This window comes from Ammodytes marinus, assembly GCF_949987685.1.
Source record: "Ammodytes marinus genome assembly, chromosome: 1".
Lineage (NCBI taxonomy): Eukaryota > Metazoa > Chordata > Actinopteri > Uranoscopiformes > Ammodytidae > Ammodytes > Ammodytes marinus.
In genome coordinates this window covers 28,165,834-28,226,781 of record NC_137230.1, presented here as the reverse complement: position 1 = coordinate 28,226,781, position 60,948 = coordinate 28,165,834, and the positions used below count along the sequence as shown (strand labels likewise).

The window sequence follows — 60,948 nt, the reverse complement described above, 5'->3', positions numbered from 1 at the left end:
TCAGATACTGTATCTATGGGCCCCAGATAATGTATTATCATGACTTCTGAGATCCATTCATTGTACCTCTCACCTTCTCATCAAAACAAAGTGTAATTTAAAAGCAAAAACTGACAAAAATATAATCTTTAAAAAAAAACTAAAAAAGCATTTTGGCATTTTTATAGTGAGATTATAAGCATGTTCATGTCAGCAATGATCTCAAATTATCGCTGGCCTAAGTACCGCCTCAGTGAGTTGCTAGCATGACAGCAGAATAGGTGCTATATGTTGTGTTTCTTTGTGCACATTTTTGCATATGACTGCATGTTTCTTTCTGCAAATGTCTTTGCATTTGGGAAAACACACAAACATGCACACACACGCACGCACGCACGCACGCACGCTCGCACACACACACACACACACACACACACACAAACATTAGAGAGAAGCAGCAGATATAAGGGAAATTCTTCTCATCACTGCAAAAAACTGTCACCAGATTGTTTCTCTACACTGCAATTACAGAGCAGAGAAAACAGATGCATTATTAAGGACAAATATAAGCCGTGGAGGCAGACAGAAACAGAAAAGGTCCCGAACCCAAAACCCTTAATTACCTCACAGTGACGCACAAGGGCGCCTCTGAAGGATGCTGGGCTGACATGGAGTGAACTTGTCCAAGGGTATGTTATTTACCGATCCACTGAACTCAGAACCGTAGCTTTGGGTTCAAAACAAAAGGGCTGAGTAAGTGTACTTCCCCATGCATAGTTTACTGCGTACAGTGTCATTATTACGTTTCTTCTTTGATATACTGCTCATTCATATTTTAATCCATCAGGTGACGCAAGTTGAAAAAGGAATACCAATGAGCGAAGATTGAAGCTGCTTCGTCATCCCTTTGAACATGCTTGCAATGTTCTACAACATGATAGACAGTTTAAAACGGACTTCTGCAACCAAAACTTAAGCTTTCTTGTGTTTTCAGTGCACCGGGTGGCCTTTAAGGGGCTTTGCCTTAGGTTTTAGTGGTAGGCATGCATTGACAGGTTTTTGCGTTTTTCATCCAGTCCTCCTGCACAGGTTTAAAACAGATGTTTTTTCCCTTTTATGTTAATTATGCAGATTTTGTCAAATGAATTCAGTATACCAGGAGATTAAAAAAGGAGTCTGTAAGAAGTGTGTATTCGGACAGATCAAGTGACGGGATTCATTGTGACAGGAGGCAATCAGCAGCTGCTTGAGCGAATTAATCATTCCGGGGGGGGGGGGAGGGGGGGGGGGGGGTTAAGAGCAAATGTTGTGAAATGTTGTGGCATCTAAAATGTGAGAATTCATTTTAGGATTACCTTTGATGTTTTTCACTAGGATGTTAGGACAACTGATGCGTTCATTCAGTCAGGTCTAATTGGGCTTGTGTTGCTGTTGAAGTGCACTGATGCAGAAAATCCAGAAGATGCTTTCCACAGGATGTCTACACGGCCAATATATCAGTATGATAATTATGGCTATGATGTCAACAGAAGCGCTGCCTCCTGCTGCGTTAAACACACCTTGTCAAAGCTGCATGGACACACTGCTGATTGAGGTGTCTATTGGATTCTGTGATTTATCTGTATCTGTATTCGTCATCAACCACAATGGCAGCACAAGTCTGCAATCAATACAAAATCCTTCTTCTATCTTACAACAAGGCTCATTATTTTATGGTGAAATAATCTTCTTATGTCTATCCTGTTTCTTACTGTGGGAGAAATAATGAGATGGTAAAGAAAATAAATAATGACTATTTAAAAGTTACAGACATCATTTGAACATGTGTTTCTCCCCACTGTGTGAATGAGATTCCAGAATTCCATCTCCTTATACAGTAGCTCTGTAATTGCCTTTGCCACCTCCGGAAACACATTTCTGAAATTGCTGACTTTTGAATGACCAACATCATCTGTTTTTGAATCTAATTTATCAATTGGACCATATGACCAAGTATGTTTGGGGAATAAATGGCTGCTGAAGCTGTGGACCAAAATTCATTAATGGACAACTTATTAAGAATGTACTAATGTAATAAACATGTATTACTGAAATGTTACCCAATAATAAAGGATAAACATCAGCTAAAGGATTTTTAACATCCATACTGTGTTTAAATCAATGGCCTACAACTGAGCTATAATTAATCAGTTAATGACGCCATATGTCTATAAACCCTTTGTAAGCGGCACCCAAATAAAACAAGATAGGTCTACAGACCTGCAACCTGAACTGATCTGTAGTGGCAGCAATACTGTCCTATATCAAGTGTTTATGTTGTAGTACATCCACACCTGAAATGCCCCAAATTACCGAAACTGTCAGAAAATGAACTAAGTACATTTACTAAAATTTCGTAAATTGTACTTTACTTATATTTACAATGTCTAGGTTGAGGTTTTCCATTTGGTTGTTCTTTAGAAGCACATAGAGAAAAAATCTGTAATTTTTTTTTAGAGGATCCCAGTTTGTGTTTTGATTAAACATCACTTTAAATGACTGAAGACCAGTTATGATGATCATTAATCATGGTCCTATTTCACACTGACAACTTCTGAGATTAGACATACAGCAATTAATGATGAGTCACCGCTAAAATGAACACCCGACCCTGATTGTTCTTAATGTTAAGTGCCTACTTGTACGCCATCTGATGACCAATCAAAAATCATAAAAAAACATATTGGTGTGTGTTTGGATGTGTGTATGTGTGTGTGTGTGTGTGTGTGTGTGTGTGTGTGTGTGTGTGTGCATGCGTGCGTGCGTGCGTGCGTGTGTGTGTGTGTGTGTGTGTGTGTGTGTGTGTGTGTGTGTGTGTGAAAGTTACAGAAGAGCTCTGACGTGATTGATCTTCTTATGTCTCATCTTCCTTCTTTCCTTCCTCCTCAAGTCTCTATTTGAGGTGTATTCCGGAAACTAGATTCTCTTTGCTAATAACACTAGCTCAGTGGCACTTGTATTTTATGTGTAATTAAGGCTGGGCTCTGCAGATAAAGGCCAAACTGAACAGAGACTCTACCCTCTCCTAGCCTACCCTCTCTTCCTTTATTTTTGCTTCTTTCCCTTTCGCGATTCCCCATGGAACTCCCAATTTCCCTAATAACAAGGTCTCAGACTGCCTTTAGCAAACAAAAACAAAGTTAGACAGGGGAGTAATTAGGCTAAAATGTGCTGTTGCAACATAAAAGAGGAAGACATATTATATAATCTGAATTTATCCATATAGGGAAGAAAATAATTAGTCAAGCCGGGCGTAATCCTCTAAAAAGCCTTCAGCTTCACCTAAACAAATGATTGTTGAGGGGAAGAATATGAGATATCTCATTACACCAACTTCATTCACTCTCATGTTCTGTCTTCATTTGAAGCATGGCATGATTGCACATAGTATCAGAAAATACCACCATCCTTCTTTTGTATTTTCGGACCTTCAGAGAAAAGCCAAACAGATTAATTGCTATTTTTAGTTCCTGAGACATTGACAATTTGGAGATATTAGATCACAATAAGAGGGTTTTTATCTGATACCAGAAAAATGGTTTGGGATGCTGAAAGGTACCGGGCCGGTAAAACATAGCAGCTTAAAAAGAGTGAAAGAGTGCACATAACTAAGGCAGACTCACACACATACACACCACTTGATTAGATACCTCTTGAACAAAAAAATCTATTGGAGATGGTGGAGATATTGGAAAACCGAGAACTCATTAGAATCAGTGTAAATTAAGCTACCAAGTATAATTCATTGCAGGACAGTGTTTGAACTGATTATAGTAATTTGATAGGGAAACCGGGAACCACCACAGTCTCATTTTCAAAACAGTAAAGCAAAAAAAAAACAGGATTAAGATATGAAAATGATCTGAATCATATTATGTTGGCTTAACACTCATCAAATCTGGAGCAATTTAGACAATACTCTGCAATGCCTTCCTTCATCATAAAAGCAACAATATGATTTAAATTGAATTTGTCTTCCATCGGTATCCGACATCACCTTTTATTGTGATGCATTTTGATATTATACTGTGGAACTTAAAGGCTCAAAAGCACAGAGAAAACACCTTTCCTTCAAGTCTTCAAAGTCCTCAAAACCATTGTTTTATACTCACAAAAAAAATTGCATCTCAATGCAGATCTGCCAATGCAAATATTGACACTTAAGGGATGTATGTGGCTGGGTTTTTGTTTTCATGAGTCACACCAGTTATGTGTAGGTCTAAAGCCCAAAATTTTAATTTACCTCAAAGGCATTTGCGATCTTTACAGCATATGACACACTCTCTTGGGCCCCTCTATTCGGATAATATCAAACCTTATACAAGGGTTAAAAAGAAAGTGATCTATGGTAGAGAAACAGAGAAGATATCCTTCTGCCAAGTGGGACGGAGACGCAATGGATGACGTAGGTGCAAAAGACAAGAATGTTAATGTTAAGTTGACAAGAATAACAGCAGCTAAATGACACTAGAAAAATTTAAAATTTAAAAAAGTACTGTACAGTATATGAATAATATGGATCTGTCAAGAAATCAAGCACTGAATGAGCATGAGTGAATGCAGAACAAAAATGTTCATCCATCCTTGGATGGATGTACACAACACTGTTGTAGTGAAGGCCCCTCTCAGTGTATTATCAACATACAGTGGTTCATAGTTAGCTTGGAAGTGAGAGGACCTTGGGTTTGAATCCACTGACATGTGTGCATTACATTTTTTTCCAAGATATCTCCTGATTGTTCCAGCACCAAATGTTACTCTGTCTGCTCTGGTGTGCAAAATATGCAACTGCTTGCTAACACGTTTGCCATAACAACTTTCACAGGCTCTGTGATCTGTGTCAATGTTACATCTTGTTGCATTGCCGCCAATTATAATTTGTTCTGCTAAACCATTGTTATTCATGCTTGAAAGCACACAATCTTCGCGCAGGATGACCCACACTCAACGGTACACCAAAAGCTCCAGGGAAACATGTTAGACCAGGGAAGAAATGTGAGCCTCTGGCAGATGGCAGTCAGCGATATGGAACATAAACTAATGAACTTGGGGTTGGCAATGAAATGTTGAATTGGCATCTCAGTCATTGAAAGTGGAGAGTCACTTGCATGAGTCATGCAGCCTTCCTGCTCCTCCACCTCCTGCTTATCTGCCGGCAGACCTGAAACAGTTTGTAAAAAGCCATCAATGCAGTGAGCAGGGTTAACTCAGGATTAAGGAGACAACATATGCTACATCAGAAGCAATTTGTCAGACCATATTGGGTGTAAACATTTGTTCATTGCAATGTGACAGTGTGCTTAGTAGTGTCATCAGAGGTAGAAGGGTATATTTTTGTGACAAGGGGTGCAAAACATAATTGATGAGTTAAACACAGAGTGGAAGTGAATTTTGTGCAGTTGTTCACATTTCTATGGCACAGTAAAATCTGGGATTTTTGGCTAGTTCTGAGTCATCGGATTTACTTTGCAATATTGTTTGTGCTCATATTTCAAATAGTTTTTGCTTCCATTAACTACACCGGCATATTTTGTACCTGATATACATTTCAAAGTAGTAAGTTAGTTTTTCTTTAATTGCCTTAAATAATTCTTAATTTTTATGCTATTAAGAGTTTGATTGCACAGACATAACCATTTATATATTGTATTATATTTCAGCATAAAGCTAAGTTACATTAGTATACAAAATCTAAGTGAAACAACACATTAACAGTTTTAATTTTTTTACATGAATATGTTCAAATGTGACCCTGCAGTGTTGGCTATTAATGAAATGAGCTGCTTCACAAATGGCTTTAACACATCACCGTCCCTTTTCAATAAAAGTATAATTACACCTGATAATCAACATCTGTTTATCTTGTGGCTCAATGTCCTCACACATAGGATAACAAGTTCATTCTGAAAGTCAATTAAACTTTCAAAGTAAAAACAAACCTGACTTACACATGTGTGGGAGGTTCATCCCTGCTTTGATTTTACTGAACAAAGAATAACAAAGGCGTTCAACACAAGCGCTGTTTGATTTTTCTTGTTCATTTGCAGCAGAAAGGACTGACTGAGTCACCAAGTGTTTCCATTCACAAGAAGCTGCAAATAACTGAGGTAATAGAAAAAGAATACATTGCCAGTTTGATCTACATTGAATACCAAATAAAGCCACGTTCACAGACTTGCTGGGTGACTGAAGCACATCATTGCTGCTAATTAAAGTTAAATTGATTCTTTGAAGATGTAATCCAACAAAGGTTTGCATCAATGCTTGCTATGAGTGAAACGTAATCTTACAATGAAAACAGTTACAGATGCGTACACAAAATGGTTATCAGCTCATTTTCATATCAAACCTTATAGAAATAAAAACCGTGAGTTTTATATCCTCAGATCTCCATCCAAGTAGGGAATAATCGATTACTTTATCAGTAACGACCCATTGTAGCGCTGCTGCTGCTGCTGTTGTTGTTGACTTTTAGGCTTAGTTTGCCCAGCAACTTTTCCGAGATGACTCACCCAAGGCTGCAGTTACGCATGACAAAAAGAAAAAAACAAGAAATAAGGTGGAGCGAGCAGATGGCACGAGTCAGATAAAAAGGTGTTTGGCGAGGGGGGAGCGACTATTTGAGACAAGGAACGGGCCAAATGATGCCACACATCGGGACCATGCAGAGCTCCAGGCTGATCAGTGGTGCGCTCCTGTGCGCTCTGCTGCTGCTCTCCATCGCTGGAGCCGAAGTGTTGGACACCGAGTCCGAAGAGGAGCTGAGCCCCAGAGCGCTGCGGGACTTCTATCCAAAAGGTCCCAATCTGACCAACGAGAAGCAGCTGGTAAGCTTTGCATTTACACTCCATGCATGAAGAAAGACGATGCAACGTTTAAAACAGGGTTTACTTTTGTATTGTTTTGGGTTTCTTTATAATTTGAAATCCAGTTTTGTTGTGATGGAAATGAATGTGGCAACTAAACTGCAGTCAATGACTACCTTTAAATACAGCAGACTCAATTCAGAAATGCATGCATTTAACATTATACCCGATCATATAACTTTTGTCCTGAATAGATCATTATATTTTAAACTTTATGTTGCGGAATTATAATCAAAATATCAAACTGTTATATAACTAAATTGGCCTACTTTTATTCAAGATTCAATATGGTTTCTGCACAACAATTACAGCAGGCAATGAAATTCATATATTATAGCTTTGCAAAAATATTCATTGTGTGTCTTTTTTGAGAATTTTCTGTCATAAGCTAGTTATCTGACACTATGTCCAATAACAATTATTATTATTATTATTATTATTATTATTATTATTATTATTATTATTATTATTATTATTATTATTATTATTATTATTATTAAAATTATTATTATTATTATTATTATTATTATTATTATTATTTTGTTCTGTTTCCAGCTTGGTGCTCTCCAAGATGTTCTTGAAAAGCTGCAGACGAAACGACTGCCTTCATGGGAAAAGAAATTTGGCCAAGTCCCAACGGTAATGTATATTTAGACATACTGTATTGATTGATATAGTACTGACTGATAGTGTATTGATGCATGTTTGTATACAGCTTGGATGAATGAATGAACGCTCCTGTGTGCTGCTGTTTCTCTCTCAGTGTGATATCGGGGAGCAGTGCGCCGTGAGGAAAGGCGCTCGGATCGGGAAGATGTGCGACTGTCCCCGGGGAGCAATCTGCAACTTTTTCCTGCTGAAGTGCTTATGAGCCTCGCCGGATCCGAATGTAGCATCGAGATGAGGGATGAAGAAAACAACTGACACTCGTTTCCTTTGTAATTTGTGTCATATTTGTTTATGATACATCTGAGGAACAGGTGCCAAACTGCCAGCCCAACCGTTACCAAAAACAACTAGTACAGTAGTTCTATAATAAATATATATTTTAAAAGTAGCCTATATAACATCACAGAAAAACTATAAGTCTCTGTGATCATACATGGAGATACAGGAGATGGGGATACCATAAAGGACAATAACGTTTCTGTAAATAGCCAGAACCACTTTACGTCCGTAGGAAAACCACAGGATCATTAAAAGATGTAGGAGCTAATACATAACCAACAATGCTAAATAAACTCACCACGTACAGCAGTGATATCATTCTTCATCTGGGCAAATCCAAAACCTGTTTCAAACTTCAACTATTTTGTTTCACATTAATGTTTGTGTATGTACTCAAGATAATATCATTCTAAAGTGAATAATAAACTGTGGATCATCTTGTTTTGTAAAGCAGTGCAGTGGTCGCAACTTATTTTCAAACAATTATATAAGAATGACTATTTGATTTGAATGTCGTGGATGGATGTGACTGCGACTTGTGACGTCACATCTCTGGAGGGGATTGGGGGGGAATTATGAACCAGAAAATTAATGTCACATCTGTCACATCTCATTCACACTGTCACCAGAGCATATTAGGGATGTTGATGATGTGCAAACACTTAAGCTGCTGCTTATTAATTCAGATGTAGAGGGACCTGATATAAAAAAAATACCAAAAACAATCCGTACTAATTAAACACATCTTCAATTTAAAGCCCCTCTCCTATCAGAAATTAATTTTGCTTATATTATCCTGTGCGCACCCGCACCGTAAATCTGAGATTCAGAAGTTTATGTGCAATGATCACAACTATATGGAAGCCAAGGTCCAAATTATAACGTACTCAAGTGTGATGAGTTCACTTGGAGTTCACAAAATCAATCTTATCAGACAACATCTGGTTTTGCATCTTGTAATGGACAACAAAGAGAATAGATCAAAATAATGTTGTGTCCGTCTGACGAGGTTCCGTTCTGATACTGTTTAGAAGGGGTGGGAAGTAAACATACGTACATTTAGGTAAGTGTACCTCACTACACAATCCATTCCACTTTTTACTAAAGTACATTTATCTGACAACTGTAACTCAGCAGATTAGGACCTAACATGAAATCAGATTATAACATATGATTGTTATAGAAGATGCTACCCAGAAATTTAATACGAGCTCCCCCTTGACCAGAAACAGCATTAAAATGCTGCACACATTAATGCATCAATAACAATAATCCAATAACATATACTAATACAGAATTCCACAAAGGGGCCATTCTGTGTATTGAATACTTTTGGTTTCTTAGTAAATTCAAATTTTTATGGCAGTACTTTTACCTGATCACTTTACATTGTTGTATGTATCACTACCTTTACTTGAGTACAATTGCATTCCTCTTCCATCACTTCAGTGTCCATCCTCTGTCTTCATAATATTGAGCTGTTGACTTCTTGTCATATTATTTATGTTGCTATAAAACCCTTCACAAGAGAACTGGAATGGAGTTAATCAACTGCATCTACTAATAAACTCCTATCATCCATACTGATCGTTTGCAGATTGAAAGTATTGCTGTCTGGTTTGTAGCCTGGACATAATCATCATATTTCATATTAGCTTATCTCACATCCACTCATATTCTCTGCTACCTGTCTGCAGTCATCAATAATGCAGAGGAGAAAGGTACACCATGTTGACTTAGGGGCCCGTGTCCACCTAGCCAAACGTTGCTTGGCTGTGTGTGTGTTTACACATGGGATGCACATATAATGTAGACTATGGTATGTGCTGTCGATCAAACTAACCAAACATTAACTTCCTGTTTGTCCTTTTATTTCCCGGAAAATCTTATCATTAATATTTCACTGACAGGTTGGGGGACTTAAGAAAACTCATTCAGAGCCTGATATTATCTCAAGTGATCTTATGTAAATGTGTTAATCCTATTAAATCTTAATAAGACATCAATGTGGTAAGTTTTTTTTTTTATTGCTGTGCAGCAATGAAAATGTCAACTCATTTGTCCAAATACTGTATGTACAAGTACTGATTTCTTTTTTGTGCCCTTCTGCGCAAGAAAAATCTAAATCTCATCATAAGATTGACATGAATTTTACCGTCTTGTACATGTTTTAAAAAAATGTATGGGCAGAATTAAATCACATTTACACAACACTTCCATTTGGCTCACCAAATGTTCTCTCTTAGTGGTTGTTACTTGAACTGTCCTCCAGGGCCACGTTATCAGCTTGTGTATGAGTAATGCTTGTATTGCCACACCATTTTGTACAAACATGCATGGTCCTCAGAGGATACTACTGTATTTGGTGATCCCCTAATGATTCTTCTGGTGCCACCTCAATCATAATGTATCCAGTAAAATATCTCCACATCTACTGGTTACATATTTGGGGTTCTACGATGATGAATCCTAATGATTTTTGTGTGACTTTCATCTAGATCCACCATGAAGTTGGCATTTGTAATTTTAAAGGATAATTTCCCCAACAACTATCTTACTAATTGCCATAATTTTTTTTAACCTTTATTTATACAGGTATATCCCATTGAGTCCGAAGACTCTTTTACAAGGGAGACCTGTTCCCATTTACACGTTACCATTCACACACACATTCATACACCGATAGCAGGCTAACTAATCGAACCTCCAACCCTTTGATCATCGGCCGACCCGCTCTACCAACTGAGCCACAGTCGCCCCATACATACATGTAGTATGTTAGACATTCATGGCCCTGTCAGGATGAGTCTTAATAACTTTGGGCATGTGTTCAGAATTTTCATTTCTTAAACATTTTGGTTTTTGACCTACTAACTTTGTGTTCAGCTGTAGCTCTTCTGGACTTGGCAATGTTTAGCGCTAGAATCCGAAGACACTAATGTAAGGAAATGAGCAGCATGTAACAAACTGAAAATGTACAGCCACAAAGGTCTACCAGCATAGCTATAGCCCCCAACTATAACATGTGTTGGTTTATTCAATTCAAACTTCAAAGTTGTTGACTGTAACGGCCATTGCTATATTTGTAAAAAAAACTTTACTTCACTTCTACTTGTGGTTTGTTCTGTTATCTGGAAAGTGAGATGAAGATATGCTTTTTTTTTTTAAGATATTTTTTTGGCATTTTTATGCTTTATTGATAGTGTAGAGACTGAGTTGAAATGGGGCAGAGAGGGGAGTGACATGCAGAGAACGACGGAATCGAACCCGGGTCCGCTGCTGGCCGAGGCCCATGGGGGGGACGCCTTACCAACTGAGCTAAGGGCGCCCCTTTATTTACCTTTTTGCTCATGATTTGAAAAACTGACTGCACTCAAAGCTTGGTCATTTTTGCATGTTTAAATAAAACTATAAGATTAAATACACATACTTTATATAGATTGTGTTTCATGAAACTCTTTTAAAAAATTATTGGAAGACATTCATGGTGGTTGGGCTGACAATGAGACTGTTTATCTTAGTTCCTGAACCGCAATATCTTCTCCAGACAGCAAGGATTTGATATTGATTCCTCAGGGAATTACATCCAATTTCGATTGGAGATGTGTAAGGGCTTCTTTCCCCACACAACCAGACAGTTTAAAACCTGCAGCAATCGCCCATTGGGAGAAATCTTTGTTTGTGTGTGATAATTTGACAGAGAAGTAAAGAATGACAGATAGATGTTGACGGAAACGCTGAGAAACTGAGAAAGAGGCAGAGGGTGATTGAGAGTGTGATGGATGGAGAGACAGAGCAGGTGACAAATGATACACTCTAAGATAGAGATTGCTCTTTGAGAATGACATTGTTGCCTGTAAACCACTCAATATATCAACCCCAGACGATACTTGAGGCACTGAAGTTGATGTATAACTTGAGAACAGTAATATGTGATCACATGCACACACACACACACACACACACACACACACACACACACACACACACACACACACACACACACACACACACACACACACACACACACACACACACACACACACACACACACACACACACACACACACACACACACACACACACACACACACACACACACACAGTTCTTTCTACTGTGCTCTTAGTGTTGTTCAATACATTCATACACAAATAGCCTGCAAACCTTATGTAATGTGATGGATATGACTGTTATCATCAATGTTTCAGCGTTTACTGCAAAGAACAAAGACAAGTAGAGTCCAACAAAGTACAATACATGACCACAATGAACACCGCAAAGTACACATATCACAACAATCCATCACAACAAAACAACAACCACAATGTACCACAATGTTTCAAAAAGTGTGGCAAAATCAACAATCTTAAAATGTTCCATTAAAGGGGCACTGTGTAACATGTTAAGTAATTTATTTGCTAAAATCAATATCCTCATTCATAAATATGTCCTCATTGGTGTAAAATCACCTCTGCCAATAATCTGAATTATCCTCCTGAGCGGAGAATTACAAATATTAATATTACATTTTGTACATTGAGCAGGCAAGTCTTATGGAGACATCCATGTTTTTGGAATGTCATCAGGTGCATTGTTTAGAATTTAGAATTGTTCTTGTCCTTGAAGGCCACTGTAGCTTCTGTTATTATTCAAAAGGGGTGGGGTTACCCAGGGCGAGTTTCATTCTAGAACTTTCTTGATGATGTCATATTACACAGTGCCCCTTGAAGTACCAAAATACCACATCACGTTCCATTAGATTTACTAAAACGCTTTGAATTACTAAAATATGATACTCGCATTAGTGTCATTGAATGCTACTTTTCTGTTTCCCTTTCAACCTGTAATTTTTTTTTTTTTTTTTAATCACTTTCTAATGTCTAATCTTGATGTATTCTATACTTGATGTGTTTTCTTTGTTTGGCCTTGTGTCTGAATTGTGCTCTATCAATAAACTTTCCTTGCCTTCCTATGCTTTTTTGTGGGATATTGTGGTAACTTAAAGTTTGTATTGCTTCCCATACAAACAGGTGGTTCAATCCTGAAGTCTAAATCATATATAAGCATTCCTGCCATCTAGTGGTGAGGCTTGAAGTGAACTACCGGTATATGTAATAAAAATAAATAAAAAAAGGATATTATTGTGAAAATACAAGTGGTGAATGCAACTAAGCACATTTAAAAATACAGTGCTTAGTTCCAACATTTTTTTTTTTACTTTTATTTGACAAAATGAGATATTTTGCTTTTTTGGATTATTAACACAAACTATAAATCAACTCTTAAAAGATTATTTTTTATTAGGGATTAATCTACACAACATAATGAGCCTCACCTTTATTAACTGTAACCTAAGTGACTAACACATTAATGGGAGCATATTTTGATGTTAAAATGTACTTTTAATTGAGTCTGTCATCCTTTAGTTGTAGCATGCTTTGTGTAACTCCCAAATTACAGGTGTATGCAGGATGTTGAAATAAGCATGAAGTCTTGTATGTCCACCAGCCACCAACAGTTAAGAAGCAGCTTATTTCAAGCCTCAAAATGCCACGGTGCAGTCAAGTGAATACAGTCCAGTCAACTGTGTTGATGAGGCCAGAGGCGTCCTGCTGATATGTACCATTGTTCTGTTTCAACTGCAGGGTTAGGTCAAGCATAAACGTCTTATTATGGGCACTGTGAGAATCTATTTAACCATCTCTAATGAGGACCTGACTCATCCTGTTCTGTTGTGTCTAAACATGCCAATTAGCACTAATGAAAGGCAGTCAAGGTATGGATTTCAAAATGATTTTCTGAATGGTCAGAAATAGAATAAGCCGTTGACAGAAAGTATTAATGCCTTTGATTGTAAAAGGCAGCCACTATGAACATGCTAGGTGGTGTTTTCTGTAGATAGAAACCAAATACTTTTGTTAAATTATGTTTATTTGAAAAATATATAGAAACAGGAGCCCTGGTGTAAACATACAGCAACATGGAACAGTGTGGATGCTCACACTTCGATGCAACCCTGTTCACCTTCAAGCCAGACCGGAAAAAGGAAACAAATATCACACGTCACAGCAGCACTTAACTCTCAAACACAATCATAACTTTATACACCGTATCTAAACGTGCTAAAAGGAATTTATTAATCAGCACACTCCAATTTTTTTAACATAAATGCTTGTTTTAATCAGTCTAGTAAATTTAAAAGAATAAATACTGAAATAAAATAAAAGCAGTAGCCTTTAGTACAGTAGTATAATGGTATGGGAGTTGGCCAAGAATTTAAAAAGAACACACATCCTGAAAGTACACCTCAACTTCAAACCTTCAATTAAATATTTTTAGCAGCACGTTGACTGCAGAGACACTGTCTGTGTGTGTATTCATTTTTTTAAATCAATGATTGACAGATTACAGCTGAACTCTTTCCCAGCTTTATGAAGAACTGGACCGACTGGAGCTCTTTTAAAATACGTCAGAGTCAGCAGAGAAACAATATTTAAGTTAAATCTTTCTGGTTAAGCTACAACACATGACATTGCCACAAAATCACTTTAGCCAGGTCCAGTGAGGTTGTAACAACTAACGTGTGGGTTATTAGAGATGAGAACCTGTTACAGAAACAACCAGACAATGTTACTGAGTACAACAAGAACAAAATGTCATCCTCTGATATCCCACTATCACTTATTTGAATTGTCTAACCATATCAAAAATGTTTGTATGAACACTAAAGACAGGTCAAACAAGTTGAGAAAAAGTCTCACTGACTTTATTTGTTTTCACTGCATCCTGCTGCCAAAGTCAACTGCTTTGTCCATGTGACTTCTGTTTATCTTGTAACAAACAAACCAAAAATAACCACAAAACATATGTATTAACTACGGTTTGGCAAAAATAAAACAACTTGAAGATGTGACTATAGCCAGTGACCCTGGGAATGACCAGAATAAAACCTGTCACCACAGGAACGCACAAAAGGGGAAACATATACATGCTACACGCCTCTTATGAGTTAATGGCCAACATTTGTTTTTATTTTGTAGGGACTAATAATCTCATCAGTATAATGCAGTACATTATCCTACTATACTAAAGCGGGATTGTATACTTCCTTTATTTGAACTCTTCAACTATTTTGCCTTCTGGCAGTTTACAGCTGTTTTTTAAACTTTTAATGGCACATACTCCCCAACTTCCCACGCATTGTCCGCTAACTAAAACTCAGCAAAACTGAAAGCAGGTGAAAACGTTGTCATTTTGTCATTCGTTTTAGATGAATTCTTGTGGTTTCAGTGTGGTACCAACATATTGTGGGAAGCGCAATGTGATAGACAGCACTCCGAGTTACTCAATGATTTCAAAGTTATGATGTTAAGCTGCAAAACACTCTGGTCCCGACACAGTCATGAATTTCTTCAGTAATTCCAATAAGTAAATGAAACTTGTCAATGCACCCAACAGGTATCACAGCAGGGAAAGTGTCCCAAATAGTTTCTGCTTTATTAAGAAGCTTGTTCCAGCTTCTCGTCTTCAAAAGGGTAGCTGATGGCGGGAGGGAAGCCCTGACTCCGAGGCTGTTCGTCGAACAACACCAGATCGTCCACATCTCTCCCTTTGAACCTCCGCCTGCAGATCTTTACTGTCACTTTGCGTCCCTGAAAGACTTTAAGCGCCTCTTTGGAAGCCATGGCTTTGGCAGCGGACTCATCTCGCCCGTATCCCGTCCCCATGTAAACAGTCCGACAGCGAATCTCACACACGTGACCCTCCTTCTGTGTGCGCCCTGCGGGAAGGCCCTGAATGTCCTTCAGTGGCACAAACACACAGGTCACGGTCTCTTTACACGACTCCACGCAGCTACGAAGTATTTCAAAATGATCCAGGTTGGGACCGAAGCCCCCCGCCGACACCAGCTTCCAGGCTACGGCTTTGTAGAGGCGGTTGAAGAAGGGCTGGTGCTCTAATGGAGCCTGAGGGAGCGGTCCTGATTTCTGCCACGCTGTTCTTCCTCTTTTCGTACAGCCGTCTTCACCTTCTACAAATGATGACACAAAAGGCAGGACAGTGATGACTGAGTAAGTGACTTGAAAAGCGCTATATAGGTTTTATCTATTATTATTATAAAATAAATAGCATCTAATGAGGAAACAGACTCCAGCCTCAGGTGTGGTTGTGTTTAGAAAAAAGAAAGAAATAAACTAGTCCTTAAATATATTAGTGGGGATAAACAGTTGTTCCCACTATCAAACTTATTCATACAATCACTAATGAAGGCTGTTCAAGATGATCACATTTTCTTTAATCCTGCTTTTTCTTGAAATGATTACAATTTCATAGCTGAATGCAAAAATACAACATGTCTGTATTTTGTAAAAAAAAAAATGGTTAAAGGGGTAAGCTTTTCTTAAAAACTTGAATATCAACAAAGAAAATGCAGCTATAGATGAATAATTTTTTAAGTAGTATGATTATAGATGGCTCTTTAAAGTATATGTAGGCTATATATTTATATATTATATTTATATTTATATATAGCCCATGTGGGGAAGCAACATATTAGAGAGACGACATAATGCATACAACAGCACTATTGTCCACGATGCTTGGAAATTGTTGCATGAGTGTCTGTCACTCTGTATATTCCCATCAAGTTAGATGATAAAATAATGCTTGTTCAATCACTTGCACTGTTCCTGGTAAATAAATACAAATTTCAGCCACATCATACACCAAAGTTGCAGAATAAAAACAGAAGTCTGCTTGTAATGTGTACTTCATTGCCAGCTGTGGCACTCACGTTTTCCTTTGGCAAATAGTTCTTTAGTTGTTTTGTGAATTGGGGCATCTTCGACAACTATCCCCTCACCCATCTCCTTGATCTTGTCCATTACAGCCTGTGGGTAGCTGAGGGAGATGAAGACAACAGAGACGAGTGAGTGACCTCTACATATTTGCTTCCTGTTTCTTCATCATTCTGCTCTAGCAATGTATGTGTGTCTTACCTGCAGCCAAGGAAAACGTTATTGGCCCAAACCATGGACAGAGAAAGCAGCCTGTCCAGACTGCTGCTGGGGACACCTGGCTCCATTGTAGGGAAAGCCTCCATGTTTCTCAGGATGAACTCTCTTCGGGCTGACCACTGCTTGTTGCTCTCACTGTAGCCCCTGAAAGACTCCACCCATTGGGCCAGGTGCGGGTTCTGGCCCAGGTACTCTGAAACAATGTCTTCTCCGCTCCTCTCTTCCGCCATCCCTGCATAAAAAACAACAAAAAAAAACACTGTGTATAAGAAGCAAAGAAAAAACAACACTTGCTAATTTCCTTATGTGCCACCTAGGTTAGTACAGCTGTCAGCTAGCTTGAATCAGGCTAACATGTCCAATTAAACAAGACTGTAGGAGACTTGATATGGCAGTGCTTACTACTAGTTAAGAGTGTATAGACCGCATACAGCCGGCGTTTTGTTGCTAACTTGTTTGATATCGCCAAGTTAAGCTAACCAGTTAATGTACACAAGCCACAGACACTATTGACTTTAGCAACTCACGTAAAGTTAAGCCAATCGGCTGGTCGAGTGACAATAGTTCTACTAAAACATGCTATTAAACTTAACAATAACGCGAATGTGGTGATATATTTAGGGTGTACAGTCTGTTTGAAGTAATCGTTTTGACTAGTAACTACGACATACCAAGCTGTCTCCGTTGCGACGTGTTGCTAGCTAGCTACATGACCGAGTGATGACGCAAGATCGACGCCGCTACGGAGAGGAACTACATTTCCCAGAAGCAGTGACAGGTTGAACAGGAAAGTTTGCTTTGTTTTGTCCTCATGCTTCACAGAGCTCATCTTGTGCTGAAGCAACAGAGGATAAGTTGCTTTCGTCTCTTAGTACTGTAAAAACCGAGTAAAGACACTTTTAATTTTGTGACATTTATCGTAAAAGCAAATTACAAGCGAAAATCATCTATCATGTCCCGTGGTGCTTTGCGTCCTAACGTAGTCAACCTGCGACAGCCCGGGCGGCGGTTTGTTTTGGTCGGATGAATGGGAGGCTCACAGCTAAATTTTTATTTCTAATCAATTAAAAGTGTATCAACATGATTCACGAGCTGTTGCTGGCGTTGAGTGGATACCCGGGGACCATTTTCACATGGAACAAACGAACAGGTTTGCAGGTAAAACTGAAGCCTTGTGCAAGTCCCTGACGAAACAACGCTGTCAACACTGGCACGCTAGCTTATACGTTTTGTTATTTTAAAACTGGTAAACAAATGTTTTAACATGTCTAAGGTATGAACAATGTATTGTATTTATTGATAGAATAGTTATAAGTTTGTGCTAGCGTAAGTTAACGTATGGAGAGAATGGTTCAAGTCCAGCAATTTGAAGTGCAATACAATAATATTATAATAACAGTAAATACACTGTACCAAGCTAAAACACCATAGCCTACTCTTTCCATTTTATATGCTTTTCAACGTGCCCTCATCATATATATATATATATATTTTTTGATATATATATATATATATATATATATATATATATATATATAGATATATGTATTGCTAATTTTCTAATTGAAGTATGGGTAGTGTAAATATTAAGTAAAAGATGTGCTATACGAACATTAAGAAACATTTGAAGTGCATAATTGCTTTCCAAAATTCAGCGTTTGTTTGAATAGTTGATTTGCAGCCAGGTTTACCAAAAAGATTTTATGCACAAGCCTGACAAACAGGGGTTGTGCCAACAGTTTTTAGGCAGAGGAACAAAGTGGTGTGCATCACAGTAACCTTTCTGTTTTAGAGGCTCAGGCAGTGCATCCAGTGTTTCTTTTCAAACCTAAATCCATTTGTTTTACCCACAGGTGTCCCAGGACCTACCCTTCCTTCACCCTAGTGAGACCAGCGTTCTCAACAGGCTCTCTAAACTGGGCTCAGATTACATACGCTTTACAGAGTTCATAGAACAACACACTGGTCATGTCCATCAACAAGTGAGTAAAGTTCTTAAATGCAATTAAACACCTTTTTAGGTAAGGAGCTTGTACAGTGTCTTTTACTTATCAAATGATAATTTAGAGACAATGTAAATGTACTTAAAGTAAGATAACAACTATTGCAGTAAAGGGTACACCCTTCCCTATCTAAGATATAAATAATACTTATTTTCTCAACAATTTGTTCTCTAGGAACATCACACGAACCAGCCCAACCAGACAGGACTCCAAGGGGTTTACTTGCGGGCTTTCTGCACAGGGCTGGACTCTATGCTGCAGCCATACAGACAAGCCCTGCTGGACCTTGAACAAGAGGTAGAATATTGATAAAGTCAACAACAAACAAATGGTAAATGGTTTGTCACAGGATGCTCATTCCCCTTGTGTGGATGTTTCAGTTCCTTGGAGATCCACATCTGACCATATCTCATGTAAACTACAAGCTGGACCAGGTAAATAATTAATAAAAAAAAAAAATAGTTTTCAATTTAAAATATACTAAATACATCGACAGTGGAAAGTCTTTCTACAACACACGTCCTTGTCTAACACTGTTCTCTTTCATTGTGAAGTTCCAGTTGCTGTTTCCTTCAGTGATGGTGGTAGTGGAGACTATAAAATCACAGAAGGTAAGGATTGTCTGTAGAAGTATTTCACCAAGAAATACTATTAGTCAATCGTATGTGACCTAAATGAGCATAGAAACTGGCCGCAACATAAAATTAAAATGATGTTACACTGTGGGTGCTTAAATAACTAGTAAATGGTAATTACTCAAACAGCCCACAACTGGCAAGCATAACTGATGACTGTTGTCCTCCTTCTTGTGTGTGTGTGTGTGTGTGTGTGTGTGTGTGTGTGTGTGTGTGTTTTGTGTTAGATACATGGCTGTCAGATCCTGGAGACAGTGTACAAGCACAGCTGTGGGGGTCTTCCTCCTGTACGCATGGCCTTGGAAAAGTAAGAAGAAGTTTGCTCCCTTTCTGAAAAACCTTAATTCAAGTTTCAAAGTTATGTTTAAATTTTTGGGGCTGGCTGTATGCGCCATATAACAGTACTGCAATTTGTTCTCTCCTGATGCATTATTAATATAGAGAATCCTATTAACCCTGTTTAATAGATGTTTGAATGAAGGATTTAAACTAAATTTAACATTTATATCAAATATTTTCTATTTGATTTGCCTTGTGTCGTTCCCTCACTGCAGATTATGTAACAACCCTGCAGTTTATGGCTATTGGACACTGGATGTTATACATTGAAATATCTGCAGTAAAATCATATACTGTTTTATCTAAGCTGTCTTTAAAATTCATAACTTCACTTTTCTTTTTTTCGGTTGGTTGTGTGTTCGTATGAGAGGCATTAATTGTTGCAGCAACCTACCCTGTAACACCTTGAAAATAACAAAAACTGTCTTTTGTATTGTTTTTTTTATATGCATTCTGCAGGATTCTTGCTGTTTGCCATGGTGTGATGTACAAGCAGCTAGCAGCGTGGATGCTGCACGGATTGCTGCTGGACCAAAGCGAGGAGTTCTTTGTGAAGCAGGGGCCCAGCGCAGGAGGAGCTGCTGCCAACCAGGAGGAGGAGGAGGAGGACCTGGGGCTGGGAGGCTTGAGTGGGAAACAACTCAGAGAACTGCAGGACCTGGTGAGAGATAAGGATACACAATGATCAACATTGGACAAGGGTTCAGCACATATTTAGTTCTATAAACATTCTTGATATTGTGTGTGTGTGTGTGTGTGTGTGTGTGTGTGTGTGTGTGTGTGTGTGTGTGTGTGTGTGTGTGTGTGTGTGTGTGTGTGTGTGTGTGTGTGTGTGTGTGTGTGTGTGTGTGTGTGTGTGTGTGTGTGTGTGTGTGTGTGTGTGTGTGTGTGTGTGTGTGTGTGTGTGTGTGTGTGTGTGTGTGTGTGTGTGCACGTGTGTTGCGGTGCAGAGGCTGATCGAGGAGGAGAACATGCTGGCTCCGTCTCTGCAGCAGTTTTCCTTGCGAGTGGAGATGCTGCCTTCTTACATTCCCATCAGAGTGGCTGAGAAGATCCTCTTTGTTGGAGAGTCTGTCCAGATGTTTGAAAACCACAACCTCGGCCCATCTAGAGCTGGTAAGTCTATTGTGCTGCGATCTATGTGAACTGATATAAGCATTACCTAAATGTTGTCTTTTTAGCACTCAAAGGGGAAAATGCATGATTGTTTTGTTTATGATAGGCTCCATACTGAAGCACCAGGAGGACCTGTTTGCCGCAGAGCTGCACAGACTCAAACAGCAACCTCTTTTCAGCCTGGTGGACTTTGAGAATTTGATCGATCGCATCAGGAGCACAGTAGCAGAGGTGAGCTCGTACACTAGTGCATTATTTTTCGTCTTTCAACCGTATGGCAAGTTAAGCTACGCTGGTCAATACGACAAAATTAAAAAGACTTAATCTTTCTGACTTGCAGCATCTCTGGACGTTGATGGTGGAGGAAGCAGATCTGCTCGAACAGCTCAAGGTTTGTATTAATCACACTTTTATTGATTCTGGATCAAAAATCTGTGCTGACATTTGTATTTTCTCACAGATTATTAAGGACTTCTACCTGCTGGGTCGTGGCGAGCTCTACCAGGTTTTTATTGACCTTGCGCAGCACATGCTGAAGACGCCTCCGACGGCTGTCACTGAACATGGTAAATAAAACAGAAAAAAAATCTGTAAAAGTAGTCCCCCCCCAGTACAGGCTTTATTATTAATTAGTAACACTGCAAAGAATACTTGTTGTTGCTGGTCTTACATACCTAACAAGTTGATCTATATATGAGCAGAAGACAAATCAAACACATGCAGGTTTTATTTATGTACAGTCATGCCCAAAATTATTCATAACCCTGGAAATGTTTTACTTAAAGTCACTTTTATTCAACCAGCAAGTTTTTTTCTTGATTGGAAATGACACAGGCTTCTCCCAGAAGATAATAAGACGATGATTGGATATCTGTATGCTATGTGTTTTCTATTCCACAGATGTGAATGTGGCCTTTCAGCAGGCAGCTCATAAGGTGCTCCTGGACGACGACAATCTCCTGCCTCTGCTGCACCTCACAGTAGACTATCAGGGAAAAGACAGCAAAGGTGTGCTGCTGCAAAGCTTACTGTATACACTGATGAAAACCAACCGGGTGATGTGTTCACAGAAAGTAATACAAATAGAAACCTTTTTACTTTAAAATTATGCTCTCCTTTATTTTGTGTTTAGCGCCATCCAGTGGTTTGTCACAACAAGGTGTCAGCGGCAGATGCACCCATGATTTGTTTGAATAAAATGCTGCGTAACAAGAGAAATGGACTTTGAATTTCACTCCAAATATTTAGTGCTCAAACAATTATTTTATTAATCAATTGAGAGAAAACATTTTAATATATATTTTTTTAATTAATTTATTTAGAAGAAATTTGAGCATTTTCTGCTCTACTCTGTCCTATACCGTAAAAGTCAAATTTACTTTGTTTACCGTTTTGTATTGTTTTGCACCTTTGACTGGCATTTAATGGGCAAAAGAGTGCTTCATGGATATTTAACCTGTTCTTTCAGAGGCGACAGGCCCCAGAGATGGAGCCACTCCTCCACAGGACACTTCCCCTCGTGAGGTCCCTCCCACGGGCTGGGCGGCTCTCGGCCTCACATACAAGGTCCAGTGGCCGCTGCACATCCTCTTCACTCCTGCCGTCTTGGAGAAGTGTGTACTCATTTTACTCTCTGTCAAAGCATTTATTAAGGTGTGTTGTGTATTTGGAGTATAGCTGTTGAGCATCCTTTCCTCCTCTGTGTTCAGGTACAACGTTGTGTTCAGGTACCTGCTGAGTGTGCGGCGCGTGCAGTCCCAGCTGCAGCACTGCTGGGCTCTGCAGATGCAGAGAAAACACCTCAGGTCCAGTCAGACAGAAGCTGTGAAGTGGAGACTACGCAACCACATGGCCTTCCTCATCGACAACCTGCAGTATTACTTACAGGTAATGAAAGTAAAACATAGGCACTGGGACGCAGACATAATTACAATTCCTACACACAAATTGAATTTGTAAAAAAAACTGTGTTGTTTAACAGGATGATCACAAGGTATGCGTAGAATAACTTAAGACATTGAATCTATATAATCTGCTACAAGATAATAGAGAATTTTTTTTTGCATATGAACTTCAAAGACCCCTTATGATTGGATCATTTTGTTATTTCCCTGCTGTGTCTGTAGGTGGATGTGCTTGAGTCTCAGTTCTCTCAGCTGCTTCAGCTGATCAACTCCACCAGAGACTTTGAGAGCATCAGACTGGCCCACGACCATTTCCTCAGTAACCTGCTCGCTCAGTCCTTCATCCTCCTCAAGCCGGTATGTAATCAATTAATAAATCAATTCATGGGGGCGCCCTTTGCTCAGTTGGTAGGACGTCCCCCCCATGGGCCTCGGCCAGCAGCGGACCCGGGTTCAATTCCAGCCCGCGGTCGTCCTCTGCATGTCACTCCCCTCTCTGCCCCATTTTCAACTCTGTCTCAACACTGTCAATAAAGCATAAAAATGCCAAAAATATTTATCTTTAAAATAATAAATCAATTCATCCAGAAAAATGTAATCAAAATAAAAATTAAGTTTTTTTTCCCTGACTGTGGGCTCATTAAATGAGAAGTCTGAGTAAATGCTTCTGTCTTTAGGTATTTCATTGTCTGAACGAGATCCTGGAGCTGTGTCTTAACTTTTGCTCACTAGACAGTCAGAGTGTGATGTCATTGGACGAGAGAGGAACTGCTCAGATGGATATTCTGGTCAAGGTAGGGTCGCTCATCTCCTTATTTGTCTGTCTGTTGTTGAAAGAAAACATAATTTGTAAAACCCTACATATTCAAATTTCAGGGCTTCAGACGCCAGTCCTCCTTACTGTTTAAAATTCTTTCGAGCGTGAGGAACCATCAGATAAACTCTGATCTGGCTCAGCTGCTACTGCGACTGGACTACAACAAATACTACACCCAGGCTGGAGGCACCTTGGGCAGGTAGGACACACAGTATTTACCTGACTCTTGAGAAAGTTAACAGAATGCAATTATCAAACCGGGATCATTGTGCTGTCGTTAATCCAACAATTTCTGTTTTCAGTGTCTAAGAAGAACACAATGGATTTGAAGATATCCATCTACACTGAACTTTCACACAAAATACTTTTTGTGTGGCATGCCTGTTAAAATAACCTTTAAAGTGTTATTCAACCCAAATTCAACAATAATTTTCCTCGGTCTGCTATTGTAGGTTTCTGTTTTAATATTTAGAGATTTTCCAGATATGTGCCATTTTACCAAAACATATATAGCTGTAGGTTTGTCACAATCAAACAAAGGAAGAACGTGAGGCTTCCTAAACGACATATAGCTTTATGCCTTATAAACCCAACCATGCTTAAGTGGGTTCATAAAATTCAACTTGAGCTAAAGTTAACAGACTGATTAAGGACTGCGTATATTTAGTTTTAGTTAAAGAATGTTCCACATTTTGGAAAATACACAAGATATAGAGATCGATACCACACCCTTGGCTTAACATAAACATCCAGGTTAGCCATTCCCAGTTTTTATGCTAAGCTACACTAACTGACTCTATGCAAAATAAAAAGCTAGCATAGACTCGAGTGGTATCTTATCGATCTGTACATCTTACAAATTCCTTTGTAAGCAAGCTATTCCTTCAAGCTTCACAAGTGGTGTCCGGCTATATGTTTCCATAATTACTTAATGTAGGTCAAACCTATTTTTTACTGTCAAAACTGCTTATTGTCTTTGTATAAACTGTAAATATTTAAACCTTGTGTGTATAAATTACTTGAGAAAAATACATTTGAAACTGATTAAAATGAAACGAGGGTCACAATTTATTTTCCCATAAAAACAGACAGGTTATATACAGCAGAGGCATGCAACTGAACTAGAGCTGAACATTTAACATGGTCGAAAGGCATTTTTGCACATGTGGAATCAGATTATGAGGAGTCAGATTATGAGGAGGAGGAGGAGGAGTAGTCGTGGCGATACTGAGGCTTGCTATGAAAACCCAGGCACTCCCCACGGATGACACTCTGGATGAGCCACTCGGGAGACACCAGCGGGACTTCCTGTGATGTCACATTTTTCTCTACCAATGGTGGACAGGCATGGTCTGTCACCACAACATCGTACTTGCCAGCAGGAACGTCTGTAGACGGGAAAAAAATAGCAGTCAAAAACACATTTTCAGCGTGAAACACATTGATATTAATGCACATTATTTGGACATCATGTAGTGCGGATCTGTACCTGAGCTGTCCTTGTCTGCCTGGTACTGTCGGACTGAGGATCCTCCACCCATGGTGATCAGCTGTGCCCAAAGCTCCACTGGCTGCTCAAATACCAGAAGGACCCGCAGAGCCTTGAAGGGGCTGCATCGTGGATGCCTAAAATGAAATTAAAAAACTGATGTTTAAAAAAAGTCCTGTTGTCTTAACTGATCATATACAGCTAAAATCAAAACAAAACAGCCTTAAAGTAGTCAGCAATTCTGGAGAGAGCTTGTCAGAATCAGTGATTATGTCCTCACGGTCTGCTACCTGTCCATACTGTGTAAGTCTGAAAAAAAATCTTGTATTCATACATAGCTTAGACAAAGGGCACCATCCATAGCAAGCAACATTCCTTTTCAGTGCACACAGTACAGACAGGTAGCATATTTTTTTTATTACACAATTTCATACTCTTTGCAGCATCAAAAATGCAATCTACGGCCAGGGTTCTGCTTCACAAAAGCAGTCGTTCAATAATAATTTTTACTTTGTGACAGACAGCAAAGATTTTGATCGAGATGATGATGACATGAAGCTTCATCCTACCACTCTACTATGGCCTCATCTGGCCCTACTCCAGCAGGCAGCAGGTAGTTCCTGTAGTTGAGCAGCTTGTTGTCTTTGCAACAGTCTCGCACCCAGATGTGCGACACACACGGCACACCGCTGGCCAAACACAGCAAGTACTTCCTGGTACGACAGTGCTGGTCTGCAATGAGAAGGCTCTGGTACGCCGCCTTACACTGAGGAGGGAACCAAGCACAGAAGAACACATGGATAAGAATGCCAAGCATAAACGTGCATTATTGATATACTGAAGCTTGACTTGGAGTGCTCAGACAAGCGCTAAATATAACGTATTCTTGGAAAAACTTTAACAATATCTGATAACTGTTTATTTGAGAGAAGCACTGCAGATTGGCAGCAGAGCAAATCGTTGTTGCAAATTGAAGTTTCAGAACATGTAGAAAAGTTGAAATGAACCTGCATTATAAAATACTAGTGTCAGTAATTAAGATAATTATAGTGTTTACAGAAAACAAACCTGTTCTTCATTGAAGTCCGGCAGGATAAAGCCTCCACCGGCCTGCAGCTGGGACTCTGTGTATGTTTTGTTATAAGGACCTGTCTGCACGTAATCTGAGAACCAAAACAATTATTGAAAACCATTAAAGAGAGTGATTCAGCATGCTGCAGTTGGTGTGCATAGTAATCATTATGTTGTCAACGCCTGCCTCACCCTCCTCGTCGTCGCTGCTGTGCCTGTTGGTCAGCCGGTCGATCTCAGAAGAGGCCGTTAGCATGAAGGCAAAGCCCATGAAGAGTGATGCATTCTGGGGCAGCGGGCCATGAGTCTCTGCCACATCACATGACTGACCGGGGAGATCTGTGCCACTGCCAGATGTGTTATACACACCAACACGCTGAGCTGGAGACAGAAATACACACACGTGTTAAAGAAAAGACAGTAAGCACAGGCATCGGATAAAATGTAATTTGGGAGCTTTAAAAGAGCTGTTCAACCAAATGACAAAACTGTATCTTCAATCTTATCTCTAGTGATATGTGGCCCTGCAGATTGTTTTACCTCCTTATGTAAAGACATCATTGCTGAAATTTCTGAAATGGTTCTTAATAAAGCTGCTGTCTGTGTGTTCTTCGTTTGATCCAGGACAAATATTACCAACACGATCTGCATGGCTACATAGAACTAGAGGTAATTGAGAAGATGTGTTTTCTGTAAGTTGGCTAAACCACATTTTAAGCATCACATGGATGTATTAAAAGGATTCTCAATGCAAAAACACCTGTGACTTTACAGAAACCCAGATTTTATCTTCCCTCCACCGGTGGACCAACACCATAGTAAAACTGGTGCATGTCATTAATTACCCAGTCAGCCTCAGCAGCAGCCAGCCCTCAGAGGCAGAGGATGGACACCATAGGGCGGTTAAAAAGTCTTTTAGTTGTGTTCAGTACAAAAAACACACCATTACTGACTACTGATATCACACAAAAGAACAACTGACAGTTTACAATGATCATTTCTTCAGGTCAGTTGTATTATGCTTGTGAATAAATAAGGACAGAAAACAAGATTTAAAATCATCACATGCTCCAAGTAGCATGACGTACAATGTAAACAGGTTATAACAGCATGTTCTAAAACCATTTAAAAGTGCTATTGCATACTGACAGACACTGATGACTAATTAAAAACCTTAAAATTCCATTCACTAGAAATTAATAAATTATGTTTAAAATCTAAAACTAGCTTGATGTATAACAAAATCAAAACATCAATTTATGGCAGTAAAAACAGGTTTTAAAAAAAATAACCTTATTTTAAAAAACATGGGAAATTATCATAGCAAACAATAATATCCTGAATTATAAGCACCACTCCCCCCTCCCCCATTCTCCTGTTTAGAGGTATGGTCATGGTTTTGGCGAGTGGTTCTCCATACCGGCTCTTGCGCCGCGGCCCCTTCGTCCTCTCTTTGCCGGCGAGCGGTCGTCCTCTGATGACATCATCTTCCTCTTGCCAGACGGGCCGGGAGTTCGGGGGCTGCCGGACGAGCTGCGGTTGGGAGTGTTGGGACCACTGGGAGCCTCTCTGCGCTTCCTCTTGCCCTCCACCAGGTTATCTAGGGAGAATATTAAAGGAGAAGGAAGTGATATTGTTTGTGAATATACGTGTTAAATCACTCTATATTCATACAGCGATCACTTAAACAGTACGCGCAGCAGTCCATATCACAGGTCTCCCAGTCATTCAGCTTTGCAGTAATTGCCAGATACAAATTTCAAGTATCCCACTCGTTTTTATCCAATCAGGAGATAGAGCCGCTATAAAGAGGCGGGTCTCTGTGCCTGTGTTTGAACAATGACTCACTGCTCTCCATCGCGGCACTTTCTGACGATGACAACTGCACGTTCATGTGGTGGTGATGTAGGGACGAGTGAGGGGACTGCTAACTGCAGTCACTGAATGGAAGTTAGCTAAAAGGACCATATCACTTACTTCTCCTTTAACTTAAATTATTAATTTAAATTAATCATAATAATCCAGAAGTATAATTTTTCGTGATTATCCACTAAACATCCTCTGTGTATATCTGTGGCAGTCTTACCGAGGCTGATGTCTGAGGCCTTGGTCATGGGAGTGGAGGGCTCGTACGGCCCCAGGCTGTGCTGCACCCTCAGCTTGTTGCCCTGCTCCAGAGACAGGATGATGGCTGTCCTGTTGTACCACTGCGTCTGGCCGTCCTTCTCCACACTGTAGAAGAGCTGCTGCCCCTCCGTCTTATGGCCCTTCACAACACCTGCACAGGGACACACGCACAAGACAGAGAATATTATCAGAACTCTAGGTTGGAGAATCCACAAGATATTTTTCTACTCTTTCATTTTCATAGATATTTTTTAAATATATTTTTTTCAAAAAGAAAATTGTACTTTGGACTGTTTTCTCTTTCATATTTAGTAACTTTATTGCATGCATTTTTATTTACTATGGTTTTGAGTATGATGTCACTTTCTGTATTTGTTCTTTCTATTTCCCTTCTGGATAGTCATCCTAAAAAAGGCCTGAGTACAGAAAAGCATTGGAACGTTTTTTTTTTTGTGCTATGAATAAGGCATTTCGATAAAGGCATTTTCACTTTTTCTTCTACAAGAGTACCTTGGTTTTCAGTGTTCAGCTTCAAACAATATATTTATTTTTTGTTTGTACTAACAAAACAAATCTTGTCCTATTGAAATAAATTAGAGCAGAATATTAGTTATCACAAGCATCAGGCTAACACTATCTTTGTTTATCATTGAGCCCAGACAATGTAGCCCATCCTACATTGTCCCTCACCTATGCTGAAGTACTCATCCTCCAGCAGAGCAGTGACCTCCGTGTCCAGCGGAATGGGATCACACAGCAGGATGTCCTTCCCGGCCACCTCACACTCGTAGCCGTCGTCAAAACGCAGCCTGAACCGCGACTCCCCGATGTCTCTGATGATGCGGCCTGAGTAGAAGTATCCGTTGGACGACCACTTGGCCACCACACGCAGGCCCACGAAGCTGCTGCCACCTGAACTGGCCTCTTCCATGGAGGACCGCAGGGAGTCAGAGTGGCTGGGCAGCTCTGTGTCTGAGGGGCTGACAGGCAGGCGTGGAGGCAGCATGTTACTGTAGTGCTGCTCATCCTCTGAGGAGGACAGCGGCTGGCCGTGAGCGCCCAGCCTCTGGAATGAGCCAACACCACCTCCCCTTTAACAGAGAGAGAGACAGAGAGTTGGTTCTGGCAACAGTGGATGTTGATTTTTGAATAGGAGTTCCTAATTACTTCTGCCCGGTCACTTTCTCTTTTCTTTTTCGTCTCATAGATAAACATATCAGTGATACTGATTGGAACCCAGATAATATATCATAACCCGAATGGGTCATAATTTCCTGACTTTACTTCATTATTGATTGAGATTTTATAAATTGTCATTACTACGGACTGGTTACATTTGTCCCTAATGATTGCAACTCCAACTCTCTGCGAAAAAGTAAACTCCAACTGAAAAAACTGTGTCCACTTTGTGACTACATCTTCTCAAATGTGAGATTTTTAAAAAACAGAGATCAAATAAAATGGTGCTATGAGCTCTATGTAAAACTGAAATGTTCTACCACAGCAGCACAACTGCATTGCACCTTTAAACACCTTAAAAGAAAATATCATATGCAGCCCTGAGTGAAAAAAATTGTTATAAGTGTGTTAGTGAAAAGAAGAAAAGTTAAAGTGTTATCAGAGATCATGTAGGTAGTGTGTCTTCAATCTGTTTGCCTGTTATCGCTGCTTTCTTTGAACGCAGGGCGAGTCTCAATGAGGACTCACCTGGACAGGGAGGAGCGGGACGGGGGCCGGCCCCTTCTAGCCCTTCCTCTGGGGGAAAGGGGGACGAAGGCCGGGGACCCCACGCTGCCGTAGCTTCTATCCATAGCCAGCACTGACCCCGCCCTATGACCCCTGTGACCCCTCTGTTGATGCCCGCCTCCCCTCCTGGGACTGCACACACACAGAGGGGACCAACAGAGCCGGTCAGGTTGCGTTGCACAGGCACTGATCTGGGGATACTCTCAATATCAAAAGCACCCCATTTAAAAGGTGGTAGGTGGAGTCAGCGATTCTGGAGAAAGCTTGTTGTCAAAATATATTTATTTGCTACCTGTCCGTACTGTGTGTGTGCTGAAAAATCTGTGTTAATACACAGCTTAGGTTTTGTAAACGGGCATCCTGATAGCTACGGTGGGCCCCCTTTATTTACATTCCAGTTTACAGGGCCTAGGCTTTGTATAACACAAAAACATTATAAAAATATCCTGCGCACACACAGTACGGCCAGCTAGCGACTCATGAGGAGATGTTCACTCATTTCTGGCAAAAGCGTTCTCCAGAATCGTTGAGTCTACCTTTAACGAGGGGTTGCTTAGTGACCGCAGATTGATGCCTGTGAGCAACTTGAACGTAAGACACGGAGGGATCAGTGAATCACTGAGAAATGAGGGTGTTAGAAAAAGACATAGAAGCTGAAGGAGTGACACAGGAATCGGCATGCGAGTAGTGCAGATAGATAAAGCAGAGAGAGAAGTTATTGACAGGACTGTAGGAGAAAGTGAGAGTTTGACCGGCGGTGTGGAGGCAGTACCTGGCTGATTTGGCCCCTCTGCTGGGCGGCATGATGAAGTCCCCTCTGATGAGGCCCATGCTGCAGCTGGTTCCTCCAGAGCTGTGCTGCAGGCTGGAGGCTTTAGACGACAGAGAGCTGATGTCAGCCAGGTCACCGGATGTCATAGAGCTGCTGCCTGTACGGCACGGGGATATGTCACTGTCTAACACCTGGCAGTCCACCACCGGCTCCTCACTCTCCTGGTAACATGGGCAAAACAGCAGTGACACCCGTGAGTCAAAATGTACATTTCCATATTGATTCTAAAGTTAGATCTAGCCATTTGACAATAAATACCACGTTATTAACACACTAATTTGAAGGTTTGCCTTTGTGGTAATTGAGGAGAATGTAGCTGTAAAATTGTATTGTTCCAACATAAACCAAACATCTCTATGATTTTTCTCAAATTTCTGTGTTATCGTATTGCATTAGTTTTAGCTAAAGGGAGCTAATACAATGGTATGTAAAATGGTAAAGACCATATCACATTTAAGTAGACAAATATATTCAAGAGACGAATATTTCAAAACCTAAGTGGATCAAACAAAAACTGTCTGATTGGCCTAGATTCGACTACATGCATGTAGAAGGTAAAATACTTTTCTTCTTCATTTAAAACAAGCTGACCCTCAAAGAAATAATACAAAAGGATCACACAACAGCTGTTGAAAGTTTAATCAATTCCATAACTCTCTCAGTCAAAAATAAAACCTATCGTTAACCTCGGAGACTTTGCGTTCCACCTCTTTGCCGTCCTCATAGTACACGTCTGTGATGATCCGGGTGACGGTGGTACGCACTTCTTGGACGGTGCGTACGTGCCTGCGGTGCGAGGGGCCCGAGGTTCTTCTAAATGACGGAGACGCAGGTTCACCCTTAAAAAAAAAAGGAAAAATGCAAAATGTGTCAACTGGACATTTTTCACAGACATAAGGCTTAATTTTCCTTCTCCATATTCCCCTGAATCTGCGTACCCTGCCAGCTGGGGAGCGCGGCCCCGGAGCATCGAAGCTGGTCTGCTGGGACACTGTCCTCTGACGGAGCTGAGACACACAGGACAGAGTGATCAGCACCACCATGAAGTGTCCTCACCCCTCCATGCTAGTACTTACCAAGGTCTCATTTGTCAACCAAGAAATCTATGCCCTTGCATTAGCCAATGAAAACAACTGTTTAGCCGTTTGTTTTGAGAGGCATGCACTTTTAATTTTTTAAAACTCTGAGAATTTTAAGGCCTTTAAAGTTTATTGCTGTTGGAAATACAATTAAGAAGAGCTGAAAACTATAAAAAACTAAAAAGAGAATTAGGACATACAGTCATATGAAAAAGTTTGGGAACCCCTCTCAGCCGGCATTATAATTGACTCTGCTTTCACAAAAAAAAGATAAAAGTGGTATGTCTTTAATTTACCAGGAACAGCTAATTACTGGGATGTTTTCCAAACAAAGATTTTTTGAAAAGCCGTATTTGGTTGTATGAAATAAAATAAAATGTGAAAAACTGGCTATGCAAAAATATAGGAACCCTTGTGGTTTTGTTGATTTTAATGCCTGTAACAGCATGTAAAACTGATGACTTTAAACACAAAGTTGGTTGGATTATGTTGTTAAGCCTTGAACCTCATAGAAATGTCTGTTTAATCATGAGAAAATGTATTTTAGGTGCCTAAATGCAAGTTGCACTTCTCTTTGACTCTCTGCTGAAGTGAGACAGAATGGGATCATCAAAACAGCTCCCAAAAGATCTGAAAAACAAAGATTGTTCATTGTCATGGTTTAGGGGAAGGCTACAAGAAGCTTTCCCAAAGGTTTCAATTGTCAATTTCGACTGTAGGGAACGTTGTCAGGAAATGGAAGGACACAGGCATAGTGGCAGTTAAACCCTTGCATGGCAGACCAAGAAAAAAACAGGAGCGGCATAGGTGGAGGATTGTGAGAATGGTTGCACACAACCCACAGATCACCTCCAAAGACCTGCAAGAACATCTGGCTGCAGATTGTGTATCTGTACATCGTTCAACAATTCAGCGCAATTTGCACCAAAACATCTGCTTTTTAGAAAGACCAAATAACTTAATTTTTGTCTCATCAGTCCAAAGCATTTTCTTCCACTATGAAGCTGGCTTGTCTAAATGAGCTTTTGCATACTCCATGCAACTGTATCTGTGGCGTGGGCGCAGAAAGGGCTTCCTTCTCATCACCCGGCCATACAGGTGTTTTGGTGCAAATTGCACTGAATTGTTGAACCATGTACAGATACACAATCTGCATCCAGATGTTCTTGCAGGTCTTTGGAGGTGATCTTTGGGTTGTGTGCAACCATTCTCACAATCCGCCGCACATGCCGCTCTTGTACTTTTCTTGGTCTGCTAGACCTGGGTTTAACTGCAACTGTGCCTGTGTCCTTCCATTCCCTGACAACGTTCCTTGCAGTAGAAATTGACAATTGAAACCTTTGGGAAAGCTTCTTGTAGCCTTCCCCTAAAGCATGACAATGAATAATCTTTGTTTTTAAGATCTTTTGGGAGCTGTTTTGATGATCGCATTCTGTCTCACTTCTGCAGAGAGTCAAAGAGAAGTGGAACTTGCATTTAGGCACCTAATATACATTTTCTCATGATTAAACAGACATTTCTATGAGGTTCAAGGCTTAACAACATAATCCAACCAATTTTGTGTTTAAACTCCTCAGTTTTACATGCTGTTACATGCATTAAAATCAGCAACACCATAAGGGTTCCCATATTTTTGCACAGCCAGTTTTTCACATTTTATTTAATTTCATAAAACTAAATACTGCTTTTCAAAAAATCTTTGTTTGGAAAACATCCCAGTACTTAGCTGTTCCTGGTAAATTAAAGACATACCACTTTTATCTTTTTTGTGTGAAAGCAGAGTCAATTATAATGCCGGCTGAGAGGGGTTCCCAAACTTTTTCATATGATTGTATAAGATATAAAAATAACATCCACATAAAGGCGATTTGTGATGGCAGATTATAAACCCACAGTGTAAAATAGAAATGTATCAACACTCAATGAATAACTGAATTCAAATACAGGACAGTAACATTTGTTTTTACTTTAGCGATAAAGAGGGAAGTGGTCAAAAAAAATATAACAATAATCCAGTTCAGTATGAACATAAATTAGCCAAATGCAAACAGACCCTCAACATTGGCATTCTTAACCCTTTCTGCTGTGGGGAGTAGCAGATACAGTATGTGTGATGACTGACTGACTCACCTTATTGGATGGACTGGAGGTGACACCGCTGTCTAAGGTCTGCTGAGTCACCCTCTCTCTGGCATCTGTCCTGTTTGGGGTGGGCTGCTCTGGGGCTTGAGACGCTCCTCTCCTAACCCCAGACTGCTTGGCAGAGCCTGGAGGATCCTTAGGAGTGTCCTGCTGTAGTGCTGCCAAAGCTTCTGGTTGTGGAGGCTCTGATTGGCTGTTAGGGAGGCTGCTGCATCCCAGTGAGGATGCCTGAGAGCTCCTCAGTGGGGAGGCGAACAGCTCCGCTCTGCAAACATGTTAAAAAAGGTACAATTGTGATGTTATGGGATAACCTGGCAGCCGACAAAAATATATAGTGTCAATGTTGGAATCTATCCATAACTTGTATTCAATACCAGGAGCCATGTGTCATTACTTTTCAACCGAAAGCCCCTCAGTCAGTCCGTCAGTCAGTCAGTTGAACACAAAGTAAAATATCTCATTTCTGGCTACTTCCAACAATATCTGTCAGGTGTACAGAGGTGAACTTCTCTCTCAAAGTGTTTTTTTCCCTACTCAACTGTTTCTGTCATTTATCTTGCATACAAATAAATGCAACAGTATGAATGCCTTTCAGGAGTGCTTGTCTGGAACAGCGATATACAATTTTTTCCAAGCAGTACCTGGCCTTTTAGACTGAAGAAAGTTCAGTTACATCTAATGATGTAGAGTTGTTGCTGAGACCAAATATACATAGGTGATTGATGTCTCACTATTTAAAGGAAGAAACAAGTGGATAAAACAAGACTTCAAGTGTACACAAAATGTTGTTAAAGAGTTTCATTCTGTCAAAGCCGAAGGACAGAACCACAGCATACCGCTCCTTGTGTCCCAAGAGAATATGCACTTGGTGCCAAAAATAACATTCATCTCACCTCCAGATACCAAAAGTAGGTAGGTAGGTCTCTCTCTCTCACACCCACACACACACACACAGAGTGGTAGCCAAAGCAGACCTAATTCTGTCTACTAAAATACATTGCAAAAGGGCAAAGCTATTCATATCTCCTCAGGTCAGACAGACACAAGAAGCTCCGGCAGGTCAAACGGTGGTGAAGAAAGTATAATCTACTACATAGTTCTACTTGAAACCCCCTTTTTAATATTTTAAGGAATTTGTAGCAAACTTTAGATTGTTGGAGAGGATTATATGGTGAAGTGACCAAAGTCAAATACTTTCCAATCCTTCCTACTGGCGTTACACATCTAGACCGCAAAGGTTACAAAACTGGGACAACACTGTCCCATGGTACTTCCATGTCTGGTATACATTGCATTCAGTCTCACAGGACCAGGGGTGTACACACACACACACACACACACACACACACACACACACACACACACACACACACACACACACACACACACACACACACACACACACACACACACACACACACACACACACACACACACACACACACACACACACACACACACACACACACACACACACACACACACACACACACACACACACACACAACTAGGAACAACATTTGCCTAAAATGAGTCTGGAAACAAAGTCTGCTTTGCACCTGGCGACATGTGATCTAAAGGTTCATTGTCACAGTAAAATGATCACCTCTGGCTCAGTGAGATTACATTACATTTGACATCCTCATCATAGCAGTAGATGCACTCATTGTACTGTAACGAGTGTGCTTACCTGACAGGTGTGTTGCCTTCAGCATGGCTGTCCCCCGCTGCGTCCTGCTGTCTGTGTACCTGCCTCACACGACTGAACACTGATGGGCTATTGAGAGATGAAAAATCAGAAGTGGAAATGAGGTATTCAGTTGTTTTTTTAAGCAATATGATATTACAACTTCCAAATTACATGTTGCAATGCAATTTATAATTGAAGCACTTCACAAAGCACTTTAGAAATGATTACTTATGTGTTGAATATTGTTGTTGCAAATGTGTGTGTTGCTTGATTGTGTAATGTGTGTGAGTGTGATGCGTATGTTTGTTGATCATGCAGTGTGTGCGCTGCTTATGTTTGTTGATTGTGTCTTTTTTTAGCTACTGTCATGCGGCCCCTTTAAATTGCCCCTCGGGACGAATAAAGTGATTTGATTTGAAATTAAATCAAAATCACCAGCACCTAAGTAACACATTGAGTTAAGAATTGTTTTATCCTAAGTTTAAGACTTTTAAATAGTTAAGTTAGTTAAGTTAAGCTACTATTTTAGTCAATGGCTACATTGAAATGTATGTTTTCGCATATAACCTTTCAAGATACCAGACTTTGTAGGGGGTCCTTGAGCATATAATACATTCATAAGACCATTTTGAATGCAATGATCAATAAAGAATTTTCCCCAAAAATACATTTAAAAGAGAGACTTAACTTCATTATCCATTTTTTTTTTTAGATCTGTCAAAATCATATTTAAGACATGCGTGAGTAGATGTGCGTGGAGAACCACTGTACAGGATAAAGAACGGCCTATGCGGTATTTCATCTGCTCCTGTTCATTTTCAAGAGCATGAATGGGGAGGCAGTAAAACACTTAAAAGGAATTCAATTCAATGTGAATAAGCAAAAGTGCATAGTTACCTAGTTACAGCCTTGTTAGCGGCGGTAACCTTGACCACAGATTCATCCTCTCCTGAGAGTGCTGGCTCTGGGGGAAAGAAATATATTACTGAAGGGGGGGATGAGTGCAATGAGCATCTCCATGGATACTAAATTCTCCCTCCCAAAAAGACATACACCCACGACTGGGCACTGAAGATCAATGGAGGGACAGCATGCAAACAGCTCTTACTCTGCAGGCTGAAGCGCTCTGAGCTGCCCTCTTCCACAGGAGACACCAGCTTCATCCTCAAGCTCAGTTTCCCCTCTCTCTTCTCCGTCGTGTCCTCCCCACTTTCCCCCGACATGATGTCGCTGGTTGCCATGGCTACGTCTGCAGACACCTCCCCCACCGCATCCGACTTCTCAGAAAAGGAAGTGATCTCTGGAGAAAGAGAAAGAGCGGTGAAGAGGCTTACCATCAGATGGTGTCATGCTACTTGACAATTAGTAAAACAAGTTCATCTTCAGCTCCAGATTGTCTTTGGAAAAGAGCAGCTCACCAATGGGAGTGCTGTGTCTGTGTCTTAGCGTCTGCTTCAGCTGGTCGATCAGAGGGGGCGTGGCACCGACAACAGGACCAATCAGCTCGCCCTCTTTAGGGAGTGTGAAGTGGAAGGAGATTTCTGGAGTAGAACAACAGCATAAGGGGAATCAGATCAGGGGTTTTTCTTACTTAAGGGAATCATGAGGCGCTGCAGTCTGTCAGTCTTCGTGCTGCCTTCATCTTCTAGAAAACTGTTGCGTGTCTTCATGGAAAACACTAGCCTGGCATTCCCAGACCTGCCACTAGGCGCTGGCAAATTAAATTTGCTGCGCGTGTTGGTCTGGAGACGCTCCGTTGAAGCTTATCAAGACTACCAGAAATCTGGTATAACGTTTCAATTGGTTCTATCTAATATGGGCGCGCCAGAGCCCTTTATATGGTGCTCTGGGGAGGACGTAACCGGATGACGACAGTGACGTGCATGCGACGTCGAAGCTGTGATAGTAAACATCAAAGATGGCTGCGGATATGTTGTGTGAGTTTGAGACTGCTTTGGCCTCGACCCTTAACGAATTGGAAGACGGGACTCATAGCTTTCACTAGCAAGTAAGTGGAATGTTCTGTTTTGCCGACTGACAACGGCAAACGTTTAATTGAACAGTTTAACAGCTGTTCGCTAAACGAACGGGGCTTACGTCACTTGTGCATCGCTCTGATTGGTTGTAGTGCTATCCAACTGCGTGCAGTGGCATTTGAAATGCACGAGTAGGAGCCGCCCCTAGATTTGGAAATTACTATTGATCGTCGCCAGACCCTCTATCGTTCAAGATATCAGGGTCAGGATTTCCAGGCTAGGAAAACACTACTTTTTAAAAAGCATTTCACTTGGTGGATTTCTGTCTTCAAGAGCTGAAATTGTGGCATTACATAGATGTGGTGGTGCTCCGTAATCGGCACCATTGTTGGATTTTTGTTAAAGCTGTCAGGCACTAAAATGAATACTCTAGACCAGTGGTTCCTAACCTTTCTTGCTAGAGCCATAATGTAAAGCAAACTGTCGTCATATCTAGATTTATTTCCCAACCCCCCTGGTTGGTAAACATTTCTTTGAAGTAAGTATTGAATATCACTCTTTGTAACTGTGAGATGAGAGTAAATCTCTAGCTTACCTCCCGAGCTGTCACTCAGGCCACTCTTGTCTTTGAGCCCTTCTGGTTCGGGCCCCGTGCGCTCAGTCTGGGAGAGCCTATCAGGAGCAACATGTGCCTTCTTGGTCTGGGCCTGCTGGGACCCGTGGCCGTTAGTAGAGACAGACACTTTGGCTCTGATTGACTGGGAACTGTTATTGGACTTTGACTGGGGTGTCGAGTCCTTGCGAAGAATCTGAGAGTCTCTTTCGCTTTCTGTAACGATAATGACACTGTCTTGACTCTCCTCCATGGGCTCCTGAGACAGCAGCTGACTCTGAGAGAGAGCCAGGCCCATTGCTGAGGCCTCTTCACCCACTGTGCTCTCCTCCTCTTCCTCCAACATCTCCACTTCTGCTTCAACCTTCTCGCGCTCACTCACACCTTTGACTGTTTGACTGTGACAAGCCGTTCCACTCTTCTGGGACAATGATACAGTGGACTGACTCTTTGCACTTCCTCCTCTGGAGTCAACAGAAGCCTTCACCACGTCCACAACAGACGTCTGAGAGATCATAGACTGAGAGGGCAAGCTGCACGGCGTAGTGTCAGTGGGAGTCTCTTGCACACAGCTGCTAACAGTCAGATCAGAGGAATCAAACTTTGGCTGAGAGCAGGACGCCACGTCAGCAAGGCTTGCCTCTTTGGCCTCACTCTTAGGACAGTCTTTTACATTCACATTTTGTTGTACATTCAAAGAAGTCGGCGTCTTTTTGTGCAGGTCGGACTTTTGCGACGGATTAGACTTGGGCGGTTCGGTCTTGGCACCGTCGCCACGCTGCTTTGGTGAGCCAAGAGAAGTGAGAGCAGTGGAAGCTTTAGAAGTGGTGGCGGTTTGTGACTCTGACGTGAGGCCGTTGCTCTTGCTCTTCTGTTGGCATGCGATGACAGAGTCGCTGGTGTCTACGCCGGCCGTCTCTCCCAGCTCCTCTATCTGCGTGGCCTGACTGTCCTCCTCACACTGAGCAGGGCTGCTGCTCTGCGTGTTCACAGAGAGCTGTAAAGGCAAAGTGAAGGGAGCCGACTCTAGACGTTGAGACTGTGTGTCACGAGACATTGCTGCTGCTGCTGCGGGCTTCTTATTGGACTGTTGTGGTGCCTCCTGGCTCTGAGTTGGGACAAAAACGTCCTGTAGAAAAACAAAAGGAAAAAAAGACATGAAATATAATAAACTAAGGATTTTTTTCATAAATAATTATTATATTAATTGACAATTATCTGATTTCTTGCCTTTAGAAAATATGAGAAAACAGTGGTAAATACTCTCTCACAGTTTTCCTGAATACACAGTGACATCTATAGGAAACTTGATTTCTCCAAAAGCTCAGAGATATTGGAAGTATGCATCAATATAAATCAGACAAAAGTGAGACGTTCATGTTTAGAGAAGCTGTAACTTTTCCTCCATAAATGAAATCAATTATTAAATTAGTTGACAATTTGTAGTAGCAAATAGTTGATCGATTTGATGATTCATAACATAAACAATAAGGCAAGTCCAAAATAAACCAATCAAAGCTGAAGTCGATCCTCAATCAGTTACAGACAGTAAATCAAAAACTATTTTAACAATTCAAACTGCCAAATAAACAGTGTAGTTCCAGCCTGGCCACTGTGGGGCCTTGCTGTTTTTCTGTTGTAAGTCATTGTTAACTGGATATATTTAGTGTTTGAATGTTGTTCGGAAAATACAAGACATCTGAAGACGTCAGCTGGGGTTCTGGGAAACTGTGATTTTCTTTTTTCTGAAATTTTCCTTAACAATTAATTGATTGATTAAAAATTCATCAACAGGTAAATAAACCAAACACAGTGTGTTGAGGCCCAACAACAATTAATAAGACTAATAGGATATTTGATTCAGGTGAAAAAAGCACATACATGAGAAAACTCTGGCTGGGAGGGAAGTGAAAGAGTTCGCTTCAACTGAAAACCAGAGGAATTCTGGGATACGGGAGTAGAGGCGGACGGATGTGGCTTAGAGGCGGCCTCCATTTCCATTGGCTCATCTTGTTCCCCTGCCCTGTCGTCTGGGGGCAGGGAAGTATCCATCGGTTCATCAGCACCTGACAAAGCAAACACATTTTATTGTCTATTCACAAGATGGCTTGCTATCTCTCAATTCAAATTCAGTCCAGCAAATGAAGCCATTTACCTTGTTCATTCTCTGGTTCGGTGGGGGAGCTTGGGATGATTATAGGGGTGTGGGGGAAGTTGTCTGGGGTGGGGGCGACATAGTCAACAGAGCTCCTAGAAAAAAAAGAGGCAGAAAGAGAGCAGAACATTAGGTCATTTTTTTCTGGCTTTTGCTTGTGTGTGGAATCGGATAGCTGAAATATGAGAATTCTCTTGTGACTCACTGGGACAGACTCTCATGCACCAGCGTTCCCTGCCCAGACAGATGCAGCAGACGCAGGGTGTGGGCCGGCGTCGGGGTGGGGTGACCCTGCTGCTCCGGCTCAGACACTGTGCTGTCTACTGCAGCACCTGACACAAGCAAAAAAGGGAACACATATTTAAACTTTCCTTTCATGTTTGACTAAAAGACTGTACCTGGCTGGCCTTGATAGCCTGGGCTGTTACTCAAAACAGATTATGAGGTTCTTCGGTTGATCGCAATTGTTAGCGAGTAATTAGTCACGGGCCAAACTGAGCATTACGAAGGTCAGATTTAGACCTATTTCTGGTGAGCTTTGGTGAGTTAATTTGGCTGTATGTTCATTTAAATTGTAATATTACTTTATTGCAATGGTGACTTATGTACATCTCTAGTAACTTAAACCCATGCTTTTCCCCCCCGTTTTTTCCGACGTTAAAGACCTACCGTTTGTCCAACGTTAAGTCAAGTTAAATGTGACCTGCATATCAACAGGTATGACAAATCCTTAATATAATATCAGACCTGCAAACTCATAGGAGGTGAAAAAGGTGACAAACACCTGTCCCTTCTAGGGGGGTCGGGTGTTTTTCGCTGTCCAAATGATTGGCTATTGTTAAATATCATTCACACAACCAGAGTTCTCCACTATTGCCTCCAATGTCCAGCTGGGTGAAAATAATAGCCAGCTGAGATCCTGACCCTCCTAGGGGGGTCCGGGGGTATGCCCCCCCGGGAGATTTTTTTTTAAACTTTTTAAAGTGAAATGCATGAATCTGGTGCACTTTGAGAGGGAAATTAAGAGGCTAAATCTGAGGAATTTTGTGTGAACAAATAATTTGGAGACACTGGGTCGGATGAATTAGAAGCTTCTTGGATTTTCCATTAAAATGGTCATTTAAAATAAAATATTATGCAGGGTCCTCTGGGTTGGGCTTGGTGCTCTTTTTCTTTTATGGGACATATTTCTCTGTAATATAATGAATACATTTAAATGCAGTGAGAGGAATGAAGCAGAAGAACTCTGTTGTCCAGCTATCTTTTTTTCCACAGACGAGGCTGAAATAGGTTATACAGTGCATGGGCATCTGAGCCCCATTTCCAAATGTTTTTAAATAAACTCAATACACACTGGACGTGAATGTGACGTGATCAGTTAAACTTGGATTACCTCCCAGATGAACTGATTAAATTATTGGGCTATTAACTAGGCTATCTAGATCAAAACATTGTATTCATTTTTTTGTATGATATAATAATATGATGTTAATATCAAACACACAAACTAAAAAATAAAAATAAAAATAAATTGGGGGGGGGGGGCCTTTCGGTCGGCTCTGATTGTGAGCGCACTGCAGACACTTCATTTCTGCAATGTGCGCTCATTAAACTGTCAGCTTCACTTAAGAGTCCTGTGTGGGTCAACAGTGCAGTGCAAACTATGCAGCATAAAGTTATAACATTCGTCTACGACCGTGATGTTAAATCACCTTCACACAAAGTCTTCGCCCCAGCAAAGCAGCGAGTCGATCGCTGTGACGGTGAAAATCACCGGGACCCGGGAGACCCAGTGAGCGAGTGAGACGCCGCTCAAAAAAAACTCTGTGGTTTGATGGATGAAATCAGTCGGGGATATCCTGCCCGTTAACTTTGTCTACGGGAACGGCTTCCGCGATCTTTTTCTATGTCTCGAGTCTAACAGAGAGCCATGTCGGCAAACTGACAGCGCGACGAAATAAAGGGACAGTGAGCTGCGTGCGTCCCTCCGTATAGTTTCTGTTTCAGTAGGCTGTTACATTAACCTCTGAAGCAATGACAGTGTTTAATCAAAGCCTCTAATTTTTTATTATCAAAAGGGCTTTGATTGAGACTTTTAGCCAATTCTAAAGTCTGAACACACAGCGGCAGCAGTGATGCTTTACTGTGCCCGATCTTAACGCTGATTGGACAATAGGCCTACTCATGACGTCTACCAAAGATGTTTTATTGCCAAGATAACGATATTCCCTTGTCTCACACTACGGTAACTCGCCCACACAGTCCAGTCTGGGAAGCGCTGGCTGACTTCTCTGGCAGCTGCCGCTACCCCCCCCCCCCCCCCCCCCCAAAAACAAAAACTCTTCGGATCTATACTATTCACGTGGGTCATATATTTTGATTCTAAACGGCGATTTTGCAGGTATGAATATGGTAACTGTAACCGCTTTGAACAAGCATTAAGCGTTGGGTAGGTTATATCGCCATTCATCGTTATTCCTGCAGATAGATGCGCTGCGTTCTAAAAATAGATAATAGATAAACGAGTACTTGATCGATCCTCGTTGAAGTGTTCCTACCCCTCAATCTAGGGATAGACTACGCATGCCCGTCCCTAGTCAGTAGTACCCATATATCCCTGGGTAGTTACCTGTCTTGTCGCCATCAAACATGTCTTCCTGTGAGGACAGGATCTGACAGTCCTGCTCAGCAGAGGCCTGGAAGCCCTGGGAATGCAGCAAAGCCTGGACACTCAGCTGTCTGCCCGACCGGCCCGGAGACTCCAGTGAGCTGCTGGAGCTCACCTCCGATCTGGAGGAGGAAATAAAAATAAATTAAAAAAAAGTAAAACACTGCTCCTACCAGACCATGACTGGATATTTAAACTATAATAAATGCACCATTCAAAACACCACATGGAGCTGTACCTCACTGCCTTGTTGTCCTGACTCTGGGAAGTCCTGGGGCTGATTTTCTGCTCTGCTGGAGATGAAACAAAAGGCTTAAGTCAAACTGACGCTTTAAACCGTTTGATGTCAGTGAGAACGCTCGGATCAGTTAGGAAATAATGAACTATTAAGAGCCCAATGTCATGCAGCGTCCTGTGGGATGAGGAATGTTATTTCTGCTCTAACCCACAGACACACTACACGTAGGAATTTTACGAGCAGCATAAACCGAGGATCATACGTTTCTCTCATTTATTCAGGATTTTACCTTTTATTTGTCAACCGTCTGACCAGGCCTGACTGCTGTTTAGTATTTTTAAATATGTAAATTATTCAAAATGCGAAGGTCATGTTCTCTGTATCAATTTAGAGTGGAGTAATGAGCCTGAATAACAATTACATACAAAGAGGCACTAGAAAACAAAATCACATCGTCTAGAAATAAAAGTCTCCATACCTATTTTTGTGCGTCTCTCACTGTCCGGCCGAGGTGCGATGTCTACTCCTACCCTCTGAATGTTCACCGCTTCAGCGCACAGATCCTGACTCTGAGAAAGCTCCAGAAAACCAAACTGAGAGGTTCCCTCTGAAACACAGATAATAACATAATTACACATCATAACACGTGCAGTGAGGTTGAAGGTACCACTATACAAAGAGTGGATGTTAATCAATCTAAATATTTAAGAAGAACTCCTACCCTCAGACTGATTGCAGTGTGTGGTAGAATCGGCTCCAGACTCCATGTCAGTGTCTTGTGGAGCACACCTGAAAGAGTAACAGTAGAAACCGTCAGTCAAGACACTGTGCCATTGTCTGACAATTGTCTGAGCATCATCTATATGTATAAATATCTGGTCCCCACGTACTTTTTCTTGTTCGGGGGAGGGATCATGTTTAGAACTTGACTCTCTTCCTGGAATGCTGAGCTGGGGTTGGCTCCAATGAGAACGTCTACACAAATAAAACAGCATTAGTATTATTTTTATATACAGTACATGATTAGCAATGTATATGTACGAGCATTTGAAGGTGATATTATGGTCATAGTCATCATTCAATATCATGAACAGTATTCTATTCATTGATATGGACAATAGGTACTTTCAACTTCAATATCGTTTTTAAATATTATTAAGCAAGATAATATGGTCACTATCGTGTGCAATACATACTATACTTTGATATATGTGCCATATGACTAACACCATCACAGACTCTGTTCTTTCTATGAGGTGCTTTTACTTTACACTTTGTATTTTTTAACTTTTCATATATTTTATGTTTCACTTTTTTAATTGTTTTTGTTTCTTTAATGTTGGAGCAACCTGGCAAAATAATTTCCTTCAGGATGAATAAAGTTGTATCTTTCTTTATCTTATCTTATGCTGTATATCTATTGTTGTTTGATAAGCACTGACCGCATTCAGCCTGGTTGTTACTCTGGGAGCTCTCCGATTGGCTGTCAGTCTGAGAGTGTATGCTTCCCAGCGGGGAGGAAGTCAACTCCTGGGAAACAGGAAAAAAATCGTCAATAGTTTCACAGAGCTACAAACTTTGTGGAGATATTTCTAATTATTTCTAATTAAGAATTATGAAGAGGGAATAACAAATTGTCATTAGTCAGGATCCCATTTTTGTATTGGTGAGCCTAAAGAGGTTCATTCAGATTTAGAGATAGAGGGGTGAGAGCCGCCCGCGAGGTTATGTCTCTCTAAATCCTATTTACAACTAATGAATGCCAGTGATTCACATTGATGCAAGGGATGTCTGCGTGTTTTGTTTCAGTCACTATACTTCTTTGCTTTTATGGACTTCACAAACAAAGCACATTCAAATATGTTGTCATGTTGAGAAAAAAATAAAAATCTCCCTCTGTCGGGAAAGGGCAAATTTACTAATATACTCTCTGCTGCCTCTCTAGCAGGATGGGAAAAGGTCCAAACTATTAGATTTTCAGATGGCTGCCGGATGCTGGTCAGCGCTTTCCCCTCACAGCAACACGGCCCGAAATGCCAATCATCTTGGGGCCTCTCTGTAAGGAATGTGTGTGTTCTTCTTCCTACCTCTCCCCCTCTACAGTCAAATAGCATACAGGTTATCATAGATGAATATAGTTTTATAGTTTTATATGTGTTAGCCTTCTGATACACTGACAACCTGTTCACCACAGTGATACACCTAGAAGACAGGAGCAGCAGCAAATGATCTAACCACTTATCCTAAATGGCTCTACTAGGCCTCTCATCCCATGTGACCCCAAGTGACCCTGAATAGTAAATGGGCAGGTTGTGTTCAGGAAGGGTTAGAAGAACAGAAATGCACTTGAGGGAAAGTGTCAACAAGCTGGCAGACCAGCAAGTGTAGAATGTAAATAAGTACAATTAAGAGGTACATGTGCTTACAGTATTTTCTGGTGTATTGAGCATTCACCAGAAATACTGTTTCCAATACATTTCAAAATAAATACTTCACACTACTATTTATATTTGACAAATATAGTTGCCTCTGAAGGACAACAGCTTTTCACACAGAATTTTAAACACTTAAAAAATTTAAAAAATCCCTAATTACAATATCACATACGATGCATTGTTATGAGGTGAACTTCGCAACAGCATATAAACGAGTTGAAATAATCTACATCTTAAAATAGACTATTATAATATACATTAGTATGAAGCCGATAATATGATGATATAACAATTCAACTTATGACTGATCCCGTTATTATGTATTAGTAACACTGCGCTCTAACTTAAATCAGATTACGCTGCAGTGTTTGTACTTGTACTGGTGTATTTTACAAAGTGGTATTATCAACACTTGTAGCCTACTCAAATAAAGGATCTGAATACTTCCCTTCACCGCTGCTGGCCAATACAGATGTTGTCTTGTTATGTGCCCTACATACAGGAGTACTCAACTGAAATGCCCTATGAAATGTAGGTATAGTTCCTTGGTTAACAGCCCTAGATGAAGCTCACCAGGACGGGGCTCCGGGGGTGCGGCTGCAGGCTGGACAGGCGGCGGGCGAGCAGAGCTCGGTAGCTGCTCTCGGGGTCGTCCTCCAGAGCGACGCTGTCCGGCTGAGAGTCCTCCACGATCAGACACGGGGTCTCGGGCTGAGGCAGGCTGGACTCCAGGTCACTTCCGCCGGGATCCATGGAGACAAGCTAGCCAAACAGCACTAAAACAGTAAAGGCAGCCATGTGAGTCTACAGCCGGTTATTGTTTCCTGGAGGTAGCCACAGCAAGAATGTTAGCTGCTACAAGGAAAGGCTACTAGCTAAAGCTCCGCCCAACAACAACAGAAAGTGAGGTCGTTGCCCGGTGAGGAGTCACTTAGCACCGGGGAAACCTCATCAGCACACACCCGGAGCCTTAGAGCTCAAATTGTGATTTAAGAAAGTATTAATACATATCTATATCTATGTCTATGCAGCTATTATTGGTTATTTTCGGTTATTTTCTTCAGTAGACAACACACCCACCCAAGCTCCGCTCAGCGCGGGAACAACTTCTAAGAAACGATCTAATTGGTCCGGCGGGTGTGATGACGTCACTGGTTGCTCCCCTTTAAACTACAGTACATAAATTCAACACAGCTATTTATTCCTTATTTAAACATTTTTTTTACCTGCGTTAGCGTTCATTTTGTGTTATACTTTAGTTAGGCCTATACTTATTTTGGAATTATATTATAGTTATTTGTTTACAGAAGTGATAATAAGATGTAGGCCTATGTGTAAATGTGTATAGACCTACGACATGTTGTTATAGACCTAGATTAAAAACATATATTTTGCATTAGGCTACAATTAAAGTTAGATAATTAGATTAGAATTACAATTAGTTTACCAACATAGTTTACAAGGAATAATTGTCATCACCTACTTTGAATGTAAGATAAGAAATTATGGCTAATTGTGGCTCTAAATTTTGGCGGGGGAAATTTCATATTCATACAGCCAAGTTTTGTAACTCAAACTAATTTTTAGGTTATTCCTAATTGAAATAGATTTTTATTTTTGAGTGTCTCAAAATGGTAAGGACTGAATGCATCTCAGTAACAAATATGTACGCAGATTTATCCATCTGAGGAATTTACATAATTTAATACACTGTGCAAATCATTAATGCCTCCTGATACTTTCAACTGCAAAACTTATTGCAATTTGAAATTCATTTTTAAAAATGTACTTTTTATTTCCATGATACATTATCACAGTCTGTAATCCTGTTAGTGTTTTACATTGTGTTTTGTTCTTTTGCATCTATATTTTTTGCTCTTTTGACTATTGTATGTTCTCCAAATTTGCAATTATAAAGATGCTTCAAGGTTTTACTTGTTATATGGAGTTTCACACTGTAATGATAAATCGTATGAAAGAGGGAAATCTAGGCCATTGAGTCCCACAGTGGGATCTCGGAGACCTTCAGAGGTCCTTGAGGGACTTTAAGAGACTCCAGCAAAATGAGATATTAACTTTCACAGTCATTTACCTCAGTCAAGACAAACTATAGGTTTACATGCGCTTTAAACAGATTTAGTTCTCCCTGCCGTTACCTCCTCTCCCCCTGCTGATCTGACCCCAAATCTTACAGAAAGAATTTTGCAGAAGGTGTAACATGGAGCCCAGCCTGACTGTTGTGATGAAATGAATGTGCATCGGTCCCATTGTTGATATCAAATATTCAATGATAACACAGTTTAGAGCAGACTTATCTCTGCTTCACAGTTCACTTTAGAACAAGCTCTTATTCTGTTCTAGAAACTGGGATAATTGTGTTCATGAATCTCGATTATTACCTGCAAGTATAAATATGATGATTTCAGGAGATAAAAAATGCACACAAGCACGGGTTAGACTGCATTTTCTAATGAGCTTTTAATGGAGTGACGCTCGCCGTTTTGAAGATTACCAGAAAATGAACATCACTTTGTCATCTTCACTTGACAGCCTCAGTTTCCATGGAGACACCACATTTCCTGTAACACTGCAGACTATGCAAATGGAGATCACAGAGAAGGCCTAAAAGCAGAAATCATCTGACTGATCTAGGTCTGCTGGGAAAGTGAGTTGCTACATGGCAAGTCTTCAAAAATGAACCGACATCTAAAGTCACATTGGCACTATGTGGGAAAAGAGATCGCATGGTGGATTGTTTTCTCACCTTCTTAGAACCATCTTAGAGCCGGAATCACAGGCACATGCGTTTAACTTACAACAACAACTAAAGGCACACTTACTGATTAATACATTTTAGGGCTTTTGAAGGATTCTTTGGGTAGCCTATAAAATGATATCCTGTCTGTCATGGCCAGAGTGATGATACCACAAGAAATTGAACACCACAAAGCACCATAAGGTAATTTTACAGAGAGACTTTCACTTGTAACTTCATTCAGCAACATAATGGTACATTTCCAGAGATTGCAGTTTTTTTGCCTGTTCTTGTGCTGCTTGTGACCCTCTGTTTTTGTTCTTTTTAAAGTCATCTTAATATCTAACCTGCAGCTAGTAATAACAGGCCTGACCACATGCTCTGCTTTACAAGAAAGCAGCATCAGCACCAACAACACCAGCAGGGATAATATACCGACAAGCATTTCAATATGAGAAGTCTGGGGTGGAGACTGGTTGCTGGGAGCGATGCCATAATGAATACTTGCATCTGCTCAAATGACCAGGCATGCTGCTCAGAGTGGTTCAACTGCTGACAAAAGATGATAAGGAAATATAATGATATCAGCCACAGTTGATGCTGGTTGTGCGGGCATCAGCCTCTTGCAGCGTCAACCTTACCGTCTAGAGCCGCAAAGTTCAGCGTTGCGTCGTCATTTCTGCAGATCGGGGCTGACACCCACATTAAGAAATGCGCAGCCACTACCCAAAATGTCTAATCTCGGCCACCTCTGCTGCTGAAACTGACAGACACTGAACCGCACACTGGATAATACGCATATGCTGCTGCCACGCGCCCTCGTCCCGTCACCGTTTTGCTCTTATTTCACCGCAATGCAAAAAGACAATTAAAAGAGTCTTACCTTAGAAATCGATATGTCGGCTCTTGGGTTTTTTTTCTCAATTTGTGTCACTGTCCCGTTGGTTGCAATAACTACGCGTCTAACATCGCTCAGTGCTCCCTTGCCTCTGTTTTGCTGAGAGGCAGGGTGTGGAATACACACGCATGGCACGTAAAGATGCAAAGGCATTTTTAAATGTAGACACCATGCTGATTTCCTCTGGTTGAGCAGCTTCCCATGGATGATTATCTGATTATATTTATTAAGAAAGGCAAAATATTTGTTCCTAGTTTTGATACCATCGTCTTCTTTGAAATAACTTTTGAAATAATGCCTACAAAGAGGAATTTAACCTGCGTTTGATATTCAAAGGTGATAGAATAGAATCATTTGTTGTATTTGTAATGGATCGTCCATTTTTTTTCCAAAACATTGTTTAGCCTATATTATTTCTAATGTTTTGTCATGGTTAAATAATTCAAATAAAAACATCCAGCCAAATCTATTGTTTTGGAAACGTTAGCCAAAGTAATGGTGAATCAAGAACGATATAGGAAAAATAAAGTATTTATTTATTTTTTGTTATGTGTGTGTTGACTTCAACAGACTGAGGGAAAGCAGTATAGCCTATTTGATATATTTGGTAAATTCCAATTAAATGTGTGCTAATGAAAGAAAACTTTAGCTTTTTTCTCTTTAGGTACAGTAAAGCAGGTAAAGGTGGAGTCAGTGATTCTGGAAAATGATTGTTGTGTCCCTTCATGATCCGCTACCTGTCTGTGTGTTCACTGAAAAATAAAATATGGTATTAATACACAGCCTAGGCTCTGTAAACATGGTCAAAAAGGGGGCCTACCGTAGATATGCCAGTTTACAGAGCCTAGGCTGTGTATTAATACAGGATTTTTTTTATCAGTACACACACAGTACAAACATGTAGGTTATCGTGAAGAGATATTCACTGGTCTTGACATCAACAAGCATTCTCCAAAGTCACTGATTCCCCCTTTAAAAGTCATAGAGTGTTGGTCTCTTCAGGCGTTTAGTATACACCATACAACACGCATTAAGAGTCTCAAATGACTGCACATTGGGCTTTTGTCTTTTACTTCACTGCTGTAACCCTATTTTTTTTGTCTTTGTATCATGTCATCTCTTCATATGCATTTACAACGTATGATAAAAATGATAACAAAATATCTATTAACTTTAACATATAGCAAAATTGCTGAAGAAAGTCGATTCCAAATGAAGTCAAATAGTTGGAATTTAACACAATTATTCATTTATATTTAGGTTCTTTATTTATTATTTATTAGGGATGAAATCTGCTCCTGTAGCTTCCTTTCTTCCCAGCAGAGGCCAGTAGACACTTTGGAGTGTGAGAGACTAAAGTGCTGACTCACGCATGACAACACACATCCTCCTTGGGAGAGATTTACAGAGAGGAGCCAAATTAAAGCCCAGATTGATCCATCTCTGTGCAGGAGAAGACGTCACTGCCTCCCATCTCACTACCACACCTATACACCACCACAGCCTCTGTTTCTCTGTTCTGTGCTTCATTTAGGGGCTTTGGCTACATTTTATTTAACTTATAACATACACACTGTTGCTACTTTGTTACCCTACACCTAATGCAGTATAATGCACATCTCCTGTAAAGATACTCCTTTCACAAAGATTATAATGTTCAGTTTGGTTTGAAAGAGAGGTGGTGAATCAACCATATGGTGCTGTTAAGGCTATTGAGTAGTACAGACGTGTTTCTGTTATTTTGTCCATCCTATATATCAATAAAGGAAGGGTAAATAACAGATACGGCACAATGCAGTTTTACAGCATCATAATGTTATTGAGATATATAGTAGAATATGGAATAGTATAGAATAACAGAATAGAATAAACTTTATTGTCCCCTAGTCAAAAAATGTATGGGACACAGTACAATAGTCTGTTGCAAAGATCAACAACAACATAACAAAAAAAGAAACTTAAAGGATGGACTAACACGCCATGTTTGTCCACCTGAGTTTCCACTTTTTGACTGCTGTGCCTCTCAAAGCCCATTAGTTCGTATTGACAACGGGACTCTTTAAAAGTAGGACACAAACATTTCTTCATTAATTAATAAATCATTTTCATGAGAGTTTTTTCACTATATAGAATTCCAAAAACATATCTATATTTAGTGGTGATATTTGTAATTAGACTCACACCAACACCGTCAATCCAATGCCAACTTTTGTGTTGCAGATTTAGTTTATTCAAATGTTTATGAAGCCTGAAAGATAGTTTTCCTATGCTCACAGTGAGTCTTGGTTGTTATACTCTGCACAGTTGAAGCCTTGTTTTTTCCAGGACGGAAACAAAGAGGTGTCAGTTTAGAAACCAAAGCACATTGCCTGGTACTTGCAGTGACACTGATATAAATAGAACTTTTGTGTTCCACAAATATCTTATTGTCAGACCCTTTTGTCTGGCAGAGTCAAATAAAAACAGCCACATGGGGCGTAGTGTAAGTGGCATTTATTGATTATACTCAATAACCCCAGATAATTGTTTTATAAACATCATTTTCTGCAAGCACTCACTATAGCTTTATATACTTTTTGAACAATTTTACATGGAAGTTCATTCTTGACCTTTGGGCATTTTCAAATATAGCTTTAGGAAAATACATTTTAATTGTTCCTAGTTCATCTTTATTTTCTTCCTCACCATCAGAGACAGTGACGCAGGATTCGGCAGTTTCACATAAGAAATATTATCATTATAAATTCTCATATCCCTCTTTTCCTTTCGTCCAATAAAATGCTGTGACATCAAATAGCCACATAACCTGCGATCCAATCAAAAAGTCCCCATCCAAAGGACCACACCCACCAATGCTCCCAGCTCATTCTGCACTGTCATGGTGCTTGCTCCGGATACAGTTGTCATGGAAATGGAAAAGGGCTCAGCGTCCACTAGTGGCACTGTTACCATGGAAATCCCGATCGCAGCAGCAGCCTCAGTGGAGTCTGTTCAGTACCATGGACAGCACCGCTCCACAGAAACATTCCAGCACGGAAACTATCGCATGTTGATTGTGATAGGAGAGATCTCCACCAGCCATCACCTTGACGCTGCCAGGATACAGATTACACAAGGTAAGCAAACAGAGGAGTGGTCAGCAGACCTGTGGTGCTGCAGGGAATCACTGGCCGAAGTGAAGTGGGTGTATACGTATAGATGTGATACTGAAAACCTTCACTGTAGCTGAAAACATCTTGGTGTTCTGTTAACCTGTCATATTGGGTAAATTACACCTAAATGTCTTCAAATCTTTTTTTAAACAAACATGATACGATTCTTATTAACTATATTTTAACATTAAATTCTTCAAAAATGTCTTCAGATATCTGTGAATTTTCATTTTGGGGCTCACAAAACAAGCCTATATTCATTATTCGGTAACACTTTACAATAAGGGTACATCCATTAACTGATAGTTAATGCTTACTTAACGCTATTAATGCTTAGTTAATGCATGAACTATGAAAATAATAATGTTTAGTTATTAACGGTTAGTTAATGTTTAGTTAAGCATCAACTTAGCATAACGGTTAGTTAATACTTAAATAATGCTTATCAAGCATTAACTAAGCATTTACTAATAGTTATTAATGTATCCTTATTTTAAATTGTTACGCAGAAAGGCTAGTTTAAGTTTTATATCACATTTTGTATTGGAATCCAAATTCATGAACATATCTTTTGATCTGTGTATATTTTAATGTTTTGGACAAACAACCGTGAGTCATGCGTAAGTTGTAAAATGTGGGAGGAATGTGTCATGGCTATTACTACTTAATGTACCTTTTTAATACATCATTTCTATAGATACTGTGCAGTGAGTGATTGGATTAGAGCAGGGGTGGCCACTGTTTTTCAGCTTGTGAGCTACTTTTAAAATGACCAAGTCAAAGTGAGCTACCACCTACTATTAGGGGTCAAAAGTCACGGTTCGGTACGTACCTCGGTTTTTAAGTAACGGTTCTGTTCTGTACGGTACGGTTCTCAGTTAAGAGGAAACATGTCTGCAGAATTGCAGCCTAAAGGTATTTTCTAGTATAGAAAAGAAAAAACTGCTGCATACAACCAAAGTCTCCAATAAATAAAATACTTCCTGCTGGAGGAAAATAGTAGCCAGCAGAGAACCAGACCCTCCTAGGGGGGTCCGGGGGCATGCCCCCCCGTGAGAATTTTTTTCACCTTTTTAACGTGAAATGCATGAATCTGGTGGACTTTGAGAGGAAAATTAAGAGGCTAAATATGAGGAATTTTGTGTGAACAAATAATTTGGAGACACTGGGTCTGATGAATTAGAAGCTATTGAAGAAAGACACATGGATTTTCCATAAAAATATTAATAAAAAATAAAAAAAATGTATGCAGGGTCCTCTGGGTTGGGCTTGGTGCTCTTTTTCTTTAACAAGACCTATTTCTCTGTAATATAATGAATGCATTTAAATGCAGTGAGAGGAACGAAGCAGAAGAACTCTTGTCCAGCTATGCCATGATCTTAATATAAAAAACACAAACTCACATATGCATCCGCGCCCCCCCTGCCATAACCAAACTGTGTATAACCAAAACTGCCATAACCAAACAGTGGGGGGCGCCCCCCAAGCAATTCTAATTTAAAAGAGCAAGAAATATACACAAATGCATAGGTTTATCTTAAAGGCAGACTTATAGTCATACAAAAAAAATCCTTCTCAATGATCACTTCTGCCCCACTAGAATATGTGGTGGTGTGTTTGTCTGAACAGTCTTCCTCTCTCTGGCTCTATTTTACATAGTAGAATTTGTCACAGTGTAGAAGCCTCTCCACTTCCTTGACTTGGATTAGCTGTGGTTAGCTCACTGGCTAACAAACTGATATGTACTGTATGTCAAATTAGAAAGTGGTGTCCTCTCTCCCTCCACCGAACGTCGGCGCATGCTCGCACGGCTCGTTCGCTCTTTCATAGTAAAAAAAAAAAAAAAAAAAAAAATTTTTTTTTTTTTTTTTAAGAATGCCACGCGATCGACCAACACTACCCTCGCGATCGACCGGTCGATCGCAATCGACCTAGTGGCCACCCCTGGATTAGAGGTTCAAAATGTGATTGATTGTTGACTGTTCTCATGCATGCAGGTAGTTAGTTTGGACATAAGGATGCACTGTCAAAACTTTCCTTACTCTGTATTGAGGAAAATGTGCTGTTGAAGCTGAATACTTATCAAGACAAAATTTAAGGAAAACAAGAAACTTCATTTAACGGTTCTTTAAACCTTAAGGCCTGTTGCCTGATACTTGAGGGGAAATGTTGTGTACAGTAAGTTCCTCCATCGATGATCATTATTCAAGCCGCTCTTTTCTTAACAGCTTTGCGTTCCTGGAAAGTCGATCTGACGGTGTGTGACCTGAACAAGGAGCTGCAGCTGTTTGAGACCAGACACACCGCTCAGTTTTCCTCACAAGTCCAAGGTCAGTCTGTGGTCATTGAATTTGTACTTTTACTGTATTTTGCAGCATTTACAAGTTGCCTGTGTGACATGCGTCCATGAGCGTCAATTTCTTGTTGTTGCTTGGAGAGTTATGATGGCATCATCTAGCTGGAGGGATTTCAGCAATCGCAACCCAAAAAACTTTACGATAACCAGCAAAATCTCCTCACGGTCTGCTACCTGTCCGTACTGTGTATGCTCTGGAAAAAATGTCTGCTGTGTATAGGGGAGAACGGGGTAATCTGAGCCACTTTTTACATTTGCTCCCCTCTAAGCAAGCTAAAATGATTTATCACTCAAATGTACCCATTTCCCATTAATTCAGGATGTTTCATAGAAATGAGCATTAACAGATTTTTTTCAAGACAAAGGGCAGTGAAAATATGATTGTTTTAAAAAAAGTTGTCATGTGGCTCACTTTACCCCAGCTGTGGGGTGAACTGAGACAGACCAGAAAAATCAAGGGGGTAAACTGATGTACTTACTTTTTACACTCTGAAACTACCATAACAACACATATTGTAACAGTTAGAATCCTGAAAGCTAGCCACACATTCCAGAACTAATGTCGGACTAGTAAAAGAGCAAATTTTCTAAACACTTGAAAGTAACTCTGAACAAAATCAAATACAACATATTATAATTAGGTTTTAATAAGATTCAAATGAAAGATGAGAAAGAACAGCCTGGGACTCAGAACACAGGAGAAGACCCAACTGGATTATAACATCAGCCTGTCATACTCTACAACTAGGCCTACTCTATATTCCAGCCCTGAAGGTTACAGGGAAAGATGAGAAGGTGCTCTTTCCGTGTGGTGGCCCCAGGTCGTCTTCCTGGTGTATTTCCTTGGCATGATGGCTTTTCTACAATGTGTATGCCATTAAAATAAAACACATGTTATGTAATATTACATTAAAATATGTTTAAGACTAAACTTAACTTGTGCCTCATGGTGGGGGATAGTGAGACAGTGTCTCACTTTCCCCCACAGCATTTGGCTCACTTTCCCCCACCACCACAATTTGAGAAAAAACTATTATCTTAGCATTTCAGGCTAATCTTTAGCTAATATCATCACATGGTTTTTATATGTTGGTAGTTCATCAACACGTATGATAGAAGTTTTTCTACGTGAATACATTTGCTTTGGCACAACAGTTGATTAAGTTGACAGCAAGAAAATATTATCTTTTTTTACCAAATATTTTGGTGAAAAAAAACATGCTTACCACAGCACCATGAGATCCTCTCTTTCAGGGCCAAGGGGAAATGAGAGGGGCTTGAAAACTTATATCTCACATGACCACAAATGTTTTCCGTTGCCTAGATACAGGGGGTGGCTCACATTACCCGATGCCTCAGATTCCCCCGTTCTCCCCTACACAGCCCAGACTCCGTAAACAGGTATGTATAAAAAAGGGAGTCGGACAGAGACCGCCAACACTTATCCAACCAATCAAATACAGGAGGCCTTTGTGACGTCAGTAACAATAATGCTATTGGACAGGTAGTTACTGACGACTTCTGTTACCAGGCAAGGCACTTTTGGGGGTGGAGCCTCTGAAGAAGCAGGAAAGGAGGGGCGTATTTGATTTCGTGGTCAACTCAGTTCAAATATCAACAAGCTATCTCTGATATATGGCTGACTCCACCTTTAAGGTGTTGCTACCTGCCCATCATATCATTGCTCATGTACAGTATGTTCCCATGGAGCAAGTCTGCAGAGTTGACTACGGTGAGAAACCGACACAAAGCAGATCCGATAGCATTCATTCTGTCACAATCCCACAACAAAATTTCCTTCCTTCTCTTTGTGTCTTTTGACCTCTTACTCCATATGCACGAGATGGTTCCTGGGGATTTTGAGTTGATGCAGCCTGTATTGATCAGGCTCTTGCATGCAGGCTGCATGTCTAGAGGGGGGATCAATAAGGCCTAAATGTGAGACTGAACACTATCTGCAGTGGGAATACAATATCGGTCCCTGTGTGGTGAATGGAGCCAGTGTTAATGTGGATCTGGCCGGGATGTTACTGCTGTGAATGTGACTGCTCTCTGGGTCACCGCTTAGTATTTACAAAGGAAACACTTGTGTCACCCGCATTTATAATAACTGTTTAGCATTTACTGTAGCTTAGTGGGGTCAAACAAACAGATTTGCTAGTTTAAAAAAAAAGGCAGTAGGATATATCCTCCCACACAGCTCTTTGACTGGCAGTGTTATGTAAAGAGTAGAAATAAGCACATGTTTTTGTTGGCATCAGTATTGTGAGTATATGTTTGCAATATACAACTATTACAAAATAAAAAGCTGTGTCTAACCATCACTTGTACCTAAAAATACATACATACATACTATAAATTACAGCCAACTCCATTGGCAAAGAGTCAAAATTGTGGTAACAGAGCCTGGGATGTCTTCATTTAAAAGCAAACCTTCATTCCTCGTAATTTAACCAATAGCATTATTTAGTTTGGCCGTCCTTGCCTGGATTTTGGACGTGTCTTTCCAATTCTGTGCCGCCCCCCAGAGCCATAGAAGACATTCTTCAACTGTTGAGATTGTATTGTGTTTGAGACAGCCAGGCTAGCTGTTTCTAGTCTTGATGCTGCTAGCTGTAGAGGCTGTTGCATGTATCATCATTTATCTCGCGGCATGACAGCAAGCAAAAATGCTTCACAAAATGTTTCAAGTGCAAGTTGCAAATCTTTAATGTTAGGTACAAGGCCAAACACTTGCCAATTGTGGTTTGTAAGACATTACGTCATCTTCACATAACCGACAGGGTGCAGAGATCCACAGCCTCCTCTTGATCTCACCTTTCTGTTAACAGCACACACCTACACTTTACCATGTTTTCCCTACGGATCCCTACGTTGCCTTTCCGATGGAATAATTATAACCTTCCTGCCATCTTTAAAATGCAGCAGCCTTAAGAGTCAATTTAGCCTTTAGAATTCAAGCTTTTCCTGACAGCAACTGTATGAATAATTCAACATTCTCCATTAATTAACACTTTCTGACGAATAACCATTATCACCAACATTTAAACCCTGTCCTTCTGTCTCACCTCTGTCACAGATTTATTCTACAACACTGCAGTCTGAACTGTCTGCCCTCCCTACCACAGTCACGACACTCTTTTTTCATTATCCATTTCCGACACCTTTGCTGTATCCCTCTCCCTCCTGATGTGTTAATTGTACTGGAGCATAGAGAGAGCTTTTGCTGAGGCTTTGCTCATTGCTGCTGGAAAGGCAGAGATTACCAGTTGAGATCATCATTCGTGTTTCTAGCCTGAGTAGACATAGTGAAAGGGCATAATGTTTCTCCTGTTGGTGGTCTGCCGTGGTCCAATTTTTCATTCTGGCTGTACAGGCATGTATCTGTGTCGAGGGCAAGCCGTTTAATGAATTACTGTATCTAACTGAACAGATTACCCCACCTAGGTTTTGTCAACAGGCCTAGGACCTGTTGACAAAACCTAGGTGGCGTTGTCGGACCGTTTTTTCCCCGGTAACCCTTCTGTGTTACATGTTCGGTTTAATGCAGTAATTCAGTACATGCCTGGCTCTCTACACATTTGGCGTTGTCTGCAGGATAATTGAGTAATATTTCAGTTTAGTCACATATTTATACATAAATTAATCATGTATTTATTCATTGTATTGTATGCCTTGTAATCCAGTGCAATATAGGCATAGGCTATACAATGTTTTGTTTTCTAAATAGTCTTGCAACATGCTACAATATAAAAAAACAAATGTAAAGACGAAAAAAATAAAGAAAAAAACTTGCTAAACGTACATGCTCTTAAGTAGCATGGTTACCTTTAGGGAGATTAGTATAAGAGAGACCCAGTTTCTGCAGAGTTGACAGATTTCTTGGCCATGTGCAGGTGCATACTTAACAAGGTTTCATCTGGGGATTTACATGCATTCATTTGCATGACAAAGTGTTGCTGTGACAGCAGTGTGGAAGAATGAGATGAATAGGCTTTCCCCATGGGACGTCTTCAAGAAATTCAATTTCAAGCCAAAGTAAAAAATCAAAACATTCGTGAGTTGAATAGGCCAGTGAATATAGATGAATAGAAGGCTATTTGTAACAGACAAACATTTGTGTACTGTGAGATTAAAATGCAATCTGTGGCATAAAAACAAAAGACAAAACTAAAGGACTTATAAGGTAGAATTTTTTCCTGTCACGCTTATACACACGCTTTAATGCAGTCAGGTGCCAAGCGGTGCTGCTGTTGATGATATTAATTACTCTGGCTCCATATTTAATTTCTGGTTCAAACCTGTTCACTTTGCCTCTCAGAGCTCAAACACACTGATAGCTTATCAAGCCATCTTGAAACACACTGCAGTAAACTCAGCGGGGAAACACAGAGATGGACATGAACATACAGAGAGGTGTGCAGCGGCCTAAAGCTTACAAAGTGGGTCCCTCGGGATCAAAGACAGACTGCTGCAGTCATCTGTCTGCTGAAGCAACACGCACAAGCACACACGCACAACTACAGGATTGTATTACAGTAGTTTGGAAGATTTGTCTATAGACACTTCTGACAAACAGAGACAATATCAACCTGTTCAGTTTTTCCCATTTAAGTAATGTAATATGACATACGGATTATACATGACTTGCAGTCTAACATAGTTTAACTGGACTCAGCTAGTTTCAGCTGTGATACATTTTGAGGTAAACGATGCTTTGCATTTTCCTCTGAGGTTTGATACAGTCAGTCATTGTATTGTATCTATAAAAAACATGGATACTTTGATGCCTGCATACTTTGCTATTTGACAGCAGCAAGCAAATACACAAGAACAAGAGTAATGCCTTTCCCTACTTAATAGATCTGAAGACAGTATATTGAGGCCTGTGTGGAGTGGGGTTATGAACTTTCATGCCGTGAACAAGATTGACTGAACCCCACTGACAGTGGGCAGATTTAAAAGGCCATGTTGCCTGAGGCACATACTTCAAACAGGCTAACATCAAGAAACATCCTCATACAAAATGGCAGCAGCTCTCGCATAAGTCTGGTTTTCTGATCCTGTTTTAAAAGAATAAGGCTGGTGCTACTTTTTACTCTTTCTATTGTCACCAAATCCCACAAAAAGATCAAAACCGGCAATGACTGTCTCTCAACAAAATATATTTAAATATAGTTACAAATACATACACGTGCACGCACACACACACACACACACACACACACACACACACACACACACACACACACACACACACACACACACACACACACACACACACACACACACACACACACACACACACACACACACATGCAGTATATATAGAAATGTATTTAAATGTGTATGTAGTATAAATAAACTAGAGTGTGTGTTCATGGTGTTGAGGCAACATGTCACCTAGTGCAACAGTGTGACTCACTGATGTGTTATTGATAGAGATCAGAGATCAGGCGGTGTATACACACAAAATACATGTTAATGGATACATCCACTGTTAATTTTGATGTTTTGAAATTGATTTAGTGACATAAAAAACGATAAAACCAACATCATCAGCCCAATTCTGTGAGGGGAAAAATTATGGATCTTCAAGAATTTGGCATTTTGCTGGAAATCAGTTGCGTGCAGGTGGAAATTGATCTGAAGTGCTGCGTTCCTTAGCCTGTAAAAATCCATAGGCTCTTATTAACTTCAGTGGTTTGAGTAAAAATTACTGAGCCGAGGCAGGAATCAATGTTTTCCCCGGGAGGTGGAGAAGTTGCTTTGGATGTGGAAAGGCTAATAGCATATCAATTGTGGAAGTACATGCGCCATGATGAGAAGCTGTGTGAGACATTGTGTGGCCAATTAAAATAT

General features: G+C 40.3%; 4 protein-coding genes across 7 annotated transcripts; 2 read left to right on the top strand and 2 right to left on the bottom strand.

Moving 5' to 3' along the window:
- Positions 1-6,659: 6,659 nt before the first annotated feature.
- On the top strand, positions 6,660-7,755 carry cart3 (cocaine- and amphetamine-regulated transcript 3; the record flags this gene model as incomplete). The annotated part of the gene is made up of 3 exons (XM_080033754.1): positions 6,660-6,845; positions 7,440-7,523; positions 7,648-7,755. The coding sequence occupies 3 exons, from the start codon at positions 6,660-6,662 to the stop codon at positions 7,753-7,755; spliced, it is 378 nt and encodes a 125-aa protein (XP_079889880.1).
- Positions 7,756-13,845: 6,090 nt separating this feature from the next.
- cdkn2aip (CDKN2A interacting protein) lies at positions 13,846-17,554 on the bottom strand. 2 transcript variants are annotated; one of them, XM_080034647.1, is made up of 4 exons: positions 17,522-17,554; positions 16,833-17,082; positions 16,628-16,734; positions 13,846-15,865 (listed from the first exon to the last, which is right to left on the bottom strand). In XM_080034647.1, exons 2-4 carry the CDS (start codon positions 17,078-17,080, stop codon positions 15,333-15,335), a joined length of 888 nt encoding a protein of 295 aa, XP_079890773.1. In that variant the 5' UTR covers positions 17,081-17,082; positions 17,522-17,554; the 3' UTR covers positions 13,846-15,332. The 2 variants fall into 2 exon arrangements, with proteins under 2 accessions (XP_079890773.1, XP_079890774.1); XM_080034648.1 differs by lacking the exon at positions 17,522-17,554 and adding an exon at positions 17,378-17,504.
- Positions 17,555-17,869: 315 nt separating this feature from the next.
- Positions 17,870-24,560, top strand: tubgcp4 (tubulin gamma complex component 4). Its single transcript, XM_080051408.1, has 18 exons — positions 17,870-18,008; positions 18,704-18,832; positions 19,028-19,150; positions 19,234-19,287; positions 19,408-19,464; positions 19,716-19,795; positions 20,287-20,488; positions 20,778-20,943; positions 21,050-21,174; positions 21,284-21,334; positions 21,404-21,509; positions 21,844-21,951; positions 22,412-22,556; positions 22,653-22,830; positions 23,070-23,204; positions 23,525-23,641; positions 23,724-23,863; positions 23,967-24,560. Exons 1-18 carry the CDS (start codon positions 17,931-17,933, stop codon positions 23,971-23,973), a joined length of 2,001 nt encoding a protein of 666 aa, XP_079907534.1. The 5' UTR covers positions 17,870-17,930; the 3' UTR covers positions 23,974-24,560.
- Positions 24,561-24,708: 148 nt separating this feature from the next.
- On the bottom strand, positions 24,709-47,006 carry tp53bp1 (tumor protein p53 binding protein, 1). Of its 3 annotated transcripts, none has more exons than XM_080051117.1 (27): positions 46,499-47,006; positions 44,933-45,020; positions 44,381-44,465; positions 44,212-44,279; positions 43,969-44,097; positions 43,491-43,545; positions 43,214-43,374; positions 40,790-40,916; positions 40,585-40,679; positions 40,311-40,495; positions 38,412-39,558; positions 37,259-37,381; positions 36,949-37,140; positions 36,738-36,804; positions 35,841-35,927; positions 34,139-34,415; positions 31,868-31,936; positions 31,616-31,768; positions 30,870-31,090; positions 29,042-29,442; positions 28,311-28,502; positions 27,645-27,824; positions 26,417-26,605; positions 26,222-26,316; positions 25,723-25,919; positions 25,154-25,290; positions 24,709-25,052 (listed from the first exon to the last, which is right to left on the bottom strand). In XM_080051117.1, exons 1-27 carry the CDS (start codon positions 46,676-46,678, stop codon positions 24,856-24,858), a joined length of 5,097 nt encoding a protein of 1,698 aa, XP_079907243.1. In that variant the 5' UTR covers positions 46,679-47,006; the 3' UTR covers positions 24,709-24,855. The 3 variants fall into 3 exon arrangements, with proteins under 3 accessions (XP_079907243.1, XP_079907244.1, XP_079907245.1); XM_080051118.1 differs by having other exon boundaries at positions 43,491-43,542; XM_080051119.1 differs by lacking the exon at positions 31,868-31,936.
- Positions 47,007-60,948: the final 13,942 nt, after the last annotated feature.

Coding starts and splice junctions, on each gene's coding strand:
- cdkn2aip (XM_080034647.1), bottom strand. CDS start 17,080: ATGGCGGAAGAGAGGAGCGGAGAAGACATTGTTTCAGAGTACCTGGGC. Junction 16,735..16,832: donor AACGTTTTCCTTGGCTGCAG/GTAAGACACACA, acceptor CATCTCCCTCAG/CTACCCACAGGCTGTAATGG. Junction 15,866..16,627: donor ACTATTTGCCAAAGGAAAAC/GTGAGTGCCACA, acceptor CATCATTTGTAG/AAGGTGAAGACGGCTGTACG.
- tp53bp1 (XM_080051117.1), bottom strand. CDS start 46,678: ATGGATCCCGGCGGAAGTGACCTGGAGTCCAGCCTGCCTCAGCCCGAG. Junction 31,937..34,138: donor CCTCCAGTCCATCCAATAAG/GTGAGTCAGTCA, acceptor TGTGTGTCTCAG/CTCCGTCAGAGGACAGTGTC. Junction 26,606..27,644: donor GGGCCGCGGCGCAAGAGCCG/GTATGGAGAACC, acceptor TTCTGTCTCCAG/CTCAGCGTGTTGGTGTGTAT.
- tubgcp4 (XM_080051408.1), top strand. CDS start 17,931: ATGATTCACGAGCTGTTGCTGGCGTTGAGTGGATACCCGGGGACCATT. Junction 21,175..21,283: donor TCAGGAGCACAGTAGCAGAG/GTGAGCTCGTAC, acceptor TCTGACTTGCAG/CATCTCTGGACGTTGATGGT. Junction 22,557..22,652: donor ACTCCTGCCGTCTTGGAGAA/GTGTGTACTCAT, acceptor CTCTGTGTTCAG/GTACAACGTTGTGTTCAGGT.